We start from the raw sequence: 72,089 nt of genomic DNA on the forward strand, positions 1-72,089 counted from the left end.
ATTAACAGCAAATACTGAAAGGAAGCTTGAACAATCAGGAAGATTAAAGAATTTGGAGAATCCTGTGACTAATGTATATTTATAGTAATTGGTTGTGAAATCTAGTTATTCCAGGTTGAGACTGGTACATCTTCCTCAATGGACTTATACAGTTTACCTGCCTTTTTTCTCCCAAAGGCTATGAAGAATTCCTGAATTTCCTTTAGTGTTCAAAGGCTGCCACCTAGTGGGTATCCATATTTAATACAAGTGTGGGAGGTAGCCTAAAAATGCAACTACGACTTGGGCACTGAGGGCAGTGGTGGAAAGTACTGTGCTTAAGTACAATTTTGAGGTACTTTTACTTTACTTGAGTATTTCCAATTTTCAATACTTTTACTTCTACTCTACATCTCTCTCTGCCAGGCGCGGTTTCATTCTCATAGACCGAAAATTCCCCTGCCGTGCGAGGTCTCCAACTTTAGTAAAAATAAACAAAACTATTTCACTACTCACCAAAACAAAGCCCGTTTTGGGTTGTTGAAAGTCTATTCTCCAGGGTGGGAAGCCTCTCAGCAGCGCACCTTCTCTGTATAATACACTTTTTGGGCAGAAAATAAAATATGTCCGCCAGATGGAAATTATTTAATTATAAAGCGAACATTTGTACTCAAATCTTTGCTTCTGGGGGTCCCTGGAACAAAATATTTGAGAAGGGGGTCCGTGGCCAAATACATAATCGTTTTGGGGGTCCTTGACTGTCTAGCACTTTTTGTCAAGGACTTTTTCATGTCAAGGCTTGACATGAAAAAGTTTGAGAACCACTGCTGTAGAGGGCGCAGTGGAGTAATGTTCAGTCCAGCAAATCATTTCGGGCCCCGTAGGATATCCATGTTGACAATATGTTGTGTCCGTGTGCAGCTCGTGGAAAAGTGGAGATATTTGATTAAACACACGTTTTATGCCAGAACTAAGTGCGTGGAAATGAAACTAGATGACAATAGCGTGACCCCAATTCGTTATTGGGCGAGTTCAGAGTAACTACCAGCCAGGGCTAAACAACGGAGACAACATTCATGCCCATCCACAGACAATGGGACAGGTAAACACGTTTTCTCTACACCAGGGGTCTTCCACGTTTTTCAGGCCAAGGACCCCTTAGCTGAAAGAGAGAGATGAAGCAGGGACCCCCACTACATTGTTTACAATTGTGTGTTGTAGATTAAACTATTTCATAGATTTAAGATAGCTTCATAATAGCCTACTTGTTTGACAGCACCATCATCAGTAGTGTAAATTCAGTTTTCTTTGTACATTTCAGTTAACCACTTAAACCTGCAATACTTAGTACTTGATTTACTCCTCTTCCCCCCTACACCAAACTTCTTTGCCAACAAGAGTTTGTAGATCTGCTATTTTCAGCTATGTTCTCCTCAAAATAGGGATGCTAGGGTTCAAGTGGTGTAAAAAAGTATCACACAAAGATTTGGTGGACTCCTGTTGAAGACCCCTGCTCTGCACATAACAAAGTGCTAATCACATGCTGCTCAGAGATGTTTAGAAAGTTATAAAGATTATGACAGACAAAACAGTTAACACAAAGTTAGCCCATGGGACCATCTGTATTTTGGGTTTTCACCTGATTGATTGATTGATTGATTGATGTACTTTATTTAGTAAGACATGAGAACAGTACATGCCAGTATATAACAGTACATGGAAGTACAAATTCACAACTTCTTAGTGAAAAAAACTAAACACAATATTTTGTCAAAGAAGCACTATGTAACATTCTTCTCCCCCGGATTTGAACGCGGTTTCCTGCTCAAGTGCTGACATTTTAACCATTCAGCTAATAGAGCCTGCTTGCTTGCTCATGGGAAAAATTGAATCTTGGCCATCAGGTCAAAATGCATGTAGGATCCTGTGTCTAGGTCAGACCTTTGACATGATCTAAATGTCTCAATAGAAGAGCAGGGAGACAAAATACAACCACCCCAGTTATGTAAGTTATTATTGTATTAACATACTCAACCATACAGATTGGACACAATTACATTTTATTCCTTAAAACAAAGTTACATAGTAAGGCTTTAAGTAAAACCAACTTAACTAGTGTGTGTACAAATAGGACAATTCGTTCTTTGCAGCTATGCTACCACCACATGCTGCCACTACTTGTATTTAAAGTGTATTTAAAGCCCAGGCAATAAATCTCATTGAACAAAATAGTGAAACCCATAAATCACAATGTAAACAAAGCCAGTTCAGACTGGGCTTTTTGAACTGACCTCCTACCATCTGTTTCTTTTCTTGTAGGGATGTTTTTGATTCATAGCTCTTCCCTTGCCCACCAACAAGTGCCACTCTAGATCCCCACAAAGGTGAGTGACACGCACGCGTGCGCACACACACACACACACACACACACACACACACACACACACACACACACACACACACACACACACACACACACACACACACACACACACACACACACACACACACACACACACACACACACACAAACTGTATCTTCCCATTGCAAATTTCTGTAAAGAAGCTGAACCCTTGTGGGCCTCAGTTACCAGGAAATGGCCCCCTGCTCTGTGGTTGACTTTTCCTCATGAGTGAATCACAGGGAGTGGGAGAGCTGAGTGCGTCAGGCCCTGGCTGCCCCACTGCTCACTGACCCCTGCCCGCCATCCTCAGCACTGCATGGGATGGGGCAGACGGCTGGGGAAAGGCCTTATATGGTCCATGGAATTGCCGTGTCAGACGCACTTCCAGGCCTTGCACTGCAAACGCAAGGAAGGAATGGTCTACTCCAGTGTTTCCCCAAACAGTGGGTCGGGACCTATTTGTGGGTTGTGGGTCCATCTTTACGGGTTGCGAGTAAATATCCCCTTTTATTCCCTTTTTATTCCTACATTTAGTTTTTAATTATTTCCAAAATTCCCCCCAAAAATCTACTATCTATTTTTCATGAATTAAAAACAAATTCAGACATTTTTCTAAATAATTTCATAAATTAATACCAAAAATCTCAGAAATTCCATAAATTTGAAAACATGTTTAAGAAGTAGTGAAAATAGCCGATCTCCAAGCTTGTAGATCTGCTATTTTCACTAGTTTGGGTCCCGGGCAAATTTCTCTTTTGGGTTTCGATCTAAACATTTTGGGAACCACTGGTCTACTCTATGCATGTACTACCTCAGGATCTTTGTCTGTAGGCAGAAGGCGAGAAAGGGGCTGGTAACTGTTTTATTTGTGTAACACAGGGCTATGGCCACAGAACAGCTCTTTGGCTTTGATTACTGCTTTTTTTAAAAGGGCTACTCCTAGAAAAAGGTTTTTATTCCCGTAATTTGTGGTTTGTCTGTGTGTGATAGCATTTTCAAGCTTGAAAGTGTGACTGAGGTGAGAAGATGCAGTGATGTACATGACGTGCATCTCAGTAAGACGGCTCATTCAGTCTATAACATGTGGTGTTATGACCTTTTCTAGGACAAAACGATTCAAAATAATATTTTGACTCGTTTCTCATTTCTTGCTTGTGTAATCTTGTCTGTACAGACACATATTATGTGTCAGTACAGACAAGATTACACAAGCAAGAAATTGGACAGAATTTGGCATAATGACTAGAATGTTAGAATTGTACCTGAACCACTTACTTGAGCCCTAGCTTCACTAAGGCAGATCTACAAGCTCACGCTCACACATTAGAATTGGGGGACCCCCCACCCTGACAAGCTCATGGAATTGTAGGAGTTGAGGCATTACATTTAGTTTGACTCGGTTCCACAGATAAATATTGTGAAAATAGCAGATCTACAAGGCGTTGTGAGCTTGTAGATCGGCTATTTTCACAATGTTTGCCTCTTTCTTATATTATTTGACAATTTGGCCAATGTTTGACCAGTTTTTTTTGTATAGTTTGTTGATTACTTTTGATGTAGTAATGGTCTTTTTTTTTTTTTGTATTAAAAGTCCTTAAATTGTCACTTCACTGTCATCTGGGGACCCCCCCCCCCAAAAAAAAAAAATCATATGGTGACCCCCCTGGGGTCCCGACCCACAGGTTGAGAACCACTGCACTGTAGGATGCCAGGTCTGCAAATGACCTGGCATCCTTCTACATAACATGCTATCTAAATTACATTTTAGCCTTTGCATAAGCCTGCAGGTCGTAGAGGCTAGGACAAGTCTGAAGAGGTGAGTCTTCAGACTACGGCGGAAGATTAAAATGACTATTGCCTAACCTTACTGAATATGACCTGGTGGAGGCTAACTTTTTTTTAACTTCCAGTATCTGCAATCTATACATGATTACATCAGCACTTCCTGAGAACAATTCAACTTTCTTCCTTTAACAAAACTCTTTTTAGACGGCCCTTTGTTAGCGCAACCCGTCCCATTACTACAACAATGATATGAGGTCATAAACATACAATCAAAACTGTAGCACAACATCTGTGCACTGTAGTGACACAGTTTATCGTCGCTGTCAGGTGGTGGAAACCTCATATGTCCAAATCTGTTACTTACAGTATCAGGATTCCAATTCAAAAACAGCTAAAGTAGCAGATCTACAAGCTCCAAATCTCAAGCTTGCAGATCTGCTACTTTTGATGCTTTTATGTGACTCTGTAGTATGATCAAGAAGGGTACGAACAAAACACAAAAAGTTAAAATATGGATATACTGTAGGAGGTTTCTGCCCGACAGCAAGCCTCTCCAGTCAAACCGGCCAGCTGATGATCTCAGACGGCTCAAAATAGGGCCTCTTTAATCACAGGCTAGAGTCCCTTTGATGTGTGACTTTTAGGGTCTGTGAGTTACTGTTCTTCAGGAAAAGTAAACTTTAGGTTACACGAGGCCACTGTCCGACTTTTCCATAATGGTTTTAACAGCTGCAGTTGCATGTTCTTTATATAGAGAAATGAACTGTTCCTTTTATGCATAAAACTAGGTTACAGCTGGCTGGGGTCAGATGATACAACATTTAAAATGTATAATGGATTTACCCGTTGCAGTGTGGCGAGGCATGTTGTTATAATATTAGTTTAATTAGGTCAGGGCGGTAGTTTAGCAGCTGGAAAAAAAACTGGTTACTGTGTATATTGTGGAAAATGTGCCAAAGACAAGCATGGACCCGACACACATTCGTTCCAGCTAAAGTCTATTAATGATTCTTTGGATTAGATCCTTGCAGGGGTTATGTCAGGTAGACCTCAAATACAGGGCTACAATAATAAACAAGACGGGGTCGAGGAACGGCATGGCTTCCATGTGGATCTCTGCCACCATGTGGTCATCAGTCATGTAGGACATCACTACTGTGATGTCATTCATCGATGACATCACTATTATGTCGTCAGTACTATGACGTCATTCATCTCATTTTTTGGGCAAAGTTTCAGCCCTATTACAGACTCCACTGACTTCCAGTATAACATTATTTCAAAAAGTATGAAAAAATGTCCAGTTGTTTGTGAGATTCTACCTGGAACACAGGCACACAGACAGTCAGACCCTCTTCTAGATGGCTCCCCGCTACCATAAAAATCATTGTAAATATTACCACCTTGACCAGATCTATCCAGTAGCAGAGGCAAACGTAGCAGTTTTTGCTGCAACCGGAGATTGTTTATTATATGAATACACCATAGTGATCACGCTGAGGGTTTCAATGCTGAGTTCCCCTGAGGTCAACTGAAATTACATGAAACTGTGCTGCTCTTTGAAGGGGTGGTGGGCTGGCCTATATACTGTTTCCACTCATTTTTCACCATCTCTCTCTCTCTCTTCTGTCTATTTATGTCTGTCTGTCTGACTGTCTGTCTGTCTGTGTCTCTCTCTCTTTCCATCCTGTCTCTCTGTTAGTCTCTGTCTCTCTCAACCCCTTGATTATTTTCCAAACTGCCACGTTGCTGCAGTGTGCGTGCACGTGTGTGTGTGTGTGTGTGTGTGTGTGTGTGTGTGTGTGTGTGTGTTTTGTGAAAGGAGCGCGTTGATGCACAGAGAGCTGTCTGTCTGAACCTTGAACAGACAGGGTTCAGTGTATGAGCTGTCATTAGTCAACATGGCACCATGAAGACACACACAAACACAACACAAACACAAAAGATAAGCGGGGCTTCCCCATCTACTGTACACCCACACCATGTCTGCTGCGTCCACATGACTCAGGGAAGATGACACCAGCAGCTCTAGGGTTAGGGTGGGTGGGTGCGGGTGTCTTCGTGCCCCCTCAACCACACACCCTTTTATTCACACAACAACAAACCCAGGAGGGGCCGGGCCTGGTGGTATAGGGGCGGGTCGTATGGTAATATTCTCCAGAGGAAGTGAGCGCAGTGTGGTGGAATGTTAGATGCCATTAGTGGGGAACTGGAGGCTGAGGGAGGGAGGCTTGGCTAACGGTTAGCCCCGCTACGCATGAGCCCTGGACGGGGACTACTGAGGGGAAGGCTCAGCCTGAGACGGATGAAAAGTAAACATGCCTCACTTCACAGTGGTGCCGGTGGAGGACCGCGCTCAGACCAACTATGACAGCCTGGAGGGGATTAACTGGGTGGATTACAGAGACACTGGACAGGGGGGCTTCCCGGGACACCAAGACACTGTCAGCTCTGATGGTGAGTTTCACAACTTTTTGGCTTGTTTGTTAAGTTTTATACTCTCATCTCTGACGCAGTAACACAACAACAACTCCACTTAATAAGAAGTGTTTGTAAGTTGCTGAGACGTTAGAGACCCACGCACGACAGCGCAGGAGTTTGAACCCTCAGGCGAGGCAAAGCGTGGGAATGTTTTACATTGTCCTGAGATCTCCCCTGAACAGCTGGCTTTACCGTTACCATGGCAATTCTCCAGGGCCCGCAAGCACTTTTTTCCCCACCCACAGCAGCCAGCCAGCCAGCCGGGTCGTATTTTTGACAGCTCACTCACGGGGAATGTTTCAGGAGCAACACTTTTATTGTTGTTTTATCCAGACAATCGTTTAGATAAAACTCCAGGAACAAACACATTTTTGGTTGTGCCCGTCTCATGCCACAGATGTCTGTGGTGGTGACAAAGAGACAACAATGTTCCATGCCATGCAGGGGGGGCCGGGTGATGGGGGGCCGGGGAGAGGGGGGGAGGGGGGGGGGGGGGGGGGGGGGGCGGGTTGGGCGTTGGACCAACCCTGTTGTAACAAGAAAAGGCCTCAAGTGTTCTTTCACACAAAAGATGGAGCAGCCTTTGTGCCAGCAGAGGATTTCCTTTCAAGACATGGTGGCTGAGCGGGCTGTCCCACCTCTTCTTTGTGCCTCGGCTTGTCTCTCTCTCTCTCTCTCTCTCTCTCTCTCTCTCTCTCTCTCTCTCTCTCTCTCCCCCTCTCTCTCTCTCTCTCTCTCTCTCTCTCTCTCTCTCTCTCTCTCTCTCTCTCTCTCTCTCTCTCTCTCTCTCTCTATTGCTGATATAGATTACATAATTATGTGGCAGGGTTTGATACAATGTGCATGACCATTTTTCAGTTTTACTTTTTATGAATTTGAAGATTATGAAACTGCAGAAAATATACTGAAAATATACTAAAAGCCTGTCAAAGATCTGCGTTATCTCACAGCTCTTACAGCATGCAGATACTAGTTTAAGGAAGTATTGTTTTATTTAATTTATCCATAACCAGATTTACTGTACATACAGTATACCAGTCTCATATTCGCTGTTTATAGTCTGTGCATGCGTATATCCATTCATATATCCATTGGTGATAAATGTATACTGTATTCATGCATATATTCACTGGTGATAGATTTATCATCTTATATCTTAAATTATCTCTCTGTTTCTTGCCTCCACCACTGTATCTACAATTTACAATTTAGGCATTTAGCAGACACTCTTTATCCAGAGCGACTTACCATGCAAGGTAAACGCATACATCAAATGCAGAGAGACAGTGTAGTGCCTCAGTAAACTAGGATCACAGCAGGTAAACCAAGAACCTAGCATCAGTCTACACAATATACTATCAAAAAATGCATCTGTACATTGAAACTATAGGATACCAGGAAAACAATGAACTTCTCCTGACAGAAGGAAGGGAGGACAGAGAAGGAAGGTGGAGATTGAATGAGAAGCTGGTTGCCGCTGGGCAGGATTATATGAGAGAGGGTGGCTCCAATTTGTGTGGGCTGAGGCGGGAACTGAACTGGAGGGATTGTGTTCGTTAGAGAGTAACCTTTAATACAATACACTCCCATGGGAGTGGCCGTTCCAGCACCGTTCCAACAGGGTGGCAGGGACACGTGCACAGACCCTGGCTGGCCATCTATGTAGGACTGTCTATCCACAGCGTTGTAGCAGGCTAGTTTTGTGATGGATTTTCTACAGCCTTGAAGAACCTCCCTGGAAATTACCACGTGTGTGTGTGTGTGTGTGTGTGTGTGTGTGTGTGTGCCTATCATGCCTATGTCTATAATGCATTATAAACATGCATATATGGCATTATAATTTGCTTATAACACTGCATAGTTTTATGCATTCGTAAATACTCAAAATGCTTGAATATTGCTTCGTAACATTAATTTATAACACATTATAAGCCCTACCAAGCCATGTGGCGCAGAGGGCAGGAGCCTATCTCTTGTTTCTGTAGCGTGAGTTGGCTTGATGTACAAGTACACCCCCTGGACATGACACTAGTATGTCGCTGGTACTTACACCCCAATCCAACCCTTGATGCTGAGTGCCAAGCAGGGAGGCATTGGCTCCCATTTGTATAGTCTTTCTTTGCTATGACCCGTCCTCCCAATCTCAGCGCGGACACTCTTCCCACAAGCTGAGCTGGTCAAGGGTCTATATTCTATAAGGTCAAGTATAAATGCATTATAATCTGCTTTCAATTGTATAATTGCAGTTCTGATCTGAGCTTGTACATTTACTATTTTTTGAACATTTTTGAAAAGCCTTGAATATATATATATATATATATTTTTTAAACACAAATGTTCTCTTCTGGGGGCCCCTGGCACAAAACGCCAAATATATACCAAATTGGTGGATCTTGGCACGAAAAGGTTTGAGAACTGCTGTAGGAAGTGTTGAAGTGCAGTGTAGAGGAGATGAGCATGCTTCAGTGGGCTCAACAACACTAAGCATTCCAGCCTCGGAGGAGGCCGGAATCTCGGGACACGGCGACCTAGTTGTCTCCTAGGATTTGTGGAATGCATGGAAGGCATCGTTTTAATGCGGGGAGGAATGCTTAACCACTTAAACCCCAGCATCCTTATTGTGGGGATATTTTCAGCGAAAGTTTTCCCCACAATAACAGAAAACAGAAAATACACTCGTATAGAGCCCTGAGGGACTCCGGTCAACCATATGGGGTTTAAGTGGTTAAGTATAACAAACCACCTAGTAATTCAATACAGTTCACAATGCATACAGTATCAGGATTGTGAAGGTGTTTCAACAGTGGTATCTAAATGTAGTGTAATGTAGTTTAGTCAAATAGAGCTGGTTTAGATTAGTTGTTTTGTTGGCAGTAATGCAGACAAACACCATATGTCCTTAATTGACCTGGAAGGTTTCTTAAGTCTGTTGTCTCTCTCTTTTTGTCTCTCGTTCTCTCTCCACTCCCCCCTCACTTTTCTTCTACCTCCTCTCTCTCTCTCTCTCTCTCTCTCTCTCTCTCCCTCACTCTCTCTCCACTCCCCCCTCACTATTGCCATAGTTCACCCCCCCCCCACCTCAATTCATTCTTAACTGGGCAGATCTGTCACATCCCATTCCTCTAACTCTTCATCTCTCGCTTTCCATTCTTTTGCGCTGAACGAGCAGGAGCAGAGAACAACAGTAGAGCTTCCACTGGCGAGTGAGAGGATGATTGATGAGGAAATACAGCACACACTCATACAGTTATACAGTTTTTGCTAGTATTCATGTACTAAAATTAGGTATCTGCTAAATAGGCATTTAAATGCTCTTATCCAGAGCGACTTACAGTAAGCAAGGTAAACACATACATCAAATGCAGAGAGACAGTGTAGTGCCTCAGTACTTTTACTGGAAGTTTTCATTTGGACATAGTAGTAGTAAGGTGGACATTTATATGTTGGCTATTAAAACATAGCAGATCTACAAGCTCGCAGCACGTCACTTTGTGCCGCAAGCTTGTACATCTGCTATTTTTTATAGCAGATTGTTTGGAAGATTTTCAATTCTTTTTGAATTTTCTAAACACTAATTTTGTCTTCTGTGGGTCCCTGGCACAAAAAAAGAATTAAGATCGGGGTCCGCAACCAAATACATATCAATTTGGGGGTCCTTCCTTGGCACGAAAAAGTTTGAGAACTATTGGCCTAAACATCTCAGTACCCTTTAAAACTTGTTGGAGTAACTGTATAGGGTGGTGACACATGGAGGGAAAGGGTGGGGATGCAGACTCCACTCAAAGGAGAGAGTGTGTAATGGATGAGTTCATAGTGTGGGTGGTGGGACTGGGTGTACTTTCTATGGCTGAGCCACAGCATTACGTCCAATGGAGTGTTTCCCTAAACAATGGGGTGGGACCCATTTTTAATGGGTCACAAGTTTAATGGGCCCTACGTTTTCTTTCTCATTATTGGTTATTCATTCATTATTTCAAAAGGTCAAAAAAGATATTTCAAATGACTTTCAGAAATTGTTAAAATAATATTTTTTGTCCCCATAACTATTCTATATACACAACCTGTCGCATTGTGAGCTTGTAGATCGGCCATATTCAATATTAAATAGGGCCTAAAGGACGACTTCAACCTATAAAATAAAAGATAAAATGGTACCATTTCTTTCAACTCGGTCTGTGTCTCATAGGAGGGCTGTGGACACTTCAGAAACCTGCCTACCAGTGACATCATCATTAGGCTGTTTTTCTGATGTCATTTTTATATTTCTTTTATTGTATTATCGCAAGAAAAATAGCTTCCATTATTGCATAACTTTCCAGGAATAGATTGATAATGTCACTGGTAGGCGGATTTCTGAACTGTCCACAGCCCTCCTCTGAAACACAGAGTAAGTAGACAAAAATGGTCCCAATAATGAGCATTAGTGAGGCTCAATTATATGAAGATATGTTGAAAATGGGTGAAGTCATCCTTTAAGTGGTTAATTCTTCATTCAGGTTTGGGTCCCGAGGAGAACCAGAGGAGAAATGTATCTTTTGGATCTGGAGCTAAAATAATTTGAACCAGGGGTGTAATGGGTGAGTTCATAGTGGGGGTGGATGGGTGATGGGTGAGTTCATAGTGTGGGTGGGTGGGTGGGTCTGGATGGACTCTATGACTGAGCCACAGCATTACGTCTAATGGAAGCAGAAGGGTATGGATGGACTGTCACAGTGCTGAGTCTGTTCAGCCTGTGAGCCCGGCTCTGTTCTGCACAGGGCAGCACTGGACTGAACACTGCGGCCATTGTGGACTAGAGTTGCACTCAGCCTAGTTTTAGGGGAAAAAAGCTTTCAGGGTACCTCAGTGCCTAAACAGGGGAAACCTTGTTTTTTGTATTAGCAGTACACACAACAACACACCATAAAATACAATTCACCACCCACATTACTTCTAAATCCGTTTACAGACAGACGGCATGTCATCCTTGGAGACGTGTGGGATTGTGTTACGCAAGCTGTTGAATTGTAAAAATCTAATTTCCTCATTTGTAGAAGGCAAAGGTAACGGAGACAACATTACAGTGCTTTTTTTACCTTTCAAACTAATCAGGATCAGGAGTTTACCACTTTTAACCTGGCATTGGATAGCCTACGCCCTACAGGAACAGTGGGCATCTGTGGGCACCTCGAAGTTAAAGGGGAAATTTCTTTCCTAAATGTAAAGAAATTAAGAATTTGGAAAATGGTCACTGTAAGTACTGTAAAGTACAGTTAACGGGATTTGGACATGCACAGTGCATAATTATCAGACATAAATTTACCCTTCAACTTCTTGTTTATGCCCCAAATGACTGACTAGTGGCTAGCCACAGCTTTTGTATACTTTTCATGTATACTTAACATTACTTCAGACCATTTTCCAAATTATTATTATTTTTTTTACATTTTCTGCCCACTGTTACGGTTACCCTCTTATTTTGGGTATGTCCATTATACTGTAGGCAAATATTTTCAGAAATGGTCAAAAATAACGATCTAAAGTTATAGATCAGCTATTTCTTTGCTATACGTCACACAACAAAGTATATAGGGCTTTTAAGGTTACTGATAGAATGCCTCCAGGTGGGATGGGTGTTTCTAGTTTTTGCACCGAAACGTTTGAGTCTTGAGAGAGGAAACTTTAGAAACGTTGCCGTTATCTGCACATTGCTAGACAGAAAGTCACTTGGTATTGTGGAAAAGTACAAACCCTCCATGACACATGTGGGACTTCTGTCTGCCCCCATGGCCCTTAAGTTGGAACCTGTCATTATGTCATCAACACCACCTTGTAATATAACCATTTAAATGGTTATATTACAAGGTCAACATACCCTTGAGCAAGGCACTTATAGATGGCTCCATGCCAGTCAATAGTGGATGTCTGCATCTTTGTGCAACTGTCGTACTGGGCACAGTTTCCCAAACAGCGGGTCGGGACCCATTTTTGGGTGGTGGACCCATTTTTATGGGTTGCACTTGCAAGTAAATATCCCTTTTTTTGTTTCCTAATTTTTAATTATTTTTTTTATTAACATAACATTGTCTTTCTTTTTTTCTCTTATCGTGCAGCATATTTTAAGTTTTTTTATATTAAAATATGTATTTTTTAAGGATTTTAAAGGATAAGCAGAGAATAAGCATTGTGCTACAGCCTGTTTTCGGTCATTGAATTTGAATTTTGTGTGTGAGTTGGTTGGATTTGTTGTAAACAAAGACCGTTTGTTAATAAACCATTCATTCATTAGTTTTTTCAAAAGAAAAAATAGCAAAGAAATTATGTTTAAAAAAAAAAGTAGTGAAAGTAGAAGTAGTGAAAAGAGCAGATCGGCTATTTTCACTAGTTTGGGTGTCCCAGGGAGCTAAAACGTTTGGGAACCACTGATGCAGGGCATTACTGAAAAGAGAATGCAGCCGGCAATGCATGCGTGCTTCACAAACATTCCCAGGTTAAGTAAACAATAGCAGCTATAATCTAACCATAGCCAATGTGTCTGGTCGTCTGGTATGAAAGGCTGCTGGTGTTGTCCTTGTATTGAATGGCAACAGCCAGGGCTCAGAGAAGAGAGAAACCATTATGAAAGGGGTGTAACTGTATATGAACAGCAGGATGCTGCTGCTTGTGTTTTCCTGGCTGATCTTGGGGAGAGCGTGGCATGGCGTCCATTCCTGTCATTCTGTCTGACATGACATGACACTGTGTGTGATAGCGCTCGCCCTCTGGACAGATCAGCACCGTGGCAGGGCACAAATGTGGAACTGCTGACAGAAGTTAAGACAGATTGCACACACACAGACATACCACACACGCACGCACGCACGCGCGCGCGCGCGCGCACACACACACACACACACACACACACACACACACACACACACACACACACACACACACACACACACACACACACACACACACACACACACACACACACACACACACACACACAGACACACAGATACACACACACACACACACACACACACACACACACACACACAGCTGATTGTCAGTGTCCTGGGAACCGGTACATCTCTTTAGTGACAGCTGAGTGGCTAAACTGAACCACATGAGACGAGTGACAGAAAAAGACAGATGAAAAAACACAGCCTGAATTCACAATTCAAAATGTATAAAACACAAGACATGGGCATGTAATTACATAACTTATTATTATTTGATTTTCACAAATTTTCAACAACTTTCAAAAATGTTAAATGCCACAAATTTTCAACAACTTAAGTGATTAACTTACTTACCATTCTTAACAGAGTACAATAACATGTGTCATAGGTTTGCGCTATCAGTCATAGAAATAGCATGCCCCCCACATGTTCTCTTCCTGGATACCCCATTTTTTAAATTCAGCTTTCCATTGATGTCATTATAGTACTCAGTGCTGGAAAGTAACTACAGTAGTAGTACATTTACTTAAGTACTGTACTTAAGTACAGGTTTGAGGGACTTTTACTTTAGTGGAGTATTTGCAATTTTGTATACGTTTACTCCACTACATCTCAGAGTCAAATATTGTACTTTTTTCTCCAGTACAATTAGAAAACTTTCGTAACTAGTTAATTACTTTGTGGATTTGGATTATGATTACAAAACAATACATTAACCACTTCAGCCCTATTTAAACTTTGTCTATTTGAAAATAGCCGATCTACAAGCTCACAACGTGTCGCATAGCTCGTAGATCTGCTATTTTCAAAATATTTTTACACATTTGAAACCTGTGAAATGGGACATTGACACGATACTAGTAATTATACATTGCAGAATTGATACTTTTATTTAGGTGAAAAGATTGAGTACTTTTACCACCAACTACATTGCTTTTGAAGGATTGTTGTGGCTCACAATCAAGATAACTCTGTCTCAAAGTCAAACTTGTTTTGCATAACTAATATTTAGTCAGTAAAAAGATTCAGCTTCAATGTCAAAGACATTTTGTCAGTAGTTGTATTCCTACAGTACACTTTATGATGAAGTCTTCACATCCATAAAGTGTGGACAACTGACTTTGGTCTGACTTTGGATACCAGCCAGATAGCACTGCATAACACGTAATTATTTAGTACAGACATTTAAATCATGCATTGTGTACTATGTTTTTATATATACTAACTCTCTAGAAATAATAACAGCAAATGCAGACATTGATGTTCATACACAAAAGTCTATGGTGTTTCTGCTTTTTTCTGGGTGTGCTCGCAATATTGTAGTCCCACAGGGCTCCCACAGTATCCTGTTTGTGAGTGATATCATATCCTTACACCAGTAGAGCTCACTGTTGCCAGATTTTGCGAGAGAAATAAGCAACCAGGTCGATGAAAACAATGAAGCCCAAAAGAAGTGACTAAATGCCAAACTTTAAACCTATATACATCGGCTATTTGAAAATAGCCGATCTACAAGCTCACAACCCGTCGCGATGCAACCCATTGTGAGCTTGTCGATCTGCTATTTTCAAAAAAATGATTGGAAAGAAAGTGACAAAATGTGTTTTTTTAAAAACATTTTAGCAACACAAATCTGGTACGGGGGTCCGTGGCACGAGTTGCAGATGGGGGTCCGTGGACAAATGCATATTAATTTGGGGGGGTCCTTGACATGAAAATGTTTGAGAATAACTGGATTAAACAACATTAGGAAACAAGCCCAAATAAGCTACTACACTTTAGAAACAAGCATTGTCTCACTCTCAGCCCAAAAAAAACAAGCAACTTTACAGAAACATAAGCCCAACGTCGCTTATAATAAGCGGACATGGCAACACTGCTACTGAGGAGCTAACTAGCTTATAAAGCTTTTGTTCACAGCTTTGTTACATAGTAACCATGTACAGTACTTCAAAGTAATGGTGTGCACATGCAATATTTGGACAAAAACAGTACTAATGATTTAGTGAATTATAAGAAATATGCAAAAAGAAACATTGTTGTCCATAATTGGCCATCCACCTACCCTGGGAGCACATCGCATACAGTGACAGCAACATGCTCCCTTCAACTCTGGCTCAGATCATTTCACATTTACATTTCAGGCTTTTGGCTTACAACCTTAAGAGAGGAACTTGCAATTAATGAGGGGTAGGGGTTCAGTGCCCTTCTATCTTTTAACCGCTTAGACCCTATATATAATATGTCATTGTATATCAAATACAAGCTCACAACGCAACGCTTTGTGAGCTTGTAGAGCTTTGTGCAGAATGTTCATATATTTTGGCCTCATTATTTGTTCACAAATTATGCCCACAATAGGGATGCTAGGGTTCATGTGGTGAAAGTCCTAGTATTTCAGTGCAGTATCAGGTTCTGCAGGCTGCAGCCAGTGTCTGGCTACCAGGTACAGGCCCTTATAGGATCACTACTTTATTCTCTTTACATACACATCTGACTTTGTTCTGGGACGAATTTAAAATACCGGTAGCTGTGGCTTTAGTTAATGTTTTAATATTTGTAATGTATGGATCACACTCTGATTATTAGCAATTCATTGATAGTTGATTAATTGTTAAGATCTGTTAAATTATGTATTTGTACTTTGTCTGTAGTGTGGACTGAATTGAACCAGGGATCTTACTGTTACTGCACAGTCGCTGCTGTCCCCAAGTGCACCCCTCCTCCTGTTTGCATGCCATTGCATCATCCAGCATAAATGCCTTAAAAAGTTATCCTTAAAAGAAATGTGCATCCACTGTGTCACAAAATGTTTCCCTTGCATCAAGGCCTTCAAAGAGGGGGCTGACTGTCCTTTTGGTATTGTTCAAATTCTTCAGCATTATGCTGACGGTGCTGCAGGGTATTACAATTGGGTTCTGTTGAAAGACACCGGATTCTGCAAAGAAAAGGCAATTAAAGTGGGAACGTTTTTTAAGAAGATGGAGATGAGAAATTGACCTCTTGTAGGAATAGGAACATGCAAGTGTGAGAAAATCGAGGAGAGTAACATTGAGATAAAATATAATAATATAATAAAATATAATATACTGACATAATTGGCACTGCCCAGTCATTCATTCACTTCTTTAAAAACATCATACATTTTTTTAATGGCCTATTGCTGGGCATGGCAAATAAGCACTTTCAGATGAGCATTTAATAAATAATGCTTCCAGAATGATTCCAGCCCCATGCTAAACTCAGGACACAGTATGAAACTAAACTCATTGAAAGCCACTGTTGTAGACATCTCACCAAGAAAGTTTTTTTCATACGTTTCATTTGTGAAGAATACATGTACAACAATGCTGGAAAACTCATCAGGAGGTGCACATACCTACACGACCAGTATATGACCGCAACCAGCTTGTCTATAGGAGTCCTGTGTAGTTCATAACAACATAATCCTTCTCCATTTTGAGTCATTTCCCCTGTATCAGGTGTGCTCCATTTAGCCCTATTTAGTTAATTTGAGTCTTTTCTCCACAGCAGTGCACCTCTCCGCTTCCACCTTTGCCCCCTAAAGGTAGGCAGTCAATGTCACTGTCGTTGTCCTTTCCCTGTCATTAGCAGACATCAAAAGAAAGCAGCAGGCGAGCATTCCACTGGCCACTGTTCCCCATGAGCCATGGCCATTACAGCTAATGATGGCCTATTGCTGCTTTTCACCACAGGAACAGGAACAAGTGAGAGAATATTCTGTACCAATCTGAACAATTTGCTTCAAAGACCTTTTCTCAAGCCTCAGCTCCTGAAGAGCTGCATTTTAATTTCGGAAATTTAACATATTATATTGTATTTATTTCATTTGTATTTTATTCCTTCATTGTTTACACAGTCTGTATACTTTCCCCTACTATTTCAACTTTTCAAACCTTAATGAGTAAGAATATGTGATTATAAGTTACACCACCAGAGCTCAATCGATCCCAGTCTAACTGACACTTCCCATGAAAAAACATCCATCAAATCTATCTTTGTAAATCTGCAAGTAGTCCATCAGTGTTGAAATTGTCCCTTTGTTCAATGGCTTTAGTTACCTGTAATAAGTTAATATGGGTACCTGGTTAGTGCACTCAAGTCAGTAATAGTAAGTGCAGTCTAATTCAAGACAAAAATGTGCGAGTACATGCACTGTGAAAAATGTAGGTGGGGGTGCTCCATAATAATCTAATCTAATCTTGAATCTTTGTTTTCTCCCAAAAAGGCACATCCTCCTAGGATTTTACAAGGGCAATGATTCTATTGTGTTCCTGCATGTCCAGTTCATTGAATGGATATTATATATATTTAAAAAAAACAAAAAACACAAAGTGACTTACCAATAAAAAGTTAATTCCATCAGAGCATCAAAGTCATGTTGACTTAGGAAACACAGACATTGAAAAGTCAGTAGCTGTTCAGAATCTCTAAAGCAACATTGATCCACATTATGTAATCTGTTTTGGATTCAGTCAATAGGGTTTTTGCTATTAGTGGACATAGTGTGAACTTTAATATCTGTAATAAGTGTCATAAGAAGGCATGTCATGTGCTTTTCCTCTGTGGCAAAGATTATCAAATGAACCACTAACACACCTGTGCTGTTGTTAGCAGTGCAGGAAAATCAAGCACAACATACTAGTGTATGTATCATACAGTATACGCATTATACACTACATCCTACATACGGTATTCCTGGCTGAAAGATTCACATAATACTGTTTACTCACCTTTAGCATGGTTGCATGTGCTCCTACCACCGGTGATGAGTTGTAGAATGGACTGAATTTGTACATTGTGCGTGCGTGCGTGCATGCAGTATTCACACAAACACAGCAGCCACCATTGGGCACCACTAGTAGGGCCATTGATGCCAGCAAACCACACGAGGTAGAGCGAGTTAAGCTGCATTATTTCTCTGCTTCTCAATGTTGATTCATAAATGTTCATTAAAGAGGAAGTTTAGTAAAGAGGCTTTCACATCCTAAGGAGCTAATGGAGGGAGATATTGTTTTCCATGCTTAAGCGGCTTTAGAGAGCATGCTGACACACTGGCGTTTGGCAGTGGTGGAAGAAGTACTCACATTATTTACTTAAGTAAAAGTATCAATATCACAATGTAGAAATAGAAAGTAGAAGTCTGTTATTCAAAGTTTACTTGATTAAAAGTACTGAAGTATTGGCATCAAAATGTACCAAAAGTAGAAAGTACTACCATTTCACAAGTTTTCAAATGTATAATGTAATGTATAAAATGAAATAATTTAAAAATAGCAGATTTACAAGCTCCCAAAGCAAGGTGTTGTGAGCTTGTAGATCGGCTATTTTCAAACGGTCGGAGTATATATAGGGCTGAAGTGGTTAATGTACTGTATATTTAGTAATATTAATCAAAATCTAAAAAGAAACTAGTAACTCAAGTTTTCAAATAATTGTAGTGGAGTAAAAGTACCATAACTTAACTCTGAGATGTAGTGGAGTAGAAGTAAAAGTATTGAAAATTGGAAATACTCAAGTAAAGTAAAAAATACCTAAAATTTGTTTTAAGTACAGTACTTGAGTAAATGTTCTCAGTTACTTTCCACCACTGGCGTTTGGCTAATAATGGATGTAAAATTGTGTAAGATGGAATTTTCAACAAGTCGACAAGCTGCTGTTGTGTGCAGAATTGAAATAAGCCATCCATGTAGTGTCTTGTAAAATGTAGACGAGGGAAGGTTCTGACACCTGGTTATAGTGACATTGTAACACTAAAAGGATGTTTCACAAAGTATTTTGTCCAGAAATAGCTGTGCTGCGTAGGTCTTTTCAAGAAGGTTAGCACCTGAGGGTAAAACCAAAATGAGGAAAAGATAATCTACCCTGGCTGATCTTAATTGCATGATTGTATCATTTACCCCGAGGGGACGTCTGACTGTGAGGAAGCTTTCCATCTATCTATCATGAACTTCAAAGACATTTAGTTGAGTTAGACCTTTTTTTTAGTGAAAAATCTAGTAGGCAGACAGATATCCGGTCAATTAATCCAAGCTAATATACAGACATGACAAGACAACGACACCTGTACTGATCTTGTTGTAAACACACAACAAATTATAGTTTTTGAAGCACAGACACAAATTATCCGTCCATCATTGTCTCCGCCAGGCCGAAGGCGTGGCAGTCTGGCAGAGACTATGTTTTGCACCCTGTCCGTGCATCTGTGTGTCCGTCTGTGTGTCCGTCTGTCTGTGAACAGCTAATCTCCGGCACCGTTGGCCCGATTGCAGCGAAATTGTGCACACACACACTTCCCGGGCACCAGAGCAGAACCTCTGCCCCGAATTGTTCAGATCAGCCTGTTATAGCGCCACCGCAGGAGGCCGATTTTTGCAAAACACATTTTTTGATATCACTCCTACAGATTTTGTCCAAACATCACGCAAATGGTTACACAGTATCTCTATAGTCATGTGATGAAGACGGATCTGTCCGATATTTTTTATATTCCATCTTGATTGGTTAAGATTGGCTTCCAAAGATAGCAGGATTGTCAGTTTTGAACAAAATGCCCTAAATCATGAACGCAGCGTGCAATTTCTGTGAAATTTTGCATGCACACTCCCACTAGGCAGAGAAAGAAATTCCACCCTTTTCACATTAGCCTGTTATAGCGCCACCAGCAGGTCGTTTTTTGCAAAACACATTTTTGGAACAAGATGCCTCAATGAAAGGCCTAGGAAGAAATGGCACCCTTTCCACATTGGCCAATTAGTGCCACCAGGAGGCCACAATAACCTACCTGACCTGGCAGAGACCTGTGCTCCGAGCACTTTTTTGTTCCATTTGTACACTCTCTGACTCTGAGAATAACACTGAGGATTTTTCAGTGAAGATCGGAAAACCCAGAGAAAACTAATATTGTATCAAATGGGGGTCCCGTGGCCTAATGCATATAAAACTGGGGGTCCTTGAAATTATAAAGGTTGAGAAACACTGGTTTTACTTTACACTTAGGTTTGTGGAAAACAAAAGCACATGAGCTTGTTCTGCTCCTTGTCGCCTGACGTCACTGAATGCCTGCAGGAATGTTCAACTTCACACATAACCGACCTGGCCTCTAACATTGTTGACTTGTCTTTGATCCAATCTGTGTGAGTTCTGGCTGAGAGGCACCGCTGACCTGTTGGTACACGTTGTGGTGGTAAAGTCCTGTTGCTATTCTCTGCTCACAGCAGGGGTCTGTGTGCCCATTTAATCTTTAATCTCTTTAATTAGATGTGCAGTGTGAGGTCACTCACGCCAGACCTCCGTCACTTCAATAAGGACCTGGCATTGAGGTGGCTTTTATTCAGTTACTGGAATGGGATGACAAACCAGTCAGATTTGTATTTTAAGGCAGATGAACTTTTACACACACACACACACACACACACACACACACACACACACACACACACACACACACACACACACACACACACACACACACACACACACACACACACACACACACACACACACACAGAGAAAGGGGGGGCTCTGCAAGAGGCTAGCCGTCTCTGTCTGTCTGTCTGTCTGTCTGTCTGTCTGTCTGTCTGTCTGTCCGTCTGTCTGTCTAGACCAATCAACACTTGTGACACCAACATTTGTATGACAACAATGAGGTCAAAGCACAGCTGGAGGTTTCAAAACAGAATGATGCCCATCTAACATTGAAGGGCACTAACAGCAAACTGCCACTAGAGGGCAGCATGTGCCTTTGGTTTTGCACTCATCTCTTCCCTGTATGAATGCAGTGACATCACCGTTTATGCTGATGTGTATTTACTGTAACATTGGCAAAGTCACCGCAAGTAGAACCTTGCCTTTATCTTAGCTCCATCACTTCACGTTCACATGAAAGATTTGTACTAGCCTGTCTTGGATCACTAAACCTCTTAGGACATTTTTTTTAAAATGCTAATGTGAGTCAATGGAGTATGAAGCCATTACTCTTAAAATAGCTGCGAGTCATTTAAAACGGTTCCATTTCTTATTTGTATTCCAACTGTGTAACTGCAGGTCCAGTATGGAAGTACTGTATAGGGAATGAATGATTGAATAGGCCTTAATGTTTAATGCCACTGATTTACTGTGATACACATACATCCTTTACAATCCCTCGATAGCAAGTAACTTTTAGTTACTTTATGTATCCAGCCCTAACCCATTTCCATCAAACAGATACCCCCATGAATCTACATTGTGTGTGTGTGTGTGTGTGTGTGTGTGTGTGTGTGTGTGTGTGTGTGTGTGCGCGCGTGCGCGCACATACAGTACACTTGTTTGGATGTGTTTGTCGGTGTGCACATGCATGTGTTTCCATTGTATCCATAATGCAATTCATGCACACACTGAGCTCCACAGTGCACGGTGCTGATGTGAGTGTGTGCCCATATTTGCTCTGCTCACCATGTATAGACAGTAGACACACATGCACTCTGATGTATACACAGTGAAATCGTCGCTCTGGTCCATCTGGGTCCATTTTAACGCTCTCAGAGTTAAATTAACTCTGGTCATTTTACTGTGTACTGTGTGCCAGTCTCCCTGGGTGATGACTGGCTGCTCTGGATGGTCATTGACTATTGCCCAGAGCCAGAGCACACTGTTATTGCCCAGTGCCCCCACACACCCACCCACACACACACACACACACAGTACAGCTATGATCACACACAACAGCAGCACCAATGGCAGTGAGACCAGGGTACCAGGTGAGTGCAGACTAGTGGGGAAACTGAACCAGGCGTTTTGCTAAAAAGAAGACAAATAGAGAAGAGAATGGAGATTGGTACACTACAGTATGGGTTGTTAAGTTTCATGCTCATTTAGTAGTCTCTGTTGTGGATTTAATTCAGTCTCTGAGCAGGAGAAAGCATTGTTACACTTGAAATGCGCTAATTGAAAGGTGAGGTCCTCTCTGGATTTCTAGGTAATGAGTTGTATGCATGCCTGCGTGCGCGCGCGTGTGTGTGTGTGTGTGTGTGTGTGTGTGTGTGTGTGTGTGTACCTGTATGTGAGCGTGTCTGTGCGTCTGTGTATTTCTACATTTCTTTTTTGAATTTCATGGTCCTTACACCCATAGTAAATCTATTTTGATCTTGTGTAATATTGTGTGTGTGTGTGTGTGTGTGTGTGTGTGTGTGTGTGTGTGTGTGTGTGTGTGTGTGTGTGTGTGTGTGTGTGTGTGTGTGTGTGTGTGTGTGTGTGTGTGTGTGTGTGTGTGTGTGTGTGTGTGTGTGTGTGTGTGTGTGTGTGTGTGTGTGTGTGCGTGTGGGGGAGGAAAAAAGCAGAGAGAGAGACTACACATCTGCTTGAAGCTAAAGGTGCCATTTAATGAGACTGAGGTCTGATTATCTCTCTCCTTTGTCACCTGGGCTTTGATTTAATTTGGTTGGCTCTGTTATAGACATGATATCTTCCAATACAACAGATTTGTCTTTGTTTACATTTGGAGGAGAGCATTGCATAAATAGATGCTGCTGTTAGTCTGAATTCCATTCTTGACACAATGAACTGCAGTTATGCGTTAAATGCAGTTAGAGTTACGCACTCTAGCTACAGAATGAGTGTGGTGTTGTGTTGTGTTCAACCTGTGTAAAACAAATGCTATTTTGGGCTTCAGATTTTGCTGTGAAAGGCAGGTCTATACAACGCCTGCAAATGTGAAGATAAATCATCGTTAAAGAATGTGCTGTAAAGTTACTATTCAGTCACCACTTGGCTCATTTTGTGCATGTGAGTCAGTTGCTGTATCAACCAGGTTTCAACTGCAAGTTTACCTTTTGTTTTAATTAATTATCAATGCTTAAAAAATGTACTTTACCTCAAATTATGCAATTAGGACTTCACATTTTGTATGCTTTATTTCAGATTGGTCAGTGTACAGATATTTGATTATTATTATTAGTTGTTTTTTAGTTACAGTATGTGTACAAATGATGATTCTCTCTGACTCTGTCTGTCTGCCTCTCTCTCTCTCTTTCTCTCTCTCTCTCTCTCTCTCTCTCTCTCTCTCTCTCTCTCTCTCTCTCTCTCTCTCTCTCTCTCTCTCTCTCTCTCTCTCTCTCTCTCTCTTTCTCTTTCTCTTTCGTAGGTCAAGGGAACCACAAGGAGGACAGCCCGTTCCTCAACAGTGCAGATGCTGCCAAGAACAATGACTTCTATGACAGGAACCTGGCTTTGTTTGAGGTTTGTTGAAGTACAACAGTATCTCAAATAACTTAAGCAAACACGATTGTCAGTGTCAACATATGAAAAGAAGAAATTCTCCCAAAACAAATTGTGAATTGTGAAACAGTTTCACAATTCAAAACTCAACAGAGCAACAGAGAGGGGCCAAGTGTATACACCTGGATGAGCGTGTTGTGCACATTCCGCCCTTTTGATTGTTACAGAACATGTAATCATAACATATTGTCAAAGTAATGGTGGTTGGTTGAGAGTGGGTGGGTTTTGTTGCATTTGGTCCCCAGCACCTTCAGAAGGCTTAACACTCACCACCTGATATCACCTCTAAGCCCTAATCAGACCCATACAGAATCATTATCAACTTAGGTGTAAAAGAGTGGGTGATATTATTTGTTGTGCAAGCTCTCAACATTGTAGTTACAGGAACAGTTTGATTGATTGACTTTTGATTGATTTTCTTCATTAAAGTGTCATGCTTCCAAGGAAGCCCAGCCCGTATAGACTTACGGACACTTTTTCATCTCATTTGAACATAAACAATGAATCGACATAATTCACAAACAATGATCAAACAAATAACCAAATCAAACAAACGAGCTACACACAGGGCAATTTGCAAATAATACAACCGAAAATACAACCCATTGAGCCTGTTAACTCGCATCTTAACCGACATGAACCTCGAAGAACCTACTCTTCTACTCCAGGCTCTAGAAACAACATTTGCCATCTTAAACACTTAATTCATAAGTTCTAAGTAGTTAGAATAGGGAAAGAGAGAATAGAGAAGAAAGCAATACAGAACACAGAACCAAATAACAGGTGCACTCACCTACACGTTTACTACATGGACACTTAACTCACATCTCACTGTGACCTAATCAACAGTGTGTATTAAACTGTAAAATACACACGGTCTTCTCTGCTCAGCCGCCAGAAATATCGACCGTCTGAAAAATATGTTCATTTATGCACTAAATACTTGGTAGGGGCTCCTTTTTTACACAAATTACTGCCTCTTGTCAGATGAAAGTAAATTTTGCATTTCATTTGGAAATCAAAGTCCCAGAGTCTGGAGGAAGAGCGGAGAGGCACAGATCCAAGATGCTTGAAGTCTGTTAGTGTGAAATTTCCAGAGTCAGTAATGTTTTGGGGGTCCATGTCATCTGCTGGGGTTGGTCCACTGTGATTTATCCGGTCCCTATGCGAGCTTGTAGATCGGCTATTTTCTAATTATATATATATATATACACATACAAAGTACTGTAAGTAGTAACTAAAGTAGTAAGTAAAATAAAGTAGAAGTAACATTATTGAAAATTGGAAGTACTCCAGTAAAGTAAAAATACCTCAAAATTGTCACTAATACGCTTTTCGGTACCTCCTTCCCACAGGAAGAGCTGGACATCCGTCCCAAGGTGTCGTCTCTGCTCAGCCGCCTGGTCAACTACACCAACATCACCCAGGGAGCCAAAGAGCATGAGGAGGAGGAAAGCGCCGAACGCAGGAAGGCCCCCAAGGTTAGGGGTCAGGGGTCAGGGCACGATCACAATGCATGGTCTGAAAAGTATTCTCTGTTTAACACCTTCCTGTCTCTGCACCCTTACCAACTTTCTCTCTAACCTGAGGTGCATATATGTGTATATTATGTTCACATACTGTGTTTATTATTTTGTGAAATATTTCGCTTTAATTGTATCAATTTATTATGTTTTATCGTGTCAGTGGAACATGGATTAGGCTGAAACCTTGCACAAATTCGAAGTCATACATCATAGATAATTATGTCATTTTGTAGACGATGGTTGACATCACAGTTTGGCCACATGAAGACCGAAATCCACACTGGAGCCACACCGTTCCATTGTAGATACAGAGATCCACATGATTCGATTTTAATTCACAGTACACAATGGTGTACACACAACAGTGTGGATTATGTTCTTTATGTCTCCTGCTGGTTGTGCCTCAGAAGTTTATAGAATATTAGTACTGTCTTGCTGATTGATTGTTTGAGGGTTTGTACAGTATGTGCCAAGCCAACAACTGATTGCACGACAGACTGACCCTAAAAAAACAACATTAATCAATACACATGATCAATAAGCTTGTTTCCTGAAATGGCACGTTCAATATTCACTCCATGTTCTGTCTCTCTCTGTCTCTCTCTCTCCTCCAGTCTCCCAACATGGGCACCCTGATGGGAGTCTACTTGCCCTGCCTGCAGAATATTTTCGGCGTCATCCTCTTCCTGCGTCTGACGTGGATCGTGGGGACGGCCGGCGTTGTGCAGTCCTTCCTCATCGTGCTCATGTGCTGCTCATGTGTAAGTGCAGTCATTCTCAAATGTCTTCATTTCAAGGATCCCGCCCCACCCCAGTTTACTATGAATTAGGACAGTGGTCCTCAAACTATGGGTCGTGACCCTAAGTGGGGTCGCGGGAAGATCATTGTCAACTGAATTTGCTTATTTTAATAAAGAAAGTGGAGGAAAAAAGCCTAATGATTAGGCCATGGACATCCATAACCCTGGGAGTGTACATTTGCCCTCTCGAAGTTACAGACCTGTAATGGTCCATTTGGGTCCTAAGCTGGAACCCCCTTATGGACCCCTGGGGGTCCCCGGACCCCACTTTGAGAACCACTGTGTTAGTGCCATGCACACACACTGTCATGGAATTCTGGATCAATCAGTAATTGATGAGGCAAGAGGAGTTCGAGACAATATTCTAGGTGGTGATGGTTCTGCTTTAATGTACAGTACATGATATCATGGGGAGAAGTACGTTAGACACACAGTCTGACACAGATCGGTGGTCCGGTAGTTCTGGTAACAAGCACAGAGCTCAGACCATAGTTATACTCTAGCTGCTACAAGGACAAGCTGAACCATAACAAGACAGGCTGTACCAAAACAATAGCTATCAGGCCTACGGGAGACATCTTGGCTCCTACAAGCTACAAAATATCATGTCATATCATAATGTATTAGAAGTACTATAAGTAATGGTTAACAATGGTTAGATATAAACAACCATTATAACAATATAGTATAATTCTTCCTCAACACACATATTACGTACGTACACGCACACGCACACGCACACGCACACGCGCACACGCACGCACGCACACACACACACGATAGATTTTCCCTGAATAAGGCCCAGGAGCCCCCCAAACGGACACATATTTGCACGCGCACACATGCATCATGTCACACAGAGTTCAAATGGTGTCAAACATCTCCATGAATTTGGGTCACCAGCACGTCTGCATTTCCAACCAGTCGATAAATCCTGCAGACTACTGCATCAGCTAATACACGGTTACATAATATAGCAGAACTGATCATTCAACAGTAAGAATGAATTCAGTGTCAAGCTCAACATCAGTGTCACTCTTTGAAAATAAAGTATACATTCGGTTTCAGGGTTTTGCCATGTGGGAGCTGTTTTCCTGCAGTTGTTTTGGAAAGGATATGTTTACCATAAGCACTCTTTGTGTGACCACTCGACCTTTTTATTACAATCAATTTTCCATCCCTGTGTGTGTGTGTGTGTGTGTGTGTGTGTGTGTGTGTGTGTGTGTGTGTGTGTGTGTGTGTGTGTGTGTGTGTGTGTGTGTGTGTGTGTGTGTGTGTGTGTGTGTGTGTGTGTGTGTGTGTGTGTGTGTGTGTGTAGACAATGCTCACGGCCATATCTATGAGTGCCATTGCGACAAATGGTGTTGTGCCAGGTAATTATACTGACAATACAGACAGTATTATTCTCTCTCTCTCTCTCTCTCTCTCTCTCTCTCTCTCTCTCTCTCTCTCACTCTCTCTCTCTCTCTCTTTCTCTCTCTCTCTCTCCAGACATAATTGTTTCTTTTTTTGACCAACAAATTGTGAAAAGTAAATGGGTGGATGTGAACTGGATACATGCCAAGGTAGTGCAAACATTATGATTCAAATGCACAGGCCATTCCTTACACTCTGCTGCAGGTAGAACATATGTAATTTGACAATTCCTCTAGGGGGCAGCAGCAATTCACCAATGAAAGTGTAAGGACCTTTAATACCGTCTCCATGTGCCCGCCAATAATAATAATAATAATACCTTGTGATTTCCTGCAGCTGGTGGAGCATATTTCATGATCTCGCGCTCCCTGGGCCCAGAGTTTGGAGGAGCTGTGGGCCTGTGTTTCTACTTGGGCACCACCTTTGCTGCTGCCATGTACATACTGGGAGCCATCGAAATCTTCCTGGTTAGTCTCATCAAAATGTTAAGAACCTCTTGTATGATAAGAAACGTCTCTCTTAACGGAATGCACTTTGAAAGTAGATGAGACTCTAAAACACTGCACTGTAATACGTAAAATATGTAAATTAATTAAGATTTAACCATAACTCTGGTGTCCCTTTCTTTTCTTTTTCTTTTTTTAATCAAAATATCTGTTTGTATAATGTTTTTTTTTAAATGTGAACCAAATTGAGTTTGCCTGGTATACAAGTAAAATTGGCTTGACTTTACAAGATTGCATATGCATTTAAACACTCAATCTACTATGTGCTTCCAAGAATATTTTTTTTGTATTAAGCTTGTGCAGATACAGGCTTTATGAATAACATTCAGAGAGTCTATCACTGTTCTGCAACTACTCAGGAATGTGTATGAACTGAATACTGTATGATTGAATGTCCTTGAGCTTTATGGGATTACAGCCTCATGCTGAGGAGGTGTTTGTTCTGTCTCTTCTTAAAGGCATGAACACTACTTGATGTAATGTCTCCAACAACAGCAGGGGGAAGGCTGCTCCATGTTGTTACTGCAGAGTGGATAAAGCTCCTGTCAAGGCATTTGGTGTTTGGGGATTTGGGGAGTTTCAAGGCGTGGCTTGGTGATATCCTCCGCGTGGTTTCGACCTGGGATGTGAGCTGGGGTACAGCAGTGCTTTGAGATCCTCTGGACAGCTGGGAGTGTGCATCTTGTATAAAGAACAGTTGTTGCTGCTACTGTTCTACGATGACACCGCTTGCTGAATGCTGATGGCATACTGCTTTAGGGCATAGTCCTCATCCACGCATTTGTCCCGTCTCTCTCAGAAATACCTAGTCCCCCAGGCGGCCATCTTCCAAGCGGACCCCCACGGAGGTGACAGTGCCATGCTAAACAACATGAGAGTGTATGGCTCCATCTGCCTCAGCCTGATGGCCGTGGTGGTGTTTGTTGGTGTCAAGTATGTCAACAAGCTGGCCTCGCTCTTCCTGGCCTGTGTCATCATCTCCATCGTGTCCATCTACGCCGGAGCCATTAAGTCAATCACTCACCCACCAGAGTTCACGTAAGTTCATTTGGTTTTAGCTATTTCTTCATGGAAAATCCTGTGTTCCAGGAGGTTTGAGTATTTGCCAGACCACACATAAATGTACTAAAATACAGTACATGACTAATGGTGCTCATGTCACTTATCCTTTTTTTTTTATATATTCAACATGCCCTATATTCATCTGGTACTAACTGGGTGACCATGTTATGCCACCCTATGATTGTTTATGTGCTGTGCAAAAGAGGCAGAGCATAACATTTTTTACGATGTGGCTCTGCAGGAGTCTAGCCTTCTGTGAGGGTCGGACTGTGGTGTCTAAATGCCTGTGTATGTGTCTGTGTTTCCGGAACTAAACTCGCAATAAATCGCCGGACCGATCAGTGCCAGATTTCTTGCACACACTGCCAGTAGGCCACTGAAGTACCACATTGTATCCACATTGTAGCCATGTTGTTCCCAAGTGGATTCAGAGATCCACATGATTTAATTCCTGATGACAGTAAAAGAAAAAGCATATGAAGAGGAGGAAGATGATGAAGATGACAGACAGTTACAATGCAGGTGATAGCATTGGCGGCACGGGAGATGACTTGAACACTGCTGATTATTCTATGTATATATGCCTGACTCCTTTGTGCGTTTGATTGAACACTGCTGCTTTGATTAGATAATGAATCTGCACATTACCTGCACATTTTCGAGGTCATGGGTTCAAATCCACCGTGGTGCATCCGGCTTTGTCGAGCGTCTACACGTACACAATTAGCCGTGTTCAGGGGAGGGAAGCCAGGCATGGAGGGTGAAAATTGTCACAGCGCGCAATCCTACGGGCTGGGGCTGCACCTGTCAGCAGGGAGTGTTAGGCAGGAGGAGTAGGATGAAGGCTCTACGTCCTCCCGGTGGGGGCTCCTCACTGGTAGGTGAGTCAGTAGGATACAACAGCAGTGACGTGACACAGAAATGTGTGTGGGGAGGAATCAATTGGAATAACAACTAAATTGGGCAGAAAAAAGGGGTAAAAAGCAAAAGGAAAATACAGTTTGTCACGAATAAAAACCTCCTTGATTCTTTGAATGACAAACATTTAGATTGAACCCTATGTCCTCGTTCAGGATCTGCATGCTGGGCAACAGGACGCTGGTGAGGAATCTTTTTGACGTTTGTGCCAAGACGGTGCTGGTGGGGAACGACACGGAGCCCAGCCAGCTGTGGAGTAAGTTCTGCTCTCCGGGGAACATGAGCAGCTCTCAGTGTGACGAGTACTTCATCCAGAACAACGTGACGGAGATACAGGGCATCCCCGGTCTGGCCAGTGGGATTATCAGAGGTACGTTTAACCGCGTTAAACCCCATATGGTTGACCGGTAGTCCTTCAGGGCTCTATACTAGTAACTTTTCTGTTTTCTGTTATTGTTGTGGGGAAGGCTTTCGCTGAAAATGGCCGAGCGACACGTTGTGAGCTTGTCGATCGGCTGTCTTCTGCAAAAGCCTTCCCCACAATAAGGATGCTGGGGTTTAAAACCCCAGTGAACCGGTAAATCTGTGTCATTTTCGATTTTTGCGTAGCAGATATAGCAGATATACAAGCTCACAGCGTGTCACTTCGTGCCGCTTGTCATGCCGCTTGTACTAAATGTACTAAAATACAGTACATGACTAATGGTGCTCATGTCACTTATCCTTTTTTTTTCTATATTCAACATGCCCTATATTCATCTGGTACTAACTGGGTGACCATGTTATGCCACCCTATGATTGTTTATGTGCTGTGCAAAAGAGGCAGAGCATAACATTTTTTACGATGTGGCTCTGCAGGAGTCTAGCCGATCGGCTGTCTTCTGCAAAAGCCTTCCCCACAATAAGGATGCTGGGGTTTAAAACCCCAGTGAACCGGTAAATCTGTGTCATGTAAATCTGTGGCTTGTACATCTGCTATTTTGGAACATGTTTTAAACATAGTGAAAGTGTGAGAACTACTGGTTTAGAAGGCAATTGCAGAATCGGGCTCAGGTCTTAAGTGGTTAACATGTTAATGGAAGTATACAACGCTGGCATTTGGTGAACATTCTGTGCATTAACCACATTAAGCCTGGCGTGAATATTTTGGGCATGTCATTATAGGTGAAAATATTGGAAACAAACATATTTACTACGGTAAATATTTGCTACGGTTAGAGTTTCAGTTTAGGCATTTAGCACACACTCTTATCCATAGTGACTTACAAGTGTGAGTCAGAGTAAGCATAGTATGCATGAACCATAGTCAACAAAAAGAGTAAATAGTCACGTGAATAGTCGCTATTCATCATCGTACAACGAAGTATACAGTACAGGGTTTAGGTGGTTTACCTGCCAGCTCAACTGTTATGTGTTGTGTGTGACTTTTGCTCTTGCTCTGTCTATTTACTGTTTGTATACAGTATGACTTATTAAAGATCAAAAAAGGATCACACTTCCTGCCAATCTGTTCATTCATTCATTCATTCCTCTTGCATATTTGAAATACATTCTTCAAGGATTCTATTTGCTGTAAATTAGTTGTTAATAACGCCTTTGGTCCTCTGCAATGTGACATTCATTCTAACACTTTACATATCATTGGGCTGTGTGAAGACAACATGTGGGGAGACTACCTGCAGAAGGGGGAGATCCTAGAGAAGGCTGGCCTGGCGTCCGTGGACGTCCACGGTGCCATGGAGAGCTTCGGGATGTACGTGTCGGCAGACATCGCCACGTCCTTCACCCTCCTGGTGGGCATCTTCTTCCCCTCCGCTACAGGTAGGACGCGCCAACAACTCTGCCATCCTAAGACAAACCTCACATCTTTGTCTTAGCAATGATGAGCGACAAAATGGTGCACTGTCAAACAGTTGCGAACACATTTTCTAGTAAAAGTACGTGTGTGTGTGTGTGTGTGTGTGTGTGTGTGTGTGTGTGTGTGTGTGTGTGCGTGTGCGTGTGTGTGCGTGTGTAATGACGAAGAGGCAGTGTTAAGGCTTGAATTAACTTTTTTGAATATGCTGACGAAGAGGCAGTGTTAAGGCTTGAATTAACTTTTTTGAATATGCTGACGTAAATATGGCCATGATTTGATTTATGAATGTATTTATATTCTGATAGATTATTTTGGTTTAATTACTTCATTAATATATTTCTAATTAGATGGCACTGTGGTACATTTAAGGATGCAGGTGTTGTGTGTGTGTGTGTGTGTGGGTGCGCGCGCACACACGCACGTGTGCATGTTGATTGTGGACGCATGCGCCACAGTATCATGAACGTCGTCTCACGGCACAATCATTATGTTCTCTGCAGGCATCATGGCAGGTTCCAACAGATCTGGTGATCTCCGAGACGCTCAGAAGTCTATCCCCGTGGGGACCATCCTGGCTATCACCACAACGTCCCTTGTTTGTATCCTTCCTTTAAGGGCTGTACGTTTGATACTGTACCAATAAAAGGCATGAAGCTACAAGCTGTAGCTTCTGCCAAATAAATCCCCTCATCATCAAAGCAGACATGACACAGCTCCTTAACATCTCGCGTTCAGATTTCAGCTCTGTGGTTCTGTTCGGGGCCTGCATTGAAGGAGTGGTGCTGAGAGACAAGTAAGCAAATCCCCTGCAAGAGGGCCTGTAGTGGCAGTATAACGTTGCCGTCGGGTGGAAACCTTGTATGTCAAAAAACGTTAATTTTTTTGTTATCAAAAATGTTAAAGTTATAAACATTTAAAAGCAGTGAAAATAGCTGATCTAAAAGCTCAATGCGACGTGTTGTGTGCTTGTAGATCTGCAATTTAGTAGAGCTTGTAGAAGTAGGGCTTTCAAAACGAGGTTTCTGCTCAACAGCATCTTGATTGATTGATTGAATACTTTATTAGTCAGGAATGTAAACAGCACAAGGTTCAGTCAGACATTTACTTAGGCTAAAAGGATAACTCAAAAAGGTCCTGGGGGGATGGGGGCGTCCGCTGGCCTAGCGGTCCAGGCGCATACCACATGAGTTGGTAATCCAGCTTGACAGCGTGTCGCGGGTTGGACTCCCGTTCCCGACGACCTTTGCTGTATGTCTCCCCCCCATCTCTCTCCCCATTTCCTGTCAGCCTACTGTCCTGTCCAAATAAAGGCATAAAAGCCCCCAAAAATATCTTTCAAAAAAAAAAAAAGGTCCTGGGGAGTCCTTTCCATTGTGGTCCTATGGTCCATCGATAAGGAAGTTAACCACTTTAAACCTATATGTCCCTATTTTGGCCATATTTAGAACAAATCTATTTCACTAGAGATAATAGGACAGAAAATAACACATAATTACTTTTCACAATTAACCTTTTCATTCTGATATTTCTTTCAATCAAGTTCACCTTGTGTATTATAACACTTCCACTGCCCCAAGCTAGCCACTAAAAATCTATAATTACTTGCCCTGAGTGCTGAAAGTGGGCCAGTGGGCAATTGGCAATGTCTTAGCCCTGGGGGCTGATGGAATGACACATTTCAGTCATTCAGCTGTCGCTCAGAACCCCAAGGTTCTGAGAGTACCATGAGAGTAAAACTAAAATAAACTATACACTCCTATATCATACTTTTAGAAACCAATAGTAATAAGTGCAAGGGTCAAAATCATCATACTCTAGATATCTCCTTGTGCCATAGGATGATCACATACAGTATTTAGAGAAGTGACAGGAAAAGATAAGGAAAGGCATTTTCTTAACCGCTTTCAATCTGGTGTACCTGTTTTTACCTATTTTGGGTATGTCAAAAAAATCGTGATGCATTGTGAGCTTGTAGACCAGCCATTATTTTGTCATACAACTGATTGTATAAGCTTTACATGACAGATGTAAGCTGCAGCATTTACTTGTCAACGTGATCATTTTTAGTTAGGTAGGTTTTATATTTTATATTCCCATTACACACCACTAGAGTTGCATTATGAAAAGTGCAATGCAAAATAAGGTGTTATGCAAATGTATTTATTATTACAACTATTATAACTGGCAAAAGTACCAACCAAAACAGGCTTTGCACGACATGCAGCTTGAGCAAAGAGACTGACTCTGTACAGTACAGAGGATGCACTGTGCACGTCGGATAGATAGTCAAATGACCAGACAGTGCTAGATCAACATGTCGTCTGGTGGTGTGTGACCTGCAGGTTTGGCGACGCGGTCAGCAAAAACCTGGTGGTGGGAACTCTTTCCTGGCCCTCCCCGTGGGTCATCGTCATTGGCTCCTTCTTCTCCACTGTGGGGGCGGGCCTACAGTCCCTGACCGGGGCTCCGCGTCTCCTACAGGCCATCGCTAAGGACAACATCATCCCCTTCCTCCGGGTAAGGACAACGCTGCTGACAATCATAAGATGTTTGACCATAAGACACACAGCCCCCCATTTTTACATGATTTGAGACTTATTGTTTAGGCATGCGTTATTTAAAGCTTCAATCTGTAATTTCCATTTCCTACATGGGATTCAAGCCCAGACCCCCCCGTGTGAACGTCCAAATCATTTTTTACAGAAAGCCCATTTGGGCAGACGATACATTGCGTTTTGAGCTTCATGCAACACCACTTGTCAACAATGGTGGTCCTACCCTACAACAAGATATACATTAATTTCTCAATAGAAGGGCAGGTAGACCAACTAAAACCAGTTGTGTTAGTTCTATTGTATGAACATACTGGTACAGATTGGTCAAAATATTTTTTTTCCACAAACAAAAATAAAAAAAGGATATGGATTGTTGACTGGAAATTAGAAACGTTGAAGTGAAGGGCAACCTGCTCATGCTGTTATATCAGTTCCATAACATCTACTAGTTTGAATATTCAAAGTTACTGATGAATCATGTGAACTATTTTATGTTTTGTTCTTTGTTCTATGTATAGTTTTCTCATCTGCATATGACGCTAATTAAAGAGGATTTGCATCCCCTTGCAAACGCTATCCCCTTAGTGCTGTGTTTATCTATGTATGTGTCTAGGTGTTTGGTCATGGTAAGGCCAATGGAGAACCCACATGGGCTCTGCTGTTGACTGGGCTCATAGCCGAGCTGGGAATCCTCATAGCCTCACTGGACATGGTGGCACCCATCCTCTCTATGTAGGTTCACTCATACACACATCATGCACGCACGTACGCAATGCCAACTACACATTACTATTGCAATATACAGCATACAACTCTTAACAAAAGGTTATGAATGATGTTTTAATTTAATATAACTCATTTCTCAATACAGAGGCAAATTCTTTTCACATAAAAATGACCCTAAAATCCTTTTACTCCTACCAGTTTTCAAAAATAGTGGAAATAGCAGATGTACAAGCTCACAACGCGTCACATAGCGCCGCATTGTAATCTTGCAGATTGGCAATTTTCACTCTGAATACAGGTGTGCCTTAAGATTTTGACTGCCCCATTGGCGTGCCTCAATTAAAGTTTGAAAACCACTGTTGTACAAAAACACAAACACATGCAAATGCACAAACATAATGGCACTGTTGTCAATGTAATGTCATCGACTCACGCAAATTGGTTTTGTGTGTATTCTGCAGGTTCTTCTTGATGTGCTATCTGTTTGTGAACCTGGCATGTGCGGTGCAGACTCTTCTACGCACACCCAACTGGAGGCCCAGGTTCAGATACTATCACTGGTGAGCAGGATAGAAAGAGAAGTGATCATTAATGTGTTTTTAGGGTGTGATGAACTACACTCTGTTTGAGTTTATTGGGTGGAATATCCAGAATGACTGAAAAAAAAGTAATATTTTTCAAAAGTTATAACAAAAAAATGGGGGAAAAACATGGCTGTTGTCAGCAGTAAAACAATGAATTGTCAATTCGCTATCATGAATTTATACTACTTCGAATTGGGTCAGAACAAGCATGGATCGATATTTCTAGATCATTGCTATGAAAGGTTTCGCACCCCTTTTCTAAAAGATGACAGTGACTTGGCCAGCCTCAGTTCCTCAGACAGGACATGTTAAGGCCAAGGGGGCTCCAGACATCTTTAGCTTCAGGCTGTGGAACTGTCAAGAAGGTGTTTTGCCTGAGGAGCATATAACCTGAACACTGACAGCTGTGTTTTGTCTCTCGTTCCCACAGGGCCTTGTCTTTCCTGGGCATGAGTATGTGCCTGGCTCTGATGTTCATCTCCTCCTGGTACTATGCCATAGTGGCCATGTGCATCGCTGGCATGATCTACAAGTACATTGAATACCAGGGGTATGTCTGGCCCGTTCCACTTCTCACTTTTAAAATATATTATTCTGTGATTCTGTATGCTGGGAGGAAGATGGTGAGGTGGTATTTGAATATCACTGTTGACGGGCAGAAACCTCTTATCTCCATATTCCAACTTTTTGTGTTTTTTAAATTTGTATTAATGCCCTACTTGATCATACTATAGCATCACAAAAAAAGTAGCAGATTTCGAGCTTGTGGATCTTCTACTTTTTATATATATATATATTTTTTATCCTGAAAAGTAACAGTAAGTAACCACATTAAAAAAAGGAACCAGACATATGAAGTTTCGACCCAACACAGACGATATATTCACACCTCTCCACTTTCTTCTCCCCTCTCTCTGTCTCTCTCTCCCTCTGCCTCCCTCCATCCAGAGCAGAAAAGGAGTGGGGAGACGGGATTCGAGGTTTGTCCCTGAGTGGTGCCCGTTATGCCCTACTAAGACTTGAGGTTGGACCGCCACACACAAAAAACTGGAGGTAACAGATACAGTACATACAGTACCCGTATAATATCAAAATATCATCAATCCGATATGAATGTTCACGTGTTTAAACATTGGTAATAGTGCATGTGAGTTGAATGAAAAGAGATAAGAGCATCACCTGAAGCCTGATAAACTAAGATGCAATGGGACAATCCCAGGTCACAGACGTTACAAAGAAACCAATAGTAAAGTGGGTAAGGGTCAGAGCCAAAGTGTTGCATTGATCACGCAGTCCACATTGATTGTATGAGCTGTAGTCCGCTCATATCTCTGCATTGACGTCAACTGACAAACTGCTTTCTCTGCAGGACTTGCAAGCAAAGAGCAGAGCCATAAATCAGATAAGACACACTCAGGAAACCGCTAATGTCAACTCACTCGTCACTCCACAATCCACATCACTTTACAGAAATCTCGGTTTCCTGTTTTTAAAGATTTGTTGGCCAACATTATTACAAAAGGTCAGTGGCAGGCCTGTTTCTGATGCGTCATCAGTGAACCCACGGTTATTGGACAAGGATCAAATTCTTACTTGCATTTCAAACAACAATACATTTTGATAATCCTGTTATATTTTTGTGATCTTTATATCCATCTCTGGAGACTATATATATCCAATTGTTTTTATTCATGTGTTCTCATACTGGAGTGGAATAATTTTAAGATGGAAAACTATTTGTGGTTTAAATTTACTTTTTACATTATTGATAATTGTTCAAGCCATCATAATCAAAATGCAATTGTGTTCCACTCTAGTGCTTCTAATTGCAATCTAAGACATATTATTACTTGATTTTGTTATAATAATATGACCTAGTACAGTGCAACATAAGATATGACAGTAGATATCACAGTGAGAATGCAATTATTTTTAATTCATTATTATCAGGGACTTGCAATAAGTAAGCATGGAGAATTTAGGTGTGCATGTTCAAACTGACAACCCAAATCAGATTTGTTCATTACGGTAGATTGGCTTTATCTAGTCTGAACTGCCAGGAAACAGGTTTTTTGCTAATCAGAATCTAACGACATTCGTAGGTGGTTTGAAATTCCCTTTTCAAAGATTATACTTCTTCATACAATGTTGCCGCTTGCCGAAAATGGCCATCTACAAACTCACAACGTGTCACATTGCGATGCATTGTAGAGTACTAGAGTCTCGCGCCCCCCGAGACCCCAGCCGCGCACGGGGCTCTAGGGCTGTGAGGGCGCGCTTATTTTGGGGTACCAAAATGGTGGGATAGAACTTTCCAAAAGTAAAAAAAAAATATATATTATATATTTATTTTTTACGTGGGGGTCCGCGGACCACCAGGGGGTCCGCGGAGTGTTGGGACCCCCGGGGACCCCCCTGGAACATGGCGGACCCCTTCGGCTGTTTTTTTTTTCTCATGAAGGTGTTTGCTTGTTTCTGGTGCAAATGTGGCAACACTGATATTCAATATGGGGGACCCCCGGGTCCCCTGGGAGTGTTGGGCCCCCCGCCAAACATCGCGGACCCTTTTGGACCCCCGCGAAACATCGCATGCAAGAGGTTGCACATGAACTCTGCAGCCGCACTGAGGCGCTCCAACACAAACACTCTGATGCTCCCCAACACAAACACTCTGATGCTCCCCTAAATCCATTCCAGGGTTTGAAAATACCCACTTGACAAAGGGGTGACGTGCATCACCGTTCCAATGACCAATAAACTCCACTTCGGGATTTCGCAAAGACCCACAAAAGCGTGCAGTAGTCCACACACACACACACACACACACACACACACACACACACACACACACACACACACACACACACACACACACACACACACAGCGTGCTGAGAGCTAAAGGGAACTAACCTCGCGTCACCAGTCTTTCCACCTCGGAGGAAATAAAAGGTAACACAATGGTGTACACGAAATGTTGTCCGCCTCGCGGTGTTTGGGTCTCGCTGGGCGGTGGTCAGCGATGACGCTAAGGAACAACATGGCCGACCGTAATGTTGTGAGTTTGTGTTGGCCGCAATTAATTATGCTTCGAGGGGGCAGATGTGTGCTGAGCAGTGAGAAGTGGCCTACAGACTGCGTAAAGTAATTGTGCGCGTTGTGGCTTGTGTTGTTAGTGACATTGATATGTTGTTTTTGTGTTTATTCCGACACAGTGACACAGGGAAATTATGGGTTTTGGTTTGTGCAATGTATTATAGGATGTCAACCATCACCCACACCTGTGTCATTGTGAGCCATTAGTTTCCACCTCTACAGTTGACTGGTGTTGTTTGTTTCCTCCTGTCTGTTCCAGACCTCAGCTGCTGGTGCTGCTGAAGTTGGATGAGGACCTCCATGTTAAATACCCCCGGCTGCTCACCTTCGCCTCACAGCTGAAGGCAGGGAAGGGTCTCACCATCGTGGGCTCCGTCATCCAGGGTAACTTCCTGGACAGCTATGGGGAGACACAAGCTGCCGAACAGGTCACTAGATAATAATGTTTTGTAGAACTGTGCTATACACTGTATATTACCAAAAAAAGCATCCTTTGTCATTTGAAAAGTAAAAGCAGAACGAAGTTTAATTGTTTTGCATTACCTCCTCTCCCTGTAATTTGCCTAAGGATTATTTAATCATCTGCTGTCATTCAGATCATTCGCAGTGCCTGTCAGCAAAATATAGCCACAACTAGTGCAAGATGATTGACAATCATAGGAAAGAAAGACGTATCTCACCTTCCAACATTTGTCTGATTGCACTAAATCATACTGTGATTCGATTTCTCATATTTCCACATTTTGCTTGTGATTCCGGCACGGTCTGGCTGCCAGGCCATAAAGAACATGATGGAGATAGAGCGGGTCAAGGGTTTCTGCCAGGTGGTGGTGGCCTCTAAAGTGCGGGAGGGCGTGGCCCACCTCATCCAGTCCTGTGGCCTGGGGGGCATGAAGCACAACACGGTGGTGATGGGCTGGCCGTACGGCTGGAGGCAGAGCGAGGACCCTCGCGCATGGAAGACTTTTATCAGTAAGACATTCATCATGCTGCTGCTCCCCATAGCATATTGTTGCTGTTTGGTTTTTTGTATTTTATACTTTTTCGTATGACAGTGACACATTGTGAGCGTGTAGATCTGCCCAGAATAGGGGACCCCAGGTTGAAAGTGGTCAAGTCTGTCTGTGGGATTTATAAATATTTAACCTATGAAACATATTAACAAGAGCTTGTGACTGAATAACTATGTATCCATTGGAACACAGTTTTTTTTTTCTTTTTCTTTTTCTGAAAAGTAATGGTTTTGGACATACAAGGTCTCTGCCCGACATCAACGATATGAGAGTGGGGGAAGACACAGTTCACTGGTTTCATAATACTACTGCTACAGTATATTCAAAAGCAAAGGTCAAATGTAGAGTACTTGGCTGTACAGACAAAAAAGGTGACTGTCACTTTCTCTGTGTGTGTGCGTCCCCTCATAGACACGGTGCGATGCACCACAGCCGCCCACCTGGCTCTCATGGTGCCCAAGAACGTGTCCTTCTACCCCAGCAACCACGAGCGCTTCATAGACGGCAACATCGATGTGTGGTGGATCGTTCACGATGGAGGCATGCTGATGCTGCTGCCCTTCCTGCTCAAACAACACAAAGTAAGAGGAGGTGCTTAAACGACACGTTTATTTGAGTAAAGATTATTTTGTTGTGTTTCCTCACACGTTTTTGCTGCAATAATAAACGAATACAAATATAAAGGAAGCAAAAGAAATTGAAGAAAAGAAGAATAGCAGCAATTGCATGACAAGTTTATGTGTTGGTCCTACAGTAATGCACATTGAGGTTAAAAAAAGTGACATTTTTGACATTTTTTTCGTAAGATTAATGCTATTCTTCTTTTTTCTTCCTTTATCTTTTTTCTTTGTTACTGTTGCTGCAAAAATGTGTGAGGAACCAAAACGAAACAATTTGTACTCTTATATACTTGTAAGTGAGAGTGAGAGCGCCCAAACTGACCTTTTTATGAGAAGCATAATTTATTATCTGAATAATATATATCATAACAACTTGGAAGTGTTATTTTATCAGTCATTGACACTTTTGGGATTGGGTTTCAGGTTTGGAGGAAATGTAAGATGCGTATCTTCACCGTGGCCCAGATGGACGACAACAGCATCCAGATGAAGAAGGATCTGGCCACGTTCCTCTACCAGCTCAGAATAGAAGCTGAGGTAGAGGTGGTGGAGATGGTGAGAACAGTCCTTTCTATATAGTATATACGACCTCAAACGCTACCAAAACCTAAATATGAGATTTGTATATGCCATTATGCTGTACAAGAATTTGTCTTCATTAACAGGTGCAGAATTCACACTCAAACATCACAATTATCGCTCACTAGAGCAGTGCAATAACACTCTACAACTGCAGTCAATAAATATGTTGATAAATCAATACAACATTGCATTTGACAAAGCGCAAAAGGTGCAAGAAAAACATGTCAATATAGGTTAGTCAAGCTCTACAACACATTACAATAATTCATTCAACATGGATGTTCTAGCAAATAAGTCATACAGTAGGTCCACATTATTGTATCACCACCATAGTGGTCTCTAGCCACTTGTAAATCAGTTTTTGTGTCTCAGTAGATCTTAAATATCTTTGCTGTCGGGTGGAAACCTTGTATGTCCAAAACAGTAGTGTTTTGTAATTATTATTTAAAATATGTGAGCTTGTACTGTAGATCTGCTACTTTCACAACTTCTGTGTGACACTCTTGTATGATCAAGTAGAGCATTAATTAACGTTAAAAAAACATAAAGTTGAAATATGGACATACAAGGTTTCTGCCCGACAGCAACGACATGCTAAAAGTCTTTTAGAGCCAGGCGTCAAATGGCCAAATACCAAATACTTTGCAGAAAGAATTGCTCCTCAGACATTTAACACTTGGCTTCTTGTTAACTCTTCCCAGCATGACAGTGACATCTCGGCTTACACCTACGAGAGGACCCTGATGATGGAGCAGCGCTCCCAGATGCTCAGACAGATGAGGCTGTCCAGTGCAGAACGAGACAGAGAGGTGACTCATCAATATTGCAGATAAACTTCTGGGCTGAATGTGACTCCCGCAGCGAAATAACCCATTAAGACCGGGAAAGCATCTGTGTCAATTTAGATTTCTTTGGCTATTAAAAAATAGCATGCAAGCATTAGTGAAAATATTTGAATATTTATTTAACTTTATTAACTCAAATCTTTGCTTCGGGGGTCCCCGGAACAAAATATTTTGAGATGGAGGTCCACAACCAAATACATAACATTTTGGGTGTCCTTGAAATGAAAAGAATTGAGAACCACTAATATAGCAACATACCTTTTAAAATCAGGTCAGGTCTTAATGGGATAAATGGGTCTCAACCATTAAAACATTAACGTATTCTCTTGATGTTTACAGAACATTGTAAGTGTATTTGTAATGGTTAAAGCAGCACTATGTAACTTTTTAACAACTATATAGCATATTATGTCCCACAAAATTATAAAGTTACATGTTTAAGCAATAACAATCATCCTTCCAAATGTATAGACTCAGGGGGGTCCCTGCTAAGGCCTTGACTGTATTACTATGTATAGGGGAGACTACATGACTAATGAGTTTCATCCTGGCATTTGCCAAGGCACCAAGGCAGAACTGCCTGTCAAAGCGAAGACTGGCCAATCACAGCGCGTCCTCGCCGGACATGCTTGCAGAGCCTCTCTTCCAAAGTGGCCACTGATACCCCAAACTACATAGTGCTGCTTTAAGTTAAAGAAACATAATGCTGTGCATAAAGATGTGTGAACAAAATGAAATAAAAATTGTTGAGCAAATTGTAGAGTGTAGATACACAAGGATATGGGAATATGGCGGGAAAGCAGTGAAGAAAATTGGAGCTGGTGCGTAGCTACCCTGACATTCATAGCTTCCCATCCAAACCACTCCAGCCTGCCTGTTGTGATTTGTCACAGCTCACAATGTGACAGCGGCCTGGATGGTTTTCTGGGTGTATGAGATATGAGCTCAGTTGGCATTGCATTCAAAGTCACTCTGGAGAAAAGAACATGTAGCAGTCAGTGGTCCTGTTTGCTGTGTTCCCTGCAGGCTCAGCTGGTGAAGGACAGGCACTCGTTGGTGCGTATGGGCAGTCTGTACTCGGATGAAGAGGAGGAGGTGGTGGAGTCTCCTCCAGAGAAGGTCCAGATGACCTGGACCAAGGAGAAGTGTGAGGCCGAGAGGAGAAACAAGGCCCACGCGCCGGAGAACTTCAGAGAACTCATCAGTCTCAAACCGTGAGTCTGGTTTCCTCCTCTGTATTTTTAATCACTATAGGTGATTTAATAGTGATTTAAATGCCTGGACTTTGAAGTAATCGATTTGACAACAAATCCTTCTTCAAAGGGGATGATTGTGGATTGATTTCTTAGGTGCATTGATGACAACAGGATTCAAATATAGAGAGAATGAGGCAACCAGGTGCAGCCTTTATTAAGCCAACATGTTTCAACCATAAGTGGTCTTCATCAGGGCTAAAGCATTTAGCCCTTCGTCAGGTCTAAAGCATTTAGCCCTGACGAAGATGAAGACCACTGTTAAAAAGTTTGTTGGATTGAGTGTATATTAGTCCATTCATTATTGCATGGCATTTTACTTTATCTGGTAAAGGTTTGTTCAGCATGACAACTCTTTCTTTATGATTAAGGGTTTTTATTTGGTTTCCCTCTAATTCATGTATTTATGAATTATAGAACCAAAATGACACTGGTGATGCCCAGTAGAAATTATGCTGTTGGCCACTGAGCTACTCCGTTGAAGCAGTTTGGAATTAAAGTTCTTGCCTTTTGAGGGAAAGCATGCGCGACTGACCGACTGTGAGGACCCACTAGAGGTTTTATGTCAGACCAGTGGTGTAATGGTGATTTTTTTTCCCCCAGTGGAACGGTATGTTAATGATGTCACATGCACGTGCACACACACTTTGGTGGAGGCATTCTTGTTGCGTGTAGACAGGATAGAGGATACCACCACAGCAGAACTGAAGCCATAATGCTGTGTTGCTTTTATACCGTGTATGAGGACGCTCACCGCCACCGCTAAACCTGTTATGCATAGTAGCCATTTAAGTAGCCTTGTGGGTGCGCGTGAAAAATGTACCGGTGTGGAACACCGTGGTACTCCGTGTGGCCCCCATGACACCACTGCTCGCATTTTCCTCAAAATAGAATCACAGGATTCAGGTTGAAAAAGTCAGCAAATTGATCATTTACTGTAAGTGCCTTGCTCAAGGACATCTTGGCATCTGACAGATTTTTATACTGTTGGCTCCTGTCACTGAACATGCATCTTTCTTTCTTTCTGCCCATCTGGCGGCCCCTCAGGGACCAGTCCAACGTGCGGCGGATGCACACAGCCGTGAAGCTGAATGAGGTGATAGTCAACAAGTCCCACGACGCCCGCTTAGTTCTGCTCAACATGCCCGGACCCCCGCGTAACACCGACGGAGATGAAAACTGTATCCTTTGCCACATTTACAGCAAGTATAAACAAATGCAAATGTTTCTGCAACATTGTTTTGGTAGGGCTTAGAGTCGCAAATTCATGTTAATGTGCAATGATGGTGTGTGTCTAAATCGTGTGCCATGGGATAGCCACGTTTTGCTTCCAACCACACATTACACTGCTGATTTCATTAATGAGCAGTAGTGGAAAGTAACTAAGTACATTTACTCATGTACCGTACTTAAGTACAATTTTGAGGTACTTTTACTTTATTGGAGTATTTCCAATTTTGAAAAAAAATGAAATAATCGATCGTTGTGAGCTTGTAGATCTGCATTTTATACATACCTTGTGAAACGGGACATTCTGTATAATGAATACTTTTTTTACATACATTTTGATGCCAATACCTTTGTACTTTTACTCAAGAAATATTTTTTGATTAGCAGACTTTTACTTGTAACGGAGTGTTTCTACATTGCAGTATAACATTTCAGTACTTCTTCCATCACTGTTAATGAGCAATCAAGAGGGGGCATAGTGAAACTAGCCAGCTGGTGAAGGCCAAGTGAAGGCACTGTAAAAGCCTTCATGGTACGTCAGAGACTGTCCTACATAGTTACACACTGTGCTTTTGAGCTACAGTAACATAATAGGGCTGCAACGATCAATTCGTTTCTTAGCAATCACTCTATCAATTACTCGATCGACGAATCAAATAATCAAAATGCATTTTTGTATATATACTGTATCAACAGATCGACGCAAAATAATTCTAAATTATGTTTTATAATTGACTAATTAATGATTGGTGTGATAAAGTTAATGACATTTAATTTGTTTCTTCTCCAAAATTGATTATTTTGATCAAAAGCCAAGCGTACGAGAGCTGCCATTTACGTTGTGGTTCTTCCATAACTTTTGGCTCAGATATGGAGTTCTTGGAGGTGTTGACTGAAGGCCTGGAGAGAGTGCTGCTGGTCAGAGGGGGAGGCCGGGAGGTCATCACTATATACTCTTGACCAACCACAAGCCACTATAAGCGGGTCAATACTTGGCCTCAACTAGACACAATTATGCCACTGGACAGAAAGGGGCAGTGTTCCAGACAGTTGTGGACATGGGGCCAGGACACTTAAAAGTGTATTCCTTTTTTTTTGTAGCATACTGGTGAACAGTAGGGGACATCTGTGACCACACATTTGCCATTCTATACCTTTTTCCCCCCTGAAAAGATGACTTCAAAACCCATTCATTTTATTGTGTGAACCGTCAAACACAATTTCACTTTGTCAGTATTTTCATTGTGGTTCGAAGAAAGACTGTTATCTGTTATCTAGTCACGGGGAGCAATCTTGGCTAGGGCACATGTATAGTTACTGCAACGGTTTTTACACAAGTGGTGCCAAATTTAGAATCTCAAACAGCTCTTGATAGCGCGTTTGTATTTATTTTATTATTTATTTTGTCAGCTTTCCCCAAATGAGAGAGGATGGGAGCACGGGGCTGTAGATAATGAACAAAAGGAATAAAATATGCTCTGTAGGTGGCACAAATTTCATAAAGGTCTGTAAATGTGGATGCCAGAAGTTATCAAGTGATTTAAAAAAAAAAAAAGGTCAATAATTTATGGTTGTTTTGTATCGGGCAGAGTTTTATTGTCGATAGGAAAGAGATTTGTATATGAATATGTGAATTGTTACCTTTGTACAATAGTTATTTTTTGACCGGCTGGAGAAGTACATTCCAGGTCACCATAGAGTATAGGAAACTATATGTTTTGTATGACTCAATAAAACACGGAAGGTTATCAAAATAATCTGAGTTTCTACTCTATCTTTTCTTTTTTTAATTAATCAACTGGAAATGAGACAACGTAAATTACATTACAAGTACATTTTTATTTGGTTAAATACAGGCTTAAAATGCTTAAAGCTTAATTCTCAATGTATACAGTAGATTACAAATGTTGCAAGTGATATTAAACTTTGTAAAATAGAAAGTAACAAACAGAAAAAGATGTGTTTTAAACTCTCCTTCTGTATGTCATAGTTTTTCCACACAAATACAATGGATCCAAAATATACATCCCTCCAATATACCAGTGTACGACAGTGTCGCGTGAATATAGCTACAAACTCAAACTCGCAATGTGAGCTTGTGGATCTGCTATTTTTCAAGCTGCATTTTCTACAGCAGTGTAATTTGACCTATACCTCAATAGTGTCTCATTATCTCCTGCATAGCGGAATAATGTTTTTGCCCCTGTGTTTTTCTAGTTACCCATGCAGCTCTCTACGTGCCAACAACATACAGTACTACTATGGTTTTACTGGGCAGCTCCTACAATAGATGAGTATGTAGCATACTGTACCAGTCTGCATACAAAGCAGAGTGGTGCTGAGAATGGATGCTGTGAAAAAAAGATGCTAAAAAAGAACATTACAGTCAACTTGAAAGGAAACTGCTGTCTCAGCAGCTATGCTGACACATTCATTTCCTGCATGGCCAATGGCACAGAATATTCAATACTTAGTAACTTAATTTAATATCTTTGGCATAAGATTGACCACGAAAACTGTGATCAGCGAGCTGAAGAGTCTGTCCGAGGCTGGCCACTCACAACCCCTGAGGAGAACAAGAAGTAAACATCTCTGTAGTCACAGTTTTATGGCAGTTGGACAAGAAATAGATTGCACCATCATATACGCATCATGCATCATTCATTTGCGGCGACTTCCTCAGTTTTTTGCGTTGCCTTTGATTTGCTGTCACCATGGGCCCCAAGGTAAGTTGTTGTGCTGCATTATTTCACAAGCTAATGTATTAAGGACAAATATTGTCATTTTCTTGTTTTGCTAAGACTTTTAATATAACCCATTTCCCTCACATTAACCACTTGAGCACTATATATTTTGTTGTACATCAAACATCGAAACCAGCCAATTTACAAGCCACAACTTGAGATTGTGGATGGCCTATTTTCTCAGAATGTTCATCTATATTTTCAGCGAATGTTCACCTATGATGCCTTAAAGGGCAATTTGTAACCAATTGATAAAATATCCCTCAGATGATGTGCCATTGATGAGACTAATTCCCGATGGAGCCAAATACCGTGATTGAGTACTATGAATCAATGTGGGTGGGTTATCTGGTGTTCGGTAAAAATATATGTGTGTGTGTGTGTGTGTGTGTGTGTGTGTGTGTGTGTGTGTGTGTGTGTGTGTGTGTGTGTGTGTGTGTGTGTGTGTGTGTGTGTGTGTGTGTGTGTGTGTGTGTGTGTGTGTGTGTGTGTGTGTGTGTGTGTGTGTGTGTGTGTGTATGTGTATATATATATATATACACACATTTCCAATGTGCTATAGCGATGAGTGGTAGGCCGCAAAAATACTAAAATTACAAACTAATAATACGTTCAACAATCACTCCAAATCATACAAGTGCAAACAGGTTGGCAGTCAGCAGCAGAACCAAGGCCCATACGAGCGGACTCATGGGACCAGGAGATCCAGTAGTGGAGACTGAGGAGGTGGCCTTGGCATTCTGCGATCGTCCCTGGTGGGGACGTTTGAGGAGCAGCCTGCAGGGGTTCTGAACCTCCTCCAGGGGTATCTGCACTTCACTAGGCAGGCTCCCAGTCAGATCATCACGCACCTGTATGGGGAAACATTTGACCGTAGTGAAGTTCATTTGTACAGTGGCAGAAAGAAATAAACAAATAAAATGATTAACAAGCAAAAAGATGAGAAAATGTGCCTGCCGATTACATCATTGGTAATTTCAAACAAGATGTTTTTCTTTTTTATAGATTGGCTTTTATTTCAGTGTTAAAGGACGACTTTCAAGCTATCTTCATATAATTGGTCTTCACTAATTAATTGCTCTTATAATCTGGTACCATTTTGGACTGTTCAGAAACCCGCCTACCAGCGATATCATCGATGGGGAATCCAAGCTAATAGAAACTGTAGGCTTTCTATTCCTGGAAAGTTAGCATGCTATAATGGACACCAGTGTTCTCTCGTTAATACAAATCTAATTATAAAAACAAATCTGCCAAACAATGATGTCACTGGTAGGCGGGTCCACAGCGACAGAGACACAGATGGAGCAGATTTTTGTTTTGCCATTTTATCATGAGCATTAGTGAGGACGATAGGTTGAAAATGGGTGAAGTCGTCATTTAACTTTCCAGGAAGAGCAAGGCTGTCGTAGTTTCCATTAGTTTGGAATCCCCATCAATGATGTCATTGCTAATCAAATTTCTCAAAAGGACACAGCGCGAGTAGACAGAAATGGCGCCATCTTATAATGAGCATTAGTGAAGACCAATTATATGATAAGGTTGAAAATGGGTTAATTGTTCCTCCACTGTGTGTCATGTCAAGGGACAAATTGATAATAGGTTCAAGGTTATTTTATTTTGTCTCTGGGGAGAAATATGTCTTGGAGACAAGGAGCAGCTGCACACAATACAATACAATACAAAAAGACACACAGTGACACAATCGGCCTACCCTACAACATAATATATCACCATAATATATCACTGGTCTAAGATCAGACAAATTACTTTAGTTTGAAATAAGATACTAGATTCCTAGGATGGTTACGTTTTTCAAAGCTTCATTCTACTGCGTGGAGCTGTGCCATCATTGTTTATAATCCAGCTCATGACCTGTGTTGCATGGCTCCCAGCCCCCTTTCCTCCACTGCAATATCTAATAACGCAGAATGGCTTCAAGAAAATAACCTTTTAAAAACGTAATGATTCATTTAATTACTGATAAAATATGGCGCTGTACATCCGACCACATAAAATTATTTCACATAAAATCAGTGGTGGAAAAAGTACTCGGATATTTTACTTAAGTAACTGCAATACTGCAATGTAGAAATACTCTGCTACAACAAGTGAAAGTCCGGAAATCAAAATGTACTTGAGTGAAAGTACCAAAAGTAAAAGTACTATAGTGTTTGAAAATAGCAGATCTACAAGCTCACAACGCGTCGCGATGCGGCGCGTTGTGAGCTTGTAGATCGGCTATTTTCAAATAGCCTATGTATAAAATAGGGCTACAGTGGTTAATGTATCTTTTATAATGTAATGATTGACAATTGCAAAGTAACTAGTAACTAAAGTTTTCTAATAATTGTAGTGGAGTAAAAGTACAATATTTGCCTCTGAGATGTAGTGGAGTAGAAGTAAAAGTACTGAAAAATGGAAATACTGCGGTAAAGTAGAAAATACCTAAAAATTGTACTTAAGTATTACAGTACTTGAGTAGATGTACATACAGTAGTTACTTTACACCACTGCATAAAATATGTCAGCGCTCCGGCTTACCCTCTCCACCTCCTCGAACACTCGCAGGAAGTTGCGTCGAAGGACACCAGCCAAGTCGACCTCTGACCAGTTCCTTTGGAGGAGTTCTTGGATCAGGGTGGGATACTTGGACACGTCCTCCAGCCCCAGAGGGAAGCTGCACAGTACCACAGGTCAGTAGGGCTGTCACCATCATAAAATCTTACTTGACGATTAATTGTCACACAAATAATTGCGATTAACGATTTGATTGTGTTTTTGGCATTGAACATTAGAACATATAAATACAAATTACATTGCTGTTTGCCTTTTAGGCTTGGTGAAAAAACGTTGCACAGGACAGATATGACAAATAACTTAAATATACAAAGAAATGACTGACATATTTAATAACGTTCTACTTTCAAATTGTAAAAATAGTAGAAATAACCGAACTACAAGCTCACAAGGCATCGCAAGCTTGTAGATCTGAAAATATATGAACATTTTTCAACATGGAAACGATTATGACGCTAATGCAAAAATAGTTGTGATTATCTCAAATAATTGTGATCATGTGATTCTGTAATAATTGTGACAGGCCCAGAAGTCAGTCAGTTAAAATACATATGGCTAAAAGCTACCCGTTTTAATTAAACCACTCTCACAACAGTTCTGTTTTCTTTATACAGTTTCCTTATAGCTAGCAGTGGTCTGTCTTGTCTTGTCACTGTGTCTCCATATCGTCACTGTCGAGCTGAAACCGTGTGTCCATATTTCATCTTTTTCATAAATTAATGCCCTATTTTTTACTTTGAGGTATGACAGTGTCTCACGAAAGTAATGACAATAAACGATCTACAAGCTGTGAGCTTGTCGGCAGCTTTTTTGAAACATTTTGAAAATGATAAAGACAAATACAATGCTCAAAGTACGGATGCCAGGTTGAAAGTGGTTAAGTGTGTCTGTGGGTTTTATCCAATGAAAAGTAAAAGTAAGTACAGCTATTTGATCCTTTTCCTGAAAAGTAATGGTTTTGGACATACAAGCGACGATGTTTAGGCATTATTTGACAAAAACATACTTAGCAACGCCTTCATAGTCTCCTCCAATTCCTATTGACTCAGCTCCAATCATCTTCTTAATGTGGTCAAAATGGTCTGAAAGACACAATGGAATAACATTAGCAAACCTGTAAAGTCATTAGAAATAAACACATACATAAATCTGACGTACTTAATCATAATTATACATTACATAATGACAGCTGTTAGCCTCACCAGCCACAACTGAGACATTTGCTTGGCCCTCGCAAGCAACAAATCCACTGTACAGATTCACCATGATCAGACCCTGGTTCCTTTTCTGAAACACAAGACAGGAGAATCAAACTGTGTGTGTGTGTGTGTGCGTGTGCGTGTGCGTGTGCGTGTGCGTGTGTGTGTGTGTGTGTGTGTCTCAGAGAGAGAGATGGTAAACAGGAAGAGGAATGTAGATATGTAACAAAACAAGATAAGAACAAGATTAAAAGTCAGCAATGCAGGAGCGATAATCACTGGAAGTTGAATCCGAAATAGGAAGCCAAGCATAACATGTTAAAGCCAAGAAGGGAGGATGTACCGGAGAGGAGGATGGATGTGTGTGACACAACTCCCTGTGCTGACACACAGGGAGTTCAATGAATTACAGTTTCTTTTTTTAGATGTGGACCTCTCACTTATCCACAGCAACTTACAATAATTACTACTTACAAACCCAGACAAAACTAGACTGAATAGTTGCGGGGCGGATTGTTCCCTCTGGTATTTGGCAGCAAATCTTCTGAGCACTAACATACTGTTCCTCTTTCATGACATTGTCCATTGTTTCCTTTTAAGTACAGATATTAAGCTCTGCCTTTGCACCAGATGTATAAAACATTTTTGTCAGCCAGTTATCTTAGCCTAGGCCTCAAAGGCAATCAAGGGCATGGCACCCCCGTACCTTCAGCACATGATCCAACCCTACACCCCGTTGTTGGTCAGTTGCAATTGTGAAGCTAATATAGTCTTAAACACTGACCACTTACAAGCCATCATTCTCTCTATTATTGCACCTCTCTAACGATTTTAGCTTCCATTTCCAAATCGTCAAATTCAAGCGCTGAATCAATCAATGATTTAATTAAACCCCAACTTTCTTCTCACCAGTTCATGCAGTAGCCGGTCAGGAACATTGCGGCTGTGGTTGCAGATGGAGTAGGCAGAGGAGTGGCTGAAGATGACCGGAGCCTTGGAGAGCCTCAGCACGGCACTGGCTGTGTCCCAGGAGCTGTGAGAGAGGTCTACGATCATCCCCAGTCTGTTCATCTCCTCCACCACCGCCTACAACACACAGTCACACACCGTTACTTACACTGTCAAAGGACGGAAGAAAGACATTTCACTCACACTGAGGACATTACAGCATGTACAGACTGGGACACACGTATACGGGTGTGCGGATGCACTCATATGTAGACGGTACACACACACATTGAAAGACCTACAGGCCATAAGTAAATAGAGTGTGTGTGTGTGTGTGTGTGTGTGTGTGTGTGTGTGTGTGTGTGTGTGTGTGTGTGTGTGTGTGTGTGTGTGTGTGTGTGTGTGTGTGTGTGTGTGTGTGTGTGTGTGTCACAGACACTTTACACCACTGACAAGGAGAAAACAATACCAGCCCGGACGCCGCGGCTGGTAAAGCCGTTTAGTCATGTTTGTTCACTAGGAAGTCGTCTCCTGGGTCCTCCTACAACAGACCTACATGTACAACTATTTGTGTATTTTGGCACGACAAAAGTCATCCAAGATCTACAGACAAACCTACAGCAAACAAAAGGACGTTTTGTCACGCTTGAGTCTGTAGCTCAAGTGTGACTAAACATCCTTTTTTAGGTGGTGGCTCCTGTGTGCTCTTGTAACAGACATTCATGAACAAATGTGTGTGTGTGTGTGCGCGCGCGTGCAGTGTGTGCGTGCGTCTTGGGATTACAAAAGTAATCCAAGATCTAAATATTATTGCTGACATATCTGACTTGTTTCCTTGCTTCTTTTTTTCCCAATTCATGTAAAAACATATACAGTACCTGTTCAATATTACCACACAGCAGACCAAGATGAATACAAAAGCATGGCTAAAAGATTGAACTTACCTTACCAAAGTGTGTTAGGCTGTTCTGTCTTTGATAGAACTTATACATAGTTGAGGAGGAGGACTCAGCCCTGTCATGACAAGGAACAGATACAAAACTCTTAAAAATACATTACGATATGGCTTGACGAACATTTACGAACTTAGGTCTCCCTTGTAAAAGATGTGTAAAAGACCCTAAATTGAGAAGTAAAAACTACAGTATTATGTGTATTTCAAATGTGACTATATTCAGAAAATTGGCATAGAAATACACAGGCTGTCTAATAGGTGAATAATGAGATGGGTACTTTCTCATTTCACTCCCTGTGATACTGTGAGCTGCTGAGTGATGGTACCATTTATTTATTGTGCAATATTCTCTTTCACAATGATGCTGTTGTTTTGTGTTATAAATCCCTTTAGATCGGGGTGTTCTCACCCTTCCCTAAATGTACAAAATTCTATCTCAGTTCGGCTGTGAGATGTTTACCAGCTCTAGTCAAGATGATGGAAAGGGAGCCTTTGGTCGACGGGGGCCAGCGGACCACGTCGTCACGCTCATGTCACTATGACTCAACCATAACCATACTGTATAAGGAGTTCCCAATACAGCGACGCCCAAATATGGATTGTGTTGTCTAACCTCAATGTGTCGTCATGGCATCAGGCACAAAAGGGGGCATGCCCATATATGGGCATATACTGATGATATCAGCGACCTCCATATATTGGCATAAAACAGATAAGGACTGACAGATACAGAGATCTCCATATATGGGCATATTGGTCAGCTCTGCAGTGTGTGACGTACTAGGTGTGAGGGTCGTGTAGTGGCCCGAACTCTAGTAATTAACAATGACCATCGTCTTCAGTTTGTTGTGGGAATCTGGTTAATACATGAAATAAACTTTATTTATAAAGGCACTTTTCAAGAACAAAGCGCTTTACTAAAATAAATACAATTCTACAAGCTTAAAGGATAAATGAAGCAGTTCTCACCATAAACTGTAACCCACATCCTTTCAGAGGAATAATAAATGATAATATCAATACTGCATTTTAAATATAAACCTTCTAACCTCTGATCAGTCATACTGTTGTCGACTTTGCCAACCAAGTCTAGTTATTTTCCAACACAACAGCTTGGGAAAATAATTAAATAAATCCATGATACCATAGTGTGCGTACCTGTGTCTTTATGTGCATCTCTATAAATGCATCTGTGTTGAACAATTTTAGTTCTGGACAATTAATGGTCCAGAGTTAAATAGTAAACTAATAGTAAACTATTTTGATCTTGGGTAATGTTATGAGATTACAATAAAGCACAGTGTACAAAATGTATAAACTCTAAACCCCTTACCAGGGTGTATTGCAGTTATGACTGAGGGCCATGGAGCGAACCCCCAGCTGGTAAAACATACGCAGGGTTGGCAGACTGCTGTCGATGGAGTGGCCTCCCTCAATACTCATCAGACATGCTATCTTACGTTTCATCTCAGTGTCTTTCAGTCCTGCAGGGAATGAAATACAGACAGACACACACGCCATCATGAGCGGCAGCACAACACATACTGTACAAGAGCTATTATGTCTGAAAGGCACTTAGACCTCAGTGCTAAGCTTTTATGCTGGCTGTATACTGAAACAAATGAGAAGTTGCTTGAACACGAACTGCAGTCGAACGTGTCGCTGCACACAAATGTGTACCCTCCCACGCGAGTGGTGAGCATAGAAGGAAATGATAGACAGTGAATCTGAACATCACACTTTTGTGCTACTAGTAACATAGCCAATCATGTGATTGTTTTTGACCAGAATGTTTGTAAACAATCAGGTAGATCCGGATAGAATGTCTATGGACGTTTTCACAATATAAAGTAAAGTGTTCAGAACATTTGCTATGTCTAGTTTGTCAACCTGTGGAGCAAGTTCTGTCAGGGAACTCAGTGCAGTTGTTGGTGGCCTACCATTGGACCGCGTCAGCTCCGATTTCATTCTCAGACCGCTCTACTTAAGCGGGAGGTTTGCACTTCTCATCCTGCTTGCTTTTGCTGCACACACACTGTTGCTGCTGTTGCGCTGCTGTTCATTGCTGTTGCTAAAATTGCTGCTCACCCTCCACCACCCCATGCTACCACCTGTTGTTTTGGATCTGCTGTTTATGTATGGGGGATTCGGAGTCCCTATGGTTGGTAGATGCGCTTTATCACAGTACCGAAAAGCAGATCCAATTTGTCGCCGAACCATAATAAATATATTGCTCATTTTATATTCAATAAATATATCTTATCCTTTATGAGTTGTCTTTATCCATTTATGAGTTGTCCTGACAGAAATATGTTTCCATCTTGAAATACAGTATACAGTGGTTAAGTGCACTGTTAAGTGCATCACACATTCTTATGTGTTAAGCTTCATTGATACATTTTCTGTAAATTGGGTTCATACTTTGATGCCGCTTATAGTGAAAATAGCAGATCTACAAGCTCACAACGCGTCATGATGCGACACATGGTGAGTTGGTAGATCAGCTATTTGTTGCCTTTTTTAAATTTTGTACAATTGTTTGACGATTTCCACCTATAATGACTTGCCCAAAATGGGAATGCCAGGTTGAAAGTGGTTAACCAGATTTGCCAAAGACTTCACTCTACTGGAGTCAACGTAAAATGCTGGTCTACTTTACCCTGGGCAGATGTGACCAGCTCTAGGGCCTCGTACTCGGTGCACATGCGTCTGACAACATCTATTTGTTCCAGGGTCAGCCTCACTGCATCCTTCTCCTGGGCCCCACACAGCACATAGACTGCAAACACCTGACAATAGCACAAAACAATCACGTAGGAGAGTGGGGAGCCCAACAGCATGTTGGTAACAGCAATAATAGAATGGAGAAGGACAGTTAACTGACGTGACTGACTTTGTCCTTAACACTGCATTATGCACAGTTCTATATGGAGGACAGACAGAACACTTGTAAACGAAAGAGCCATTACCATTTGAGTGCACGTTTTTAGTATGGGCAGCCCTAGTGGACATTATACCCAGCAAACATGTAATTCACTGTGGTATGATTTTCTAAATCTAGCGGGTAGACACTCTTAACACTTGTAGGTGTTCCACTTTAACGACTTATATACTTTGTTGTATGACAAACAGCAAAACATAGACGATCTACAAGCTCACAGCGTGACATGTCGCATCACAATATGCCTGTAGATCCACTATTTCCGTGGTTAAGGTGTGTGATTATGTGTTTTTAGGAGCATGGTCAGTTACCACCTATGCCAGTGTATTGCCAACCTTCAAGTAACAAAAAAAACAAAAACCGAAGAAGAATGTTGTATGTCTGTGCCTGTTCCCACAAACACAGCAATCTACTGTATTAATTTGTTAATGTTCAATCATACACGGGCGCCTACCAAATCTTTACACCTTTTTCCTTCATTACCTTCATTGTATTTCAACAAATGATTAACCTATACTGGGTGCCACCATATGAAATTCTGTTTAATGGTTCAAACCAGGCGGCAAGGAATCTCCGCTGGAATTGAAGCTCACTTCAGGGGTTCTCTTTCAGCCTGCTGTTCCTATTAATGGCCCAGCAGATGTCGCTAGTTCACCTTCTACCGGTCGCAATACATTATAATCTCAATATAAGTCAATGAGGTTTTGTGCAAACTTTATACTTGATTTAATAACCTTAGTAAACCTTTTCATAAACATTTCATGTTTTCGCTAGTTTAAAGTCTTTTTTAAATCATGATCATGAGATGCGTTTAGTGAATTATGGTCCCATTCATTTTGTAATTAATTATAAAGTAGGGTATATTTCTAGGGATTCTACTGGTTCTACAGAGTGAAGAAACCAATGGCATCACTTTGTCCATTCTTTTTACAGTCCATCATTCAAACAAACAAACAAACAAACAAACAAAAACATTCTGAGCCTACTTTCTGAGCAAATCTGCCCTGGGGCATAGTCTTGTGGCAAGAGTGAAAGATAAATGACATTACCTGAGCCTGAACGTGCCCTGCTTGGAGGCGGCTGATATCTGTGGCCAATTTGCTGACATTATGAAGGTCAATTTGACTCAGACGATTGTCATATTGGATCCTCAACTGCAGGGCAAGGTCATTATGACTGACAGGTGGAAAGACAGACAGACATACAGACAGACAGACAGACAGACAGACAGACAGACAGACAGACAGACAGACAGACAGACAGACAGACAGACAGACAGACAGACAGAAAAAGGGCATTTACAAGAAGATTATTTCAACATCTGTCAATGATTGCTGTAAACACTGTGTGAGCTGCTTAATTTGTGTGGGTATAAGGACACTCTCACTAATAACTACTTGTTTTGAAAGGAGAATGTGGATGTGTAATTGTCCGACCGGCCAGACTAAGTAATAATATTATAATTTGTGGCACATACAACATGGTCATGCACTGAATTATAATACTGGTAATAGTACTGGAAACTATTAGGCCTAATATGTTTAGAATTACATGCACAAGTTAATAGACTATAATATAGATATAGCTTGGTTTACCCATCAATAAGGGGAAATTTGGACATTAGGTCTTGCACTCTGTCTCGGATAGAATATCCAGATATTGTGCCACTCAGGAAGCAAAGCATCATTAACAGGATCATCATGAAGCAAGCCACAACAACCACAAGTCATCCGGTGAAGACACTTTATATAGAAAGTGATGGCGTCAGTTCATCTGAATCAGAGGAGAAAAAAACATTCATTTAATAGCTACACTTTTAAAAATATATTTCATATAAAATAAAAAACACTTTAATACATTTCATATAAAGAGGCAATATGCACCACATGTTGGCTAAGCAAAAATTCAAAAGAAACAAGAAATATCAAGCAACCTAAAAAGCCATTTCAAAAAGCCATTATATTTGGAGCAGATTATTTCTAACAAAATGAATGCCCTCTTGCTCTTGACACCAAATCAATGATTGAAACTATTCCCAGTGGTACCATATGAACAGCAAAACGTCTCAAGTTAACAGTATCCTACAAACAAAGTATGGCTTGAGCAGCACAGATACTGTTAGTGGTGGATAGTAACGTACATTTACTCAAGTATTTGTACAATTTTAAGGTAGCCTACTTTTTTTTGTTTTGTTTTTACTTTACTGTAGTATTTCCAATTTTCAATCATTTTACTTCTACTCCACTAGATCTCACAGGCAAATATTGTACGTTTTCCGTTTGTTTCATTCTATAATAAATGTATGTATTTACTATAATAGGAAAACAAGCAATGCTAAGATGAGAGAGGCTGTTTAATTTTCCATGACATATTATCAGAGGCTACATGTTGAAAATAACTGTGACTGATGAGAACAGAATGTAGCCTACTTTTCACGATAAAACACAATTAATAAACAGAAAACAAATTGTATCCAATTGCACCCGCAGTGGTCGCACGCACCAACCTTATTTTCTCCACAGCAATGTACGTGTGTTGTCAGCGTCGCAGTATTCGATAGCTCGCCGCCTCACACAGTTGGTTGTAACCTGTAGAAGGCAGAACTCCCTCTAAAGATATATGGGCCAGGCTAGCTGTAGAATACAACTCTCGTAGACGTATTCATGATTCTGACGTTTTCAATCTACTGGAGTTGTAGGGTTCATCCCCCATGGACACAGGGACTTTCAGCACTATACCCGTAGACACTCCAAACATGTACAAATTGAAGAAAAGAAACGGTGCTTATCGCCACGCTCCAAATGTTAACTTTCTCTACGGGGTAGTATTTTAATGTAATAATTCATATCTTTCAATAAAGAAGTGTTTTAATGCCGTCTGTGGCCGATTCTGTCGGAAGTTCCCAATGGGCGGTAGTGACGGGCCCATCAGGTGAAACTCGGAATTACACTCAATGTAAACAGGAAGTAAACGAGGGTGAAAAAATGGCGTTCGGCCACAAACGGCATTAAAACACTTATTTATTGAAAGATATGGATTATTACATTAAACTACTACCCCGTAGAGAAAGTTAACATTTGGGGCATGGCGGTAAGCACCATTTTTTTCAATTTGTACATGTTTGGAGTGTCTACGGGGTATAATGCTGAAAGTCCCTGTGTCCATGGGGGATGCACCCTACAACTCTCGTAGATTGAAAACGTCAGACCTACATCTGAGAGTTGTATTCTGCAGCTATAGGGCCAGGCCAATGGTTGTAACCGATGGTTGAAAAGTGTAGGCTATTTGCGTGCAGATTGCAATACTGACATCTATTGGCTCAGCTGGGACAGGTTGGACACGCAGTGAATGACCTAGCCTTGGATCAAGACCAATCAATAGATTTATTGATAAATATATTTATTTAATCGAGTCTGACTTTTACTTTCTTATCTATGATAGTCTTGGGCTGCACCCCCCAACTGTCACTGGACATCCGCGCGGAAAGCCCGTACTTCTCCTCACATGTACAAAACAATCATATAAAGTGCTGACCCTGTAGCCCCGGATATTAACTCGCCATTAGGAACCCGTGTGCAATGTATTAGTCCGTATTTTTCAATAGACATGGTGTTTCAATCCCGTCTGTGTCGGATTCTGTCGGAAGTTCCCTGTATTCCTTGATGGGCGATATTGACGGTGAAAGCCGGTATTACACTCAATGTAAACCGGAAGTAAACTAGGGGGAAAATGGCGTTCGGCACAGACGGGATTAAAACACTATCTATTGAAAAACATGGACTAATACAGTGCACAAAGATTCCGAATGCCGAGTTAACATTTGGGGCAACAGGGTATGCATCTTATATTTTGTATTTGTACATTAACTGGTGAAAGTGCAGGTCGCACTGGCTAGCCAAGATATAAAAATGTAAACATCGATAGATCCAAGGCTATAAATGACCAATGGTTTGCTAACTCAAAGAAGTAAAAAGTGTAATACAAAAACACAAAGCGGTAGATTTAAATAAATGAATGGCACGCACTTAACACGTAAATCCCCATAATAGCCATTCTATAAATAACTAGAAGATCAATCAGTGCTGGAAGAAGTACTGACATTTTTTACTTAAGTAAAAATATCAATACCACAATGTAGAAATACTCTGTTAAGTGAAAGTCCGGTGTTAAAAACTTACTTGAGTAAGAGTACAAAAGTATTGGCATCAAAATATACTTAAAGTACCAAAAGTATATATTTTATATATTTTCGTCTGAGATGTAGTGGAGTAGAAGTAAAAGTATTGAACATTGGAAATACTAAAGTCAAAAAAATACTAAATACTAAAGTAAAGAATACATCAACATTTTACTTAAGTACAGTACTTGAGTAATGTACTTAGTTACTTTACACCACTGATAATAGCCAATTCCATTAATAACTAGAAGATCAATACACATTAAATGAATGCGCCCCACTGGGAAATGATACCTCCAGGGACCATGGTCCAACCCAGGAGGACGCTGCAGTAGGCCTACAGCCCCACCTGGGGTTGTGCTGGGTTTCTGAAGTTCAGAGTGGTGTGGTGTACAGTAAGTAAGTACATTTACTCAAGTACTGTACTTAAGTACAGTTTTGTACTTTACTGGAGTATTTCCAATTTTTAGTACATTTACTTCTACTCCACTACATCTCAGAGGCAATTAGGCAAATATTGTACTTTTACTCCACTACAATTATTTGACAACTTTAGTTACTAGTTACTTTGTAGATTTTGATTATCATTACAAAACATACATTAACCACTTCAGCCCTATATACATTTCGGCCATTTGAAAATAGCTGATCTACAAGCTCACAACGCATTGTGAGCTTGTAGATCTGCTATTTAAAAAATAATAATCTGACTGATACATACTCAACAGTTTTTCTCTTATGCCACTCAGGTTGAGTGCATCGCTGCATGTCTGGCTGTCATCTCAGAGAAGATGTCTTCCCAGTTCTCACCACCTCAAGCTCGGCGCAGAACAGATGAGACAGAGCTTCTCTTTTTCCCAGGTAAGTCCTGCCGCCCTGCAAGATCTCACTATTTACATCGTGGTTGGTGGCTTCTGTTCCAACTGCCAAGAGCCTGGGTGCTGTCATGGAGTCCTGGACAGTCAGCTGTCCTTCAAGGCACGCAGTGCAGCGATCACTCTATAATAGCCGAAGGATGTTCCTCACCCAGGAGTCTGCCCAGCTCCTTATCCAGCCCTCAGTCATCTCAAAGCCTACTAAAACTCCCTCCAAATGATCCAGAGTGCCACAACACGTCTGGTCTTCAACCAGCCAAACCTTTCCTGTCTCCTGTCTCCTGTCTAAATCTTAATTGTAAATTGGTCCTACTAGACCAGAAGTCAGGGACACGAAAGGTGCCAAAATCTCTTTGGCACCATTTTGTTTGTAGGGTCCATATAAGTACTTTGAAACATGATAGCCTTTTCAAATGAGTAGCTTTAATACTTTTTTAGGATATTCATTTTTTGCCATTATCTCCCCACATTATCTGCACAGTAGTGCTGTACCTGGCCTATAGACCCGTTCACAATTTGGTGGTAGGAGAATTTCTCACTTGAACAATGGGTACCTAGACTAGCCTGATTATCAGCCTGAAGCTGCGAGGAGCTTCAGTCTGAAATTGTCTGCAATGTCCGCGATTACCAGGGGGAGGGGATTCAAATTTCCCTAAACCAATCACAAGAGATCCACGGATCCTCCCACATCTAACGTCATCGCACAGCTTGTTTTAGCAGATATTCGCTGATTGGCTTGTCGTTAGACCACCCCCACCTCCGACTCTGATTTGTCAGGTATTTCTTCGATCGTGAAAAGCCATAGGCTGACATTGGAACCAGGCTATACCTAGACATGAAAAATCACAGAGGTGCTCGTCCGCCATAGTGCCACGAATGGCGCAATGGCCAAATCAAATATGCCTGCCATCGGCTATGATGAAAATCCAACATCTTTGTTCCTGAGTGTATATATGTTACAGGGAGATTGGAGAACCAGGGAGATTGTAGAAGGCGCGCTCGTTTTTACCACCCACCCAGCAATTCTGTAGAAACAACACTAGAGGGAGCCACGAGCCAGGCTTGTGCACAAACATATGGCCGCGACCACACACACACACACACACACACACACACACGCACACGCGCACGCGCTCATGCTTTCAATTTAGAAAAAACACCAGAGGGAGGCTCAGGAGCCACGAGCCAGGCTTCCCAACTAAAGTGCACATATGGCTGCGACCACACACACACACGCACGCACACGTGCACGCGCTCATGCTTTCAATTTGGTTTATTGAAAGCAGGACTGTTAAGATACTTTTATTGTGTTCTGGCTTTTGTTTTAGTTTCTCCCTGACACACACACACACACACACACACACACACACACACACACACACACACACACACACACACACACACACACACACACACACACACAGTGATCCATGAAAAGAACTATTCTGTCCCTATCGGTTTACAACTCGGACGGCGCTGAGTCGACAAGCAGTGCATCGGCCGGTCAGTGCGGGCACTCGCGCCTGGAGGCTCTCCTCGGAGGAGGAGAAGGAGGACAGTTTATTACGCAAGGCTCGTGAGGAGGAGGAGCCTCGCGTAATAAACCCCCGCCGCGTCCTCCTTCTCCTCCTCCTCGCGAGCCTCGCTAATAAACCCTGTCTCGAAAAGCCCCGCCTCGCCCCGAAGCCCCGTGCCTAAAAACGAGCGCTCTGTCTTCAATCTCCCTGGTTCTCCAATCACCCTGTGACATAAACACATGCAATACCTCCATTTTGACTAATTGTGGGGTGGGGAATTCATTTCTGATATTGTTATGACCACTTTGGGTGATGTTGACCTTGAAAGGTCCTTGGCCATAACTTGGCCATTGTTAGGACTAAAAACAGGTGCAACTAGAAAAAGTGCTCCTCGGAGCACAGGTCTCCGCCAGGTCAGGTAGGTTATTGTGGGGCAGCAATGTTCGGAATATGAAAAATCGGATGGAACCATCTTGATCACTTGACTATAGAGACAATGGGTACCGATTTGCATGATGTTTGAATTTGTAGGAGTAATATAAAAAAGAAAAGTGTTGCAAAATCGGCCTCCTGGTGGCGCTATAATAGGGCAATGTTAAAAGGGTGGCATTTGTTCTTCAACGTAGTGTGAATGTGCATGCAAAGTGTCAATGCAATCGGACGCTGGATTCATGATTTGTGGCATGTTTTTCACTCCTGCAAACTTTAGATGTCAATGTTAGCCAATCAGGATGGAATATGAAAAATTAAACAGATCCATCTTGATCACATGACTATAGAGATCATGTGTACCGATTTGCGTGAAATTTGGATACATTCTGAAGGCTTAATATCAAAAAATGTGTTTTACATAAGTCGGCCTCCTGGTGGCGTTATGAAAGGCAAATGTGAAAAATGCAGGGCAGTTGTTTTTCCTTGGCCTCTAGGGGTGTGCGTGCAAAGTTTCACGCAGATCGGTGCAGTTATAGTTAAAAACACAAATTGGCCTTTTATAGCGCCACCATGAGGCTGATTTGAAAATGTTCAAGTGGCATTTCTTCCTCGGCCTAGTGGGAATGTACGTGTCCAATCTCACGGAAATCGCAAGCTGCGTTCATGATTTGAGGAATTTTGTTGAAAACGGAGCAATACTGCAAACTTTGGAAGCCAACCTTAGCCAATCAGGATGGAATATGGGAAATTGGACAGATCCGTGTTGATCACATGACTATAGAGATACTGTGTACGGATTTGCGTGATGTTTGGATAAAATCTGTAGGAGTACTGTCAAAAAATGTGTTTTGCAAAAAGCGGCCTCCTGGTGGCGCTATAAAAGGCCCATTTGAAAAATTTGGGGCAGAGGTTCTGCTCTGGCATCCAGGGAGTGTGTGTGCACAGTTTCGCTGCGATCAAGCCAACGGTGCCAGAGATTAGCTGTACACAAAATGACAGAATGACGGACGGACGGACGGACAGGGGGTAAAACATACTCTCTCGCCATGCCTTACGGCCTGGCGGAGACAATAAGACTAATTCAACTAATTCTGACATTTATGATTCCGTTCTGATATTGTTTTGACCATTAAGGAGCATCTTGTCATTGAAATATCAAAGTCAATGTCATTTTTCAATAACTCAGTTACTCAATAATTGTGTTCTTCACAATCACTTTCATTGTATTTTTTTCAATAATGATTTGTTTTATTTATAACAAAAGACATACACATGAGACATATACAATTATAAATATCCCCTTTAACTTTTATTTTAAAATGAGAAAATAAGAGTCATATAGACCTACAAAATGAAATACAAATAAACCCATAACACAAAATCAAACTAGAAAAAAGTGCTCCTCGGAGCTCAAGTCTCCGACAGGTCAGGTAGGTTATTATGGCCTCCTGGTAGCGCTATAACAGGCCAATGTGAAAAGGAGGGCATTTCTTCCTTGGCAAAGTGGGAATCTATGCAGAAAATTTAATGGAAATCGCATGCTGCGTTCAGGATTTGAGGCATTTTGTTAAAAACAAACCAATCCTGCAAACTTTGGCAGGTGTGTGTTTATGACGAGGAGCACCCACGGGATCGGTGTTTACGACATCATGTGTGTGTGTTGTGCCTTGGGATATTTAGCTATGCACACTTCTCTGGGGCATGAGATGATCTGTTTACTGGGTTGTAAAAAGAACAGGAGCACTCAAAAAATGTGGAGGAGAGGATAAAAAGTTAATATGCAGATTATTATATAAAGCACGAGAACTGAACCCGATCACTCCCTGATGAAGACCATGAGACTTGTGTGACGGCTTAAAGTCCACCTACACCACAGATGGACTTTTGGTCAAATTTACCTTTTTTTTCCTGCGTTATCATTGGCCACTGTCTCCCCTCGGGGCTCCACACGTCCTAACACCTTCTTCCCCACGCAGCGGGGATACCATAGTCTTATAAATATCATTTCAATCCCACTCACATCTCACAGGTATACTATGCTTCATTTGGCTTAGAGACAGAAAACTAAATCTGATATATAACTTCAGTTACACGTATCAACTTTTCAAAAAACAAAAAATACAAACATATACTGTACCACACACTGTAGGCCTACAGTAGTAGTCACTACAACACTCACTTCTACTTATGTCACAGGAGCAATCCATATGAATTCAACAGTTAAAGCATTATTCCTTTTCACATTGGCAAAGTAATCACCGAAAATCATTATTCAATATACCAACAGTCACACAAAAGTTCTACATCCAGTCCAGTGCTTTTCTATTCCGTACATACAACATACCATCATGTCAACAAAATCCCTCAATACAACAGTCACAACAGGACTCCTAAAATAATGCTATACTATGGTATAATGAAAACATGGCATCTGTCTACCTAACATGCTATCTAAATTACATTTTAGCCTTTGCATAATCTGCAAGGTCATCAAGGCTAGGGCAAGTGCTACAGGCTTTTTAGACAAGTATACGTACAACCCATACAGTAAACAGATCCCGTCATGCCCCAGAGAAGTGTACATAGTTAATATCACAAGGTATAACACACCTGAGGTCATAGGCGCCGATGCTGTGGGTGCTCCTTGTCATAAACACACACCTGAGGTGGTGCTCAGGGGTGCACTGGGCGCTTCGCGTGACACCACGGCGTTCTGCCAGTTTTCTGAACAAACATATGTTGCTACCAGTGGTGTAAAGTAACTAAGTACATTTACTCAAGTACTGTACTTAAATACACTTTGGAATTTACTTTACTGGAGTATTTCCAATTTGCAGTACTTTTACTTCTACTCAAGGGCAAATGTTGTACTTTTACTCGACTACAATTTTATGAAAACTTTAGTTACTAGTTACTTTGTAGATTTTGATTATTATTACAAAACATACAGTAACCACTTCAACCCACATTTCGGCCATTTGATAATAGCCGATCTACAAGCTCGATCTACAAGCTACGACATCATGTGTGTGTGTTGTGCCTTGGGATATTTAGCTATGCACACTTCTCTGGGGCATGAGATGATCTGTTTACTGGGTTGTAAAAAGAACAGGAGCACTCAAAAAATGTGTAGGAGAGGATAAAAAGTTAATATGCAGATTATTATATAAAGCGCGAGAACTGAACCCGATCACTCCCTGATGAAGACCATGACACTTTTGTGGCGGCTTAAAGTCCACCTACACCACAGATTGACTTTTGGTCAAATTGACCTTTTTTTTCGTGCGTTATCATTGGCCACTGTCTCCCCTCGGGGCTCCACACGTCCTAACACCTTCTTCCCCACGCAGCGGAGATACCATCCCACTCACATCTCACAGGTATACTACGCTTCATTTGAAGCGTAGTATACGTTTAGTATACGTTGTCAAAAAACAAAAAATACAAACATATACCACACACTGTAGGCCTGCTGTAGTAGTCACTACAACACTCACTTCTACTGTACAGTATGTCACAGGAGCAATCCATATGAATTCAACAGTTAAAGCATTATTCCTTTTCACATTGGCAAAGTAATCACTGAAAAGCATTATTCAATATATCAACAGTCACACAAAAGTTCTACATCCAGTCCAGCGCTTTTCTATTCCGTACACACAACATACCATCATGTCAACAAAATGTTTCCCTCAATACAACAGTCACAACAGGATCCCTAAAATAATGCTATACTATGGTATTATGAAAACATGGCATCTGTCTACCTAACATGCTATCTAAATTACATTTTAGCCTTTGCATAATCTGCAAGTTCATCAAGGCTAGGGCAAGTGCTACAGGCTTTTTAGACAAGTATACGTACAACCCATACAGTAAACAGATCCCGTCATGCCCCAGAGAAGTGTACGTAGTTAATATCACAAGGTATAACACACCTGAGGTCATAGGCGCCGATGCTGTGGGTGCTCCTTGTCATAAACACCCACCTGAGGTGGTGCTCAGGGGTGCACTGGGCGCTTCGCGTGACACCACGGCATTCCGCCAGTTTTCTGAACAAACATATGTTGCTACCAGTGGTGTAAAGTAACTAAGTACATTTACTCAAGTACTGTACTTAAATACACTTTTGAGGATTTTTTACTTTACTGGAGTATTTCCAATTTGCAGTACTTTTACTTCTACTCAGGGGCAAATGTTGTACTTTTACTCGACTACAATTTTATGAAAACTTTAGTTACTAGTTACTTTGTAGATTTTGATTATTATTACAAAACATACATTAACCACTTCAACCCACATTTCGGCCATTTGAAAATAGCCGATCTACAAGCTCGATCTACAAGCTCACAATGCGTCGCTTCGTGACGCATTGTGAGCTTGTAGATCGGCATTCCTGTACAGTAGGCTACCCTTTGATTGTTTGTTATTCTGAAGGAAATGTGTTCAAACGCAACAGATTATTGAGAAAACTTACGCACGCTGCATGCGTTCAATGCTCAAATGGTAATAGGTAATTCATGTATTTGTGCAAGATGACCCAGCTGTAAAAGGTGTATATTACTAATTATGTTCAATCCAAAATATCATGCTGTAAGTGTTAGGCTGCATTTACACACCTGCTTGTCATTAATGCTTAAAAATATCTATGACCCTTATTTTGATCAGATGTCCGATACATTTTAATCATGCCGGACATTGGGGCCGGCCACCAAAAATCCTAGCGCGACCTCTTATTATCTGATTATGTGATTTTTGGACAGAATCTGAAGGAGTAAGAGCAAAAGAATTGTTTTACAAAACTCAGTCTCCTGGTGGCGCTCTAAAAGGCATATGTGAAAAATGCTAAAGCGTTCACATCTCAATAAAATGAGAAACCACATCTGAGCCACTGTCTTGCAATCTTTATTTTGAAGTGCCGCTTTCTTCCACTTAGGTGGTTTTCTTTTGGATTGTAGACATGCCATTTGCTGAATGTTCGCCCCAGAATAGGCATGCTAGGGTTCATGTGGTTAAATAAGTGAATGAAAGAGATTGAATAATGTTTTTTTCCCCTCTGTATGACATGTTCTATTCAAAAAAAGTTAGAGATTTTTTTCATTCTTTGGAACTATGGTTGGTGTCATTGAAGGCTGATAACTGGGACTAAGCTACTACTTGGGAAGGGCTATCATGTTGAAATAACTCTGGCCTGGGCCCATGGACTATGTCTTGTGGTGGACATTTTGGTCAAAATTAAAATTTTGACATGGACAAAATGAGTGGACAATAATATTACCACTTACCAGAAACACATAAAGAGCTAACCCCTAATCATATATAACAGGTATGTAACTCTGAGAGTGTACAAATGTAACCAAATGGACCCTCACGGGTCCATTTGGTTCCATTTAACTCTCAGAGTTAAGGTGGTCCTTGCAAATAAAACATTTGAGAACCAAGAGTACTAGTAGGACTCCTAATGTGCCATACATAGATAGTGTCATAGTAAATCAGAGTCATACATATTCTGAAGAAAACCTGTCTTGTGATCAAAATAAGAACATTATAATGGTGTGTAAATCAAATATTTGCCACGGACAAGACCAAGTCTTTGCCACAGACACATTTGTCAGAATCAGGGTGACCCTCATCAAGTACCTGAAGCAAAGAAATACCTGTATCGAGAGTAAATTTGACCAAAAAAAAAAAGTCACATCCTGTTTAATATCTTTGCGGCAGCCCCTACTCAGGAACGATGCCGGACAGTTCTCGAGATACGTGAACTAAAGGCACGCACACATGCACGGCACACGCACACATGATGTCCTTTTTTTGCTTTACGTTATTCGCTAACTGTTTGGGTGAGCTATAGCTCACTTACGTTTATAAGATTTTGTTGTGTACCCCTTTTAGGATGTCTTAGGATCACCCAAGGGACATTTGGTCAAGGCATCTCCCCCAACAACAACTGGATATGGTAATTCACACCTTTATTTCATCTAGACTTGACTACTGTAACTCCTTGTATACTGGCATTGAGCAGTCATCACTCAGGCGGCTGCAGCTGGTCCAAAATGCAACTGCTTGCCTCCTCACTGGCACAAAAAGAATTACACTAGTCCTGTCCTGGTGCCGTGTCATTGTTCCGATGGTGTATTATTCCGACGCGTTGGTCCGACTTGCCCCATTTTTAAGGCTCTTTCATTGGTTTTAAAATCTTTATGGGCTCTCTCTTTGAGGTTCTGATGCTGGTCGTTAGAAGTAGCAAGAACAAGAAGAGCAGGGGTGACCGTAAATTTGCAGCCATGGCCGGTTTTAAGGCTCTGGAATAGCCTGCCCCTCAGATCTACTCAGTTCATCGAGGTTTTTAAATCCTTACTCAAAACCCACTTATTCTCCCTGGCTTTTAATCGCATTTGAGCAGCCTATCTAATTTATTTTTTACTGTATATTTTTTGTGTTAGTGGGTGCATGTGTACATATACAGCACATGCATATGTTGTTGATGCTCTGTTTTTAGCGGCGCTAGCCGCTCTATACCTTTAGGTATAGAGCGGATCCTGCTCTATACCTGACTTTGTCCGTGTGCGTACGTCAACGTTCTGATTGGTCAGGTGCGTCAACAAAGTGATTGGTCAAGCTTCACATGACACGTGGCTATAAACACATTATAAACACATATCGATGACAAAATGTATCAAAGGCGCCGCTACCTTCACACGGGGTGTGATTTTTATCTTACACAGCACTTTGGTCACTGATGGTTGTTTGAAATGTGCTTTGTAAACAAAGTTTGATTTGATTTGTGCCAAATGTAGTTTTTATGGGATTCTTTATGCGTCTTTTGAGTCAACCCCAAGTTAAGACGGACATTTTGAATTTTGTCAACTAGGCTGATGCCCGTTGAGAACGATGCCCTTTGGGAATATGTCCCACTCTGGTTATGCAATACCTGTTGTACCCGTTGTCACAGTGAGGTACATAGTAGTTGGAGGCCAGTCTATGACGTCAGTGCTATGACAGCTGTTTACTCCTATCATCATGATGAGGTCTCAATGAGTCATCCGTGGCCAAACAAGGAGCCACATCCATCCTGTCCATTATTAGGCCAGTCTATGACATCATGTTGATGACATTAGGGATCTCCATATATGAGGATTTATGATATTTCATGGGCACGGCACTCCCTTGGGTCCCCAGCGGCACGTGCTGAGTTTGAATCCGAACGGTTGGTTCTCGAGATCAGAGCTCTACGTCACGTGAAGCTTAGCCAATCAAATCCAGATGTTACGTTTGTGACATTTATCGGCCAATCAAATCCAAATGTTTTTGACGTCTACCCACCGTCCAGACATTTCTTTTAAATATATAAGATGGATGACACATTTCTTGTTTTAGATTTTTTTGGGACACCCCTTCTAGGATGTCTTTAAGATCACCCAAGAGACATTTGTGGCAATGTTTTTGTTTCAATTTGTATTATAAGAAATGAATGCACTTGATACACAACACTAATTATATGACGTATCGATAAAGACAGGTCCATTATCTCCAAATTTGGGCACAGTGTCAGCCTGATCTGAGCCCCATTGACTTAAATTATTATCTTCAGGCGGACGAGGTGAAGATTACGGTAGGGTTTTGCACCACACATAGTATTACTACTCCTACAGATTTAGTTAACAGCTCACACAAATGGGTTCACATAATCTCTGGTCATGTGATGAACATGTATCATTCATATGAAATGAAAGTTCAATATTAAAACAATCAGTGGAGGTACTAAGTTAGCCTACTGGTAGTGTGCACAAGACATTTAACAAGGATTGGTACAGTGGTTTGCAACATAGATTAGCCCTGGACAAACATCTTATAGACAGATGGCTAGCCTGTTTCGGAGCTATGCCCTAAAAAAAGACGGGGTCTAATAATGCCGTGGCTACCTTGTGGATCTCGGGGTTTCCTGGGCCAGTCTGATGTCAGTCATCTCATCTATGACGTATCTATGACATATGACTCCTTATTTGGGAAAGGTTGACATCAGTCACATCTGATGTAATGATTACTCCATATATGGGCAAGGTTTTAGCCTGATCCAAGACCCATTGACTGCCATTATAAATTTAAAGTTAAATATTTAAAAAAATATGTGGAACAAAATGCAAGGAGGTACTGTGTTCCCTTGCCCTACTAGCAGTGCGCACAAGACATTTTGCGCTGATCAGTCCAATGGTAACAAGATTAAATGTATGTACGCATGCACATACAGACGGAGACACGCACACACAAAAACAAACAGACCCTCTTAGACGACTCTGCCCCTCCTACAGAGCCACGGCGTAAAAAAAAAGTTGCAGGATTTGAAAATTATTCAGGGATGTCAGTCCCTTCCTTGAATTCCTTGACTTACTGGCAGTGTGCAGTGTGCACCAGCCTTTTTTACGCTGATAAATGTAGTGGTTTGCGATTATCCATGGACACACACGTGCGGGCGCGACAACACAATCTCCTCCTTCTATCGGCCTTGTGGAGATGAAAATATAGAATGAAAGGAAAACCGAACAGGATCTAAAAACGTTCCTGTGCAGTCAGTGTACTTTTAGGCCATTCTGTACATTTAGGTTGAGCTGGCCCCTCAGTCACACAGGTCCTCTTTGACCTCATAGGGGTTGAGGATGCCAGGGACAGACATCTGGATCTTATGTTTTTCCTCCTGGGCTTGATGGAGAGACGCCTCTTGCTCCTCCAGGAACAGGTCTGTGGTGTCCTCACCGGCAAACTCCTTGATCTGTACAAGGAAGTCCCTAAGGTGCTCCTTGAAGGCAGGAACGTCCTGATTTAAGCTGAAAAGCCCGGTCACGAACACCTTCACCTGGGCGTCCTGTAGATGAGGGAAGGCTGTCTTGAGCAGGTTAGCTACATATTCCTGGATGAAACCCTGGTTGTTGGTTGGATTGGCTGGGTTCAGGCCTGTGGTGATTTTACCTGCCTCCACCAAGTTGAACATGTAGGCCAGGATGGATGCATGCATGGTCAGGCCAGCAGTGTGTGACGTGTCGGTGACCACAGAGAAGATGTGTTGCAGGATGTCACAGAAGTATGTCTGATAGAAGCTCTGTGCTGCTGCCTCCTCCTGGGCCACATTTTGCATCAGTGTGTACAGAATCTGCAGACCGGTGTCAGCCACATCTCTCATAGTGTGTTTGAATGCCCAGATTATGGAGTCCAGGACCAGTTTGAACTGGGCGGGGGGGATGGCCAGGAATGCAGGAAAGCAGTGGGCGTTGACCGCTTGGA

At 41.5% G+C, this 72,089-nt stretch overlaps 3 protein-coding genes across 3 annotated transcripts in view; 1 reads left to right on the forward strand and 2 right to left on the reverse strand.

Annotated features, from left to right (window-relative positions):
* Positions 1 to 6,352: 6,352 nt before the first annotated feature.
* On the forward strand, positions 6,353 to 46,193 carry slc12a4 (solute carrier family 12 member 4). The gene is made up of 24 exons (XM_084072437.1): positions 6,353 to 6,626; positions 23,721 to 23,815; positions 25,210 to 25,335; positions 25,995 to 26,141; positions 27,499 to 27,553; positions 27,933 to 28,063; positions 28,902 to 29,140; positions 30,238 to 30,452; positions 31,739 to 31,903; positions 32,441 to 32,539; positions 32,676 to 32,733; positions 34,283 to 34,457; positions 35,109 to 35,227; positions 35,683 to 35,781; positions 36,236 to 36,355; positions 36,754 to 36,858; positions 39,159 to 39,327; positions 39,676 to 39,871; positions 40,324 to 40,493; positions 40,956 to 41,087; positions 41,816 to 41,923; positions 42,986 to 43,173; positions 44,260 to 44,393; positions 45,311 to 46,193. Exons 1-24 carry the CDS (start codon positions 6,488 to 6,490, stop codon positions 45,400 to 45,402), a joined length of 3,276 nt encoding a protein of 1,091 aa, XP_083928563.1. The 5' UTR covers positions 6,353 to 6,487; the 3' UTR covers positions 45,403 to 46,193.
* An 82-nt stretch (positions 46,194 to 46,275) lies between these two features.
* On the reverse strand, positions 46,276 to 58,423 carry dpep2 (dipeptidase 2). The gene is made up of 12 exons (XM_084073196.1): positions 58,316 to 58,423; positions 57,405 to 57,582; positions 56,859 to 56,985; positions 55,528 to 55,657; positions 54,202 to 54,352; positions 52,858 to 52,927; positions 51,875 to 52,051; positions 50,969 to 51,053; positions 50,773 to 50,848; positions 49,731 to 49,866; positions 47,822 to 48,037; positions 46,276 to 47,008 (listed from the first exon to the last, which is right to left on the reverse strand). The coding sequence occupies exons 2-12, from the start codon at positions 57,509 to 57,511 to the stop codon at positions 47,000 to 47,002; spliced, it is 1,284 nt and encodes a 427-aa protein (XP_083929322.1). The 5' UTR covers positions 57,512 to 57,582; positions 58,316 to 58,423; the 3' UTR covers positions 46,276 to 46,999.
* A 13,004-nt stretch (positions 58,424 to 71,427) lies between these two features.
* The window catches only part of LOC311043950 (exportin-1-like), a gene marked incomplete at both ends in the record, with an annotated part of 3,210 nt that continues 2,548 nt past the window's right edge, over positions 71,428 to 72,089 (reverse strand). The window contains one exon of the mRNA XM_084055373.1: positions 71,428 to 72,089. This exon is cut by the window's right edge and continues 2,548 nt beyond it. Within this exon, the coding sequence (XP_083911499.1) occupies positions 71,428 to 72,089 (662 nt within the window).

Source organism: Gymnoscopelus microlampas (genome assembly GCF_963454915.1).
Source record: "Gymnoscopelus microlampas genome assembly, chromosome: 1".
Lineage (NCBI taxonomy): Eukaryota > Metazoa > Chordata > Actinopteri > Myctophiformes > Myctophidae > Gymnoscopelus > Gymnoscopelus microlampas.

Coding starts and splice junctions, on each gene's coding strand:
- dpep2 (XM_084073196.1), bottom strand. CDS start 57,511: ATGATGATCCTGTTAATGATGCTTTGCTTCCTGAGTGGCACAATATCT. Junction 51,054..51,874: donor ACCGGCTACTGCATGAACTG/GTGAGAAGAAAG, acceptor CTTGTGTTTCAG/AAAAGGAACCAGGGTCTGAT. Junction 49,867..50,772: donor GACTATGAAGGCGTTGCTAA/GTATGTTTTTGT, acceptor GGTACTGTGCAG/CTTCCCTCTGGGGCTGGAGG.
- slc12a4 (XM_084072437.1), top strand. CDS start 6,488: ATGCCTCACTTCACAGTGGTGCCGGTGGAGGACCGCGCTCAGACCAAC. Junction 39,872..40,323: donor CGCATGGAAGACTTTTATCA/GTAAGACATTCA, acceptor GTCCCCTCATAG/ACACGGTGCGATGCACCACA. Junction 43,174..44,259: donor GAACTCATCAGTCTCAAACC/GTGAGTCTGGTT, acceptor GCGGCCCCTCAG/GGACCAGTCCAACGTGCGGC.